We start from the raw sequence: 66,898 nt of genomic DNA, 5'->3' as shown, positions 1-66,898 counted from the left end.
TCTGATTGGATAAGCATCTGCTTCATATACAGTCCACAAGAATGCTACACGAAACGGGCTTTGGATTTGAGTATTGGACATGAATCACATGGTCGATAAATGGGTTGGTCTCAAAACCTAAGCCTTACCATCTGGTCTAAAAAGGGCTTGATTTGAGAATTGAGTGCACTAGTTATAGCATGATAAAAAGAAAATGGGCCAGACGCAAAATGGAAAGATGATTAGGGAGCGCAACCACCCTTCAATTATCATTATGTTTCATAATTTCCTATCTTGATTGTTGCAGTAATTGTTTATCCATTTTTAATTGGAAAAAAATATTTATATGGATATATTTATTGGTGTTTTTATTTGTTCATAATTTTTTGGTGCCGATTATAAGCTGTCATCTACATATCCAGTTTTGGGTAAATTGTTCTAAGTAAAACTTCGACTTAAAAGTGTTTATCAATTGTACGATTTTCTTTAACATATGAAGATTTTTAATGCTTTATCTATGGTAACTCAAATTAAGAATTTTATTAAATGAGCTCAAATAATTCATGGGATTTGAATCTCAAAGAAATCTCCCTTAGACAAGTTAATATATGGTGATTTGAATGGTCTTAATTGGTATATGTTGCAGGAGTCTTCCTCGGATAATGGCAGCAGGTGAGTTTCAGCCTTCGGGACATGAATGTGGAAAATGAATGTTGGTATACTTTTGGCAGGATATTATTTGTATTGTAACCTGCTGGCTGATCCAGTAAGATGAGTTTCTTTTAGCACTGGTGATTTTTCAAACACCCCTAATTTTGCCAGAAAAAACAAGTACTCTTCTCATTGTATACAAGCACTTCCAGACTAGTAATTTACTAATCAACATAATGTCCTGGAGCCTTTATTTGCCAGAGATTATTGTTTTCCTGATTAATAATGGATGCAGAATCCTAATAATTCAACTGCTCTTTAATTGTGAGACTATTGTTCGTAGGTGATGGAGACATTTTATGCAGATAGGGAGATATAGAGCATGGTGGAAAACTAACTTTATTTTTCTAAAACATGACAGAAATTTGATGTGATTGTCCAACAAGGGTCAAGATTCTTCAAACATTAAAAGCTAAGTGTTTTTTTTTCTTTTTTTTTTTTTTTCACTTTGAAGCAATTATTTTTGGTTTAAAAAATCATTCACTTTACAATTGATATTTGCCCCCTCATATCACCCAACGGTCTTTGCTCCCTCGTTATCACCTACCAGAAGTAGATGAGAACTTTGAGCACCGCCCTGAATGTACAATTGTATGAAGAAGAAAAGAAATAAATTCTTTGTTGCCCAATGTAGACCTTCACATATTGAGAGCTGCGTATAGAAGCTGGTTCCAGGTATCAGGCAGGCCAGGAAGACACCAGTGGCTGCAGTCATTGCCCGAATGTTCACCGCTATAGGTGGAGGGATGAGCATCTTTTCTCAATTGCGAAAGCGTTGTAATATCAAGCAAATAAACTGGTTTCGTCATCATCCCCAAAACTTTGTTCACAATAGCAGCAGCTGGAGGAGCACCTGCCGGGTATGTAGAGCCGGACATTGGCTCTAGTTCACCATAACAGTTCTTTTTTGGTTGGTTCCACTCCCTGCCCCTGATTTGATTGAATATAATCAAGATTTTGTAATTAGTTATGATTAAGAGGGAAAAAGGTAATTGACTTGGCTGATATTTTGATTAACTTTAGGGGCAAAGTTTCAATTTTTACTCACTCGTAGTGGGTGGGAGAAACGCCCTGGAAGAAGACCTTGGTCTTGGTAGGATCGACATTGTTGTCAACCCAGTTAGCCCAAGTTGTAAGCCCTTTATTGAAAGCCTCTAAACGGTCCATGTCTTGGTATAATGCAGACCCATCTCTAATATAATCCCATCTACATTAATCCGAAAAGAAAAAAGAAGACGTATAACCGTAATAATCAGGTTGATTTCCCTGGCGATATGAAGAAAAACGAAAAATATAAAGATGAAAAATCCTACGCTTGAGATTTTCCTTTGTGGGTCCACCAATGCCAACTGTTGAAAATTAGCACGTCCATCCCTTCCCATGCCTTGCCACCATTGATGGAGCCTAGATTAAGCACTGCACCAACATTTTCTCTAACTATATCTACCAAGTATGGCGTTCGATAAAAATACAGAGTCACTCCATAATCCTGCATACAGTACAAATTATCTTTTAATCATTCAAAAAAAAAAAGAAAGATATCAGAAAAACCCTTCTTTGTTTTCTTTTTCCTTTTTACCCCCTCGGACGTGGAACAAAAATTAATGAATGCCCTCAATATGGGATAGGCCACAGCTGACAAGCAATGTTCGAATATTGAGATTAAATTATTACACACAGTGTGAAGTAGATAATTGTAGACGGCTACTGTGATAATAATACACTTATAATTAACAAAACAGGTTGGCAGGTCGCTTAAAACAGCTGTCAGTGGTGTGCGATGATTAATGAGGATATCTCGTCTCGTTAAGAAACTACTAATCATGCAACTAATGTCTGCTGTGAACCCTTCATTTTCACACATTTCGTTCTTGGCAAGTCAAAAGTGTACCGAATAAAGCCAAGTGTGAGTTTTTTTGTCAATATTTTTTACTATAATTAGTCCAAAATAGTCAATTTTGAGTTGAAGAAATAAATAAAATAGGAAATACAATAAAACCCAAAAGGGGAGAGAACACTTTTTTCTTTGCTTGCTCGTAACTCCCAAGACAAGCAAATGAATGAAGAAATGGATGGAAAAGCTTTCCCAGTACCATAAACATAAACATTCTGCCTGGGCCAGAGAGAAACGAAAAAATTAAGGGGCTTAAAGGGTTAATCAGTTTGCTCTAATTCTTTCAAATTACATATGCCTCTATGAGAATCCTAAGCATCTATTGAAAAGAAGATGAAAATTACAGACTATAGTTCAGCCATAATACTCATGTCCATGTGAAATTTAATTATGAGAGGGATTGAAGGAGATGAGGGAGACACAAATTAGTAAAAATATAAATCACATGATTTTTTTTTAGTTTAAGGAAAATAAAGGTCAATTCTCTCATGATTGCTTTGGCCAATCCCACAAATTACTCCAAGCAACTTTTTATGATTAATTCAGTGTTCTAAGGAAAATAATTACCGATACTAATGTTATCATAGCAAAATCTTATGCATGACTTCAGCCATATAAACCCAAAAAATGTCCTAAACTTGATTTAGTTCAGGCAACCATGTTGCCAATCCTGGTAGACAGATTGCATTCTGTTCTGCCACACAGAGTAAAAAAGGTTTGGAATTTGGAAGGAGAAACATGAAAAAGTTTCCAAAAAGAAGGGAATGGAAATCGTGGAAGCAGCGGAAGCAGCGGAAGCAGCGGAAGCAGCGGAAGCAGCGGAAGGAGGCTTTGAACAATGAAAAGGATAACTAAAGAGAATGATGGGAAGGATAGAACAATGAAAAACAAACATTCAGTCCAGTGCACGGTGTAAAAATTGAGTTGATTCTTCAAAACCAAAAATTAAGGCAAATACTCACCACAAAGATAATAAAAGACAAAGGGTCCTTCCTCACATATGTGGTCTTGGAGTTGGGCACAGACGCATGAATCATACATGCCAGAGATTCCCACATGTTCGAACTCAGTGAGTCACCCACAAACATTATTTTCTTTCCCCTCCATTTTTCCAGAAAACTCACCCCATCAAATCTAACAGCAAAGGGAAAAAAAAAACGATCTTTCTCGGTGAAAGAGTCTACAGAGAGATCGATGGTTAAAAGAAAATTATAAAGAGGGAAAGAAAGGGTACCTTGGCAAGCTACAAGCGTCAGGTTGCCAGGAGTACTTAAGGTATTGCTTGTCTGGCCTGCCATACTTAAGGCAGTCAAATTCAGGATCTATGAAGGGACATCCTGAAGAGTCATAGAAAGGGTAGGAAGGATCAAAGACCCATTTTCCTTGAAACAAATTGCATCCACTCACTTGCTTTCTACCTCTTAAGCTAGTCACATTGTAGTAATGTTGCCTTGCACTTGCTTCTTGCAAGAACACAAGCCAAACTAAGACAAACAAACACAACAGGATTTTGCGCCTGAAACCCATTTGGGATTTTGTGTCCCTGATAAATCTCTCAAAGATAAACCAAGCTCAGATATGAAAATAAAAGGTTGTCAGTAGACCCGAAGCTTATATAAAAGTGTGAGACAGCGAGAGACAGATAGAGAGAAAGAAGGGGAGTGCAAAGCCAGGGAAGGCTGCTTGGTGGGTTCACATGGTATAAGCTATAGGAAATGGATTTTTTTTCCTGACGTTAACTTGGGACGGATTTTGGAGGGATTCATTATAGTAAAATGTGTAGGGTATCATGGGGAAGGTTGAACTTCTACCTTTGTTTTCCATGGGGAAATCAAAATGTTAATTATTTTTATGTCATAGCTTCTTCTAAACTTCTTTTTTATTCCATTGGCTACCATGTCACGGGGCATCTGCAAATAATGTACAACTATCAAATTGCACATGCTTTAACCCTTGTCTTTGACTTTCTTGAGTGGAGAAATTAGTAGTTTAACTTACCGTGGAAAATAATGGTAATTAATTTAAAACACTAATTGATGTAACCCGTGATGATATTAATGATATTCCATTCTTCTCAATTGCTTACAAGAGCAAATTTCTGTCTCAAGATAACATATATATATTATTGTAGGTTGGTTAGAAAAGTTTTCTGATCTTTGTATTATAGATCTAGAAATGTATTTTGCTTTCACGAGAAGGAGAGTTGAAATGAAGGAACAAAGGAGTAAATGATCTCATATTTATTTATCTGTATAAAAGTTAACTAATAAAATCAAGAAACTGAATACATCAGCTCTATTTCATCATGTAAATGTTGACATTAAGACAAATTCGAGTCAAAGATGCTAAAGCATTTACTTATGTAAATACTGATGAATCTTTTAGAAGTAGACTGTGAGTGTATATCAACAACATTAATATTTAACTTTTGCTGAACCTATTTTTAGTTGAGAGAAAATATTTCTGAAAAAAAAAAAAAAAAGGAGGTTTGAAAGAGAAGTTATAATTAACAAAATTGAGATAATGGAACAGGCATCATATATATCATTGACAAGTTAGAACCAATCATAAACTTGCAAGCCATTGTTTTGCTTTATCGATAACTAATTTGTGGAAGAGACTGGCATTTGATTGGATGATTTGGCCAAATTCAAGAAAGCTCAATTAAAGTTTACAAATCAGGTAATCATGCAACAAAAGTTTTCCCTTACATAGTCGGGGACCGTATGGCCAATGTAATACAACTCAAACAATGAAACTTCAAAAAGTTTATTGCTTGTTGCACCAAAACCAAGCTACAGCCATGAGAAGACAAGAATCAACGGGGCCTGACAGGAGACTTCCTTTAGAATAAAAATGTGGGTGCTCAACAAGTTAAATTGAGTAAAATTTTATCCAATAATTGGCGTGAAGAAACCAGAGGTTTTTGGGGCACATGGAATTCCAAAACACCAACCAGGGTATGCAAGTTGTGGAACTTTAATTAAGTTCAAAAACTTATACCAGAGTAAAGGAAAATGTGAAACAGCAAGGTGAGATTGTGGGGTTGGAGATTTACATAGCTGTTGTTATCAAGAGAGTGTTCCTTTCTGGATTTCTTATCAAAACCCCAACAACAGATCACTTTCCCAGCCATCACCGCATCAGGCCCACCACTACTGCGGTTGAGTACTGGCACTGAGGTTAACGACATTCTGTTTAATAAACCTCAACAGGCCCAGTGGAACACCCATTTCCAAATCGGGGCCCTACCTAAAACGTTCTTACATCCCATCGCTTGAGTAAGGTTGGTCACCTGTCTATTGAGGCATTAGAGGGAAATCTTTGGACGCAAATCATCATTTCTGAATTTGGCATTTGGGGCTTTCTGCGGCAATGCCTCGGACTTCAGGGTTTCCGTGTGAAAAGTATATACCATATATGTTCTGAATTGGAATATTCATGGGACCTATTCTTGAAATTTGAAAGGTTAAAGCCAACATCGAGATTATCACCTTCGAACTAAAATATTTACTCAAGAAATGTCTTTTTCTACATTCTTGGCATTATACTACCAACAGGTTAGTTAATACTCCATTAGTAGGATGTCTATCTTCAAAAGAAAATGTGGCTGATGAAGCTGAATATGATAAATGTTAATTAAAACTCTACCTGATAAACCCAATGATGTCTATGATCGAATTCTCAACACTTTTGGTATCTTTTATTTCTTAAATGAGAAATGAGAGAAGTACTTTCAAAGTTTTCAGTAATGGGGTTGGAAGAATTTGTAGAAGACTTTTGCATAAAGTGAAGAGCAATGTTTGGTTCCTCCCATTACACAGTAACAGTGGTCAAAAGGAAAAAGGAAACAAAGTGATTGAAATGCAAGGATCTTTCTATTCTTGGATGTTTCCTTGCTCCTTCGATCCTAAACCACAAAAACAGCTCACCATTAGATTTTTATATGCAGCTAATGCTTCTATATTTCAGAGCTTGATTCCACTTTCCACCCAAAAAAACATATTTTCTTGCCAATTAACAAGGACCTTGATGTCAGAGTCAGAGTCCACATGCTGAAAATAATAATTCACATGTTGAATAAATCTCACTGATAAGATTCTCCAAACCATGGTCCCATCAAACAAATTAATAAAGAGATTATCATTCAAGCATTATATATCATTTTTTTTCTGCTTTCCTGATGAAATGAATGACGAGAAATTGTCTGTGAAGTGGGTTTGATTAAGCAGGCCAGGAGGGCTAGACCCTTTAACCATTCATTCAATGACAAATGTGCTAATTACAACGCAGACTTTAGCATGGTGGCTGCGTCTCTTGTCAAGAAGGGTGTCACTTACTGTCCACCCCGTGATACTTGTCGGTAAGGGGAGAATTCTTAAGGAAATACAAGAAAATATAAGGCACGCAAATTCAAGATTGAATTGCATATTTTTTTATCCGATTTGATGGTGTTTTTACACACATCAGTTTTGATCATTCAATTAAGATTCAAAGTTATCCATGATTTCAGCTTTTGAATCAACCATCATCCATTTTATTGGAACATTTCCATTAGTTTGCCAACAAAGCCAAACCCATCAATTTCCTAGTTATTCAGCAGGTGCTGGTGCACATCAAAGAAGTTGTTCGTATTAGGCCGATTGGTCTGTATATCGTATGGCTGCTGCCTGCTGACTTTGTTAATAGAAACTTGTATAATGAAATGCTACAATTTATCAAAAAAAAACCGATCATATTTGTGTAGTCATTTAAGCATGTTGTTGTTAAGTCAAACACACAACATATTTTTGCAAGAAATTAAGTTGCCCTTGCATACTCTGAACTTCAGTAAATTAGATTTTCTTCCTCTCCCCTTTATTTTTTTAATATATCTTCGAAGACCATTAATCCGTATCAAATTCATAATTTATGAGTAGATATATATATATATATATAATGAATGGAAAACGGCCTTTTCTTGTTTTGTTGTTGTTAATTTCTTTATTATCAATGAATTGCATGCTTACATTCCAAAAAGAAGCATGAGGCAATGGTACTCTCTCTCTCTCTCTCTCTCTCTCTCTTTATATATATATATATATATATATATAATTTTGACTGATGATAATTTTAGAAGAGCGGATGGCTACTAGGGCATCTTGATTTATCAGCTCTTAAATTTGGTACTGCCTTAAGCCGACACTTTTTGAACGGAAGTGGTTGAGTGTGGACCAACGATGATGTCAATCATGTTTGTGTTTGTCGTTTATGGATGGAATTAGGAAAAGGTTTAAGAGTCAAAGCTTGTTGTCCAACGTAAAAAGGATTGGGTGGGCTACACTTGGGCAAGTGGGCTGTGTCCGTGAGGTGGAGACCCACTCAGAATTGTCTATTACACAAGCAACTCCTATGAAAGAACATCACACCCCTTCTTCCCCGTCAAACACGTGGTTAAGGATGAAAATGCCTTTTTCAGCTCACAATCACGATAACAGCCTCTTATATATATATATATATATATATATTGTCAGCTGCATTTGATTAACTTCTAAAATGGAGTTTGTCTTTACAATTATTAGATGGATGAAGTTATGAAAGTTAATCGTTCCTTTTTTAAGTGTAAAAGTACTGTATAAAGTAAAAAGTAAAGAGTTGTCAATAGCAAAAAGCCAGGTTTCAGTCTTATCCAACTTTTGCAACTAAAGCCTACCAAACCGGATACTATAGTTTTTATTTTATTTTAATTAAAATTATCTAAATTTACATTTTAATTATTAAAATTAAAATTTTAATATTTTATCAATAAATCACGTTATTATTGATAAGGTACAATGAATTAGTTATTGTTGAAACGAAAATAATAAACAAATATTACAAGAAAAGAAAAGAAAACATAATTAAGTACTATAAGATAATATTTTTATCACGGATCGAAATTTAAGCTCCTAATTCATACGATTTTAGGATTCGAACATTTATTTTTCTGACATCTCGGATTAACTTGATCACTATCGTTCACACCTTGGTGAGGTATTGTCCGTTCTGACTCCCCTGATCTCACGATTTTATGTTACAAAAAGTATCTCATGATGGAGGTAATGTGAAACTTTATATACCTCAATGACCCTCTTATTATGTTCGATATGGGATTCAGGACTCTTTCTTAAGTCCGTGACATTCTCCTACACCCAATCTCGTGACGCCCTCGTCATGGAAGCTAGTCACCCTGTCTATCTCTCTCGAGATGCTTGACGTGAATCGAATCGTTTAAGGTTGGCTCTGATATCACTTATCACGAGTCGAGACTTAAGCTCTGAATCCGCGTGGCTCCGGGATCCTAGCATTCACCCTTCCGACGTCCTGAATCAGCTTGACTGATACGGTTCACACTCTTGTGAAGTATTATCCGTTCTGGTCTCTCTAATCTCATAATTTTATCGTACAAAATATATCTCACAAGATAAAAATGGTGTGAATCTTTATATATCTCAGTAACTCTTTTATTATGTTCGATGTGAGATTCAAAATTTTTTCTCAGGTCCGTAACATTTTAGCCTTGGTAACTCTCATTGTGCTGAGAACTTCATTGCGGAAGTTGGTACTCAGCAATGAAGGTGATGGCAATTAGGTTAGAGGGTAAGTGACTGTCTAGCCTAAAACGATTATAATTAGTTAGTGATTGAGTTTGCCGATTATCAAAGTTGAACCAACCACCCCACAGCTTTAAGGTTACGGTTTCACCAAGCGAAAAACCAAATGTAAACCTACACCAGCAGCCTGTCTGGATAAACTCAAATCCTGGATAGAAAAAAACAGGTCTTAACTTGTGCCAACCAGCATGTTCATGTCCTGTTCAAGCAACGATAAACCATTACAGATTCTCTCGGTGTCCACCACATGAATAAATGTTTTTGCGGCCTGGATATGTTAACTCCATGATTGGTTCGATATAAACTGTTAACCAAACCAATATTCAGCCAATGAGATGCAGGGTTGTGACTTGTAAGGTCGAAGTGGCAAGCCTTCAGTCATTTTCCAGGAGCTTTCATTAAAATCTACAGCAACCTTTTTCTGGACCAACTGGCGTGCTTTAGCATTAATTTATTGATAAAGAAATTGCCGACCTAAAAAAAACATGTGCGGCTGCTCAGTTGCATTTCTTTTGATTGGAAAACCTTTCCTAGGTAGGATCTGTAAGCCAGCACAAAATGACTTTTAAATTTTTATTTTTTTTTAGATTTTAGATTTGTTTATTAGTATTTTAATACACTTGTTATAGCTGCTATTATCTATTGAGAATTATCTGACAATCGTATGTGGATAAGATGTTGAATTTTTAATTATAATAATTTTATATTATATAAAAATATAATATTAAATGAAAAAAGTGTACTTAATTAATATATCTTTGCAAACAATTATTAACAAATAATCTCAAATAGTCTTGAATATAAAACACATCATCTTCCCATCTTGGAAAAAGGCCAATTTGCTCTATTTGCTTGCTTTAGCCAGGGTTTTTGAGCACCATAAGGCATAATCTAATCTAAATAAGTTTATATTTGATATTTAATGTATAAATTTTATTTACTATCAATGAATCAGATAATAATAATTCATTAAGAAATAAATATTAATCTTTAAAATAAATATTTAAAAATTAATATTTAAAAAAAAATTTACTTATTAATAAAATGATATCATCTAATTTATTAATAATATATAAAATATATATGTTGATAATGTATCAAATATAATCTCAATCTAAATTGATAATTAATAACCCATAAAAAGTTTATCCTCCAAAATATTTTGGTTAACCTTTTTAGTAGTTTTGTTAAATTTTGAGAAAGAAAAATCCCAATTCCAAATGCCAATGGCAGATTGGCAGATAGGAAACGCAATTAGCCTTTAAATGGGCCAATGGCTTGGGTCTTGACCCGATGGAAACTATAAACTTTTCTATGACTAGATTTGGGCTCTCTGAAAAAACTTGGAAGGCTTCCAAGATGTAGATCCTCTATTAAACTTAACACCAGATTGGGCTTAGGAAGAAGTTCAAACCCAGCCCATCACATTCCAGCACTACCGGTAGCCATTTGATGTTGCGTTATTTCTTAGCTCTCCAAGATTAAGTGGATAGGAAAGTGAGAAACACAGAGACAGTGTGCAATGGCTTCAATGTCGGTGATAACATCACCTCAATGGCTTACTACTAAATCCATAAGAACCCAAATCCCTTCAGCTTCTCTCACTCTCTTAACAGGTTCAAGGAGAAGAATTTCCATCTCTCCCAATGCAGCAAACAACCCCAAAGCTTGCTCTTCCCTGCTTCACTGCTCCTTTCTCCATTCTTCCTCATCTTCTCTCTCTTTCTCTTCTTCTTTTTCAGGTAACAAAATTTCCCCTTTTATTGTTTACTGATTTCGTCAATGGGTACTAATTTTTTCGTTTAAGTTCGATTTTGCTGGTAGGTTTATCTTTGGGGATGGATTTTGGTTCAAATAATGGGCTAAGGGCTAAGAAAAGGCGAGTCCTGGTGGTTAGAGCTGGAAAGGCTGCCCTTTGTCAAACAAAGAGGAATAGGTCTCGGAAATCTTTGGCTCGAACTCATGGATTCCGTAGAAGAATGAGAACCACTAGTGGGAGAGCTATATTGAAACGTAGACGTGCTAAGGGTCGGAAGGTCCTTTGCACCAAATCCAATCCAAACAGTGGGAAGCGCTAAGCTGTTTCTTTTGTTTCAGTGTGCAGTAATCCATGAATGTGATTTTTTTTTTTTAATGATGTTTAAAGGATAATTTAGGCAAAACTTAGTCATTGCCTCTTTTGTTGGTTCAATTGTGCAATATTTGTTGATTGAAATTCACATTTTAATGGTTATATTCGACTAATTGCTGTTGTCTAATAGTTACTTGGTAGTACTGATATCTGATAAATGATTTGTTTGAACTTTGATGAGAAGTCCCTTTTCATTTCTCACTTGCAAAAATTTTATGTTATGAGCTGTTTTTGTTATATGTTTTTTCTAGTCTTAGATGGGAACATGTTCAGTTACAATATCTTTGAAGTACCTAGATATGAAGTTTGGTTCATATTTGTGTGTCTGTTAAGAATGTTAAGCATCAGTTTCAGTTATCTGGCTGTTCCTTGATCGAGCAATTTTGGAAAGTGATATTGCAATTATCCTTGAAATGGATTTTTGCTACTATTACCATAGATCGTTTTTTTGTCCAAAGCTGTGATAAATAGGTGAAAATGGCAGATGTATGATATTCCAATGAAATTCGAAGTTCTGTTGGTGTATGAGATTATACGGTGACCCTCTGTTTTCATTTGGAAAATGAAGAGTGGAATCAGCCATTTGAGTCTTCTTATACCATATTGCCGATTGAACAACATCAATTATGATTATGCAATTAGAGTAGGTTCACACTTTAGTTCCAAATTGTATGAGCCATGTTTCTTGATATGTGTTCCTTGTCGCTGGCTTTGTGATGCTTTGCAAGCTTCCTGGTTATAGCTCTTCCCCTTGATGATCGTTTGAATCACATGCATTTTAATTCTTGGCTGAATGGGAAGGAATTTTGCCTGTATGAGCACTTTTTCTAGAAACAAAACAGGGTATTGAAGAGATCTTCTGTTTCATTTAGTTATAATGTTTCATCTGATTTGATGTTTTCAAGTACAGTTTTGAGGATTCGCTTTCTAGCCAGCCATCGAGATTCAACATTTGTATTACTTTATGGTGTTTGTCGTGTTGTGTCCCTTGCATCGTAGAATCTACGAAAGCCATGAATCCCACGATGACACTAACCTACCCACTTAAGCCATAGTGTCTTGACTTGACGTTTATATATTCATCATGTTGACTAACCCAATCACTGCAATGTCTTGTCTATTGCATGCATGACTTGGCTACCATCCAACTCTAGTTGTTAACGACCAAGGCCATTGCCCAATGCCTACCTACCTCAATCCTCACAAATCAACAATATAATGTCCTGTTTATGACACCAAATTTGCCTTTAGCATCGAACATGATACATTAGTGAGAAGTGTTTCTTAATGAAATGCACTTATGCAATGCCTTAATTTGAATCTTCTTAGGATTTGAATTCAAGGCCTTCAAATTAAATTAAAAACCAAAAAGTTAATGTGTTATACCATCATACATGCAAATGAAATTCTTATTGTATGATAAAATTATTTAAACTATAATATAGATGTATATATAATTTGGTTAGACTGAATTCAAAAAAATAATTAATAATTGGAGAACATATATTTAGAGCTAGACTTGGTAACTTGAATACCACTTTATTTTTAATGGGAAAGATTTACATGATCAACAGCCATATAGATTGTTACTTTCAAAGCTAAGAGCAGTTGAGAGACCTTACATATAGCTAACAACAAGAACAACGAGTATGGCAGTATTTCACCTATAATTGTTTTTATTAAAATTTTATAATTGTCCAATCATAATAAGTGTAAATTTCATATAAAATTTTGATAGACCTTATATAATTTTGAATTATAATTGATACAATAATACTATGAGTTCTAAATTATAAGGGAAATAATTGGGAAGTTAAGTGCATGCAACTAGTAAGGAGTGCAACCCTTGAAATTAAGCTATGAGAAGGTTTCGTGGTAACTCTCGTGGAACTGAGTTCATAGGATCATAATTCTGGATAGGAAGGTTTCTTGGCGATGCCACAAAGACCTTGTTTAGATTGAACATCTCTCTTAATCCTCATGTAGCCGCTTTCACCCCACGATTTGTCCCACGAGTTCTTGCTTAACCAGTATTTGATACCGTCTTCACTTGTTCCATACCCAACAATGGTGACGGCGTGGTTTAAAGAAGTTCGACATGGTCCTGTGAAAACACCTTGTGAATAAAATTGAAATCCATATCCACCGCCGTTAAGGGCCACTGAGACAGGTTGCTGGCTTGCAGCCTTTAATAGTGCTTCTTCATTGTTGTGAGGCACATCTTCATAGCCATTGATCTGCACCTCTCTGATAACTGCTTTTCCATGTCTGCACCTTCCATCTTTTGCCGTGTATGGGTATTTTGTTTCCTTGCGCAGACCCTGGTTTTTTACAATGTATTCAAAAGCATCATCCATCCAACCACCTTTCGCAGCCATGACTTTTTTTTTGGTTCTGACGCATCCACCAGTTGCTGCTCTGAGAGTGAGAACAACTGACCAGTTTTAATCTTTGCAACACCTTCCACAGCTGCGACAGTTGTGAATGCCCAGCAACTTCCTGCATATATCGACAAGCAAAATCAAGTTTAAAAACTAGTAGAGCTTTGATTTCTTACCACAACACCTAGGTTCTTAATTTGGGTGACAGCCCCTTTCTTCTGCCAGTCCATGGAAGCTGGGACATTGGTCCGGTTTTCATATTTGAATCTTTAGTTTTGGATGAAACTGTTAGAAGATGTGTTTAGGACTGCTAATGTGGATTCATTGAATGTTTCATGTTGTTCCTGTTTTTCTGGTGTTGGTTATTTTTTTTGTTATTCATGTTGGTGGTCATGGTTTAATCTTAGGATTATGATTTTAGTGGGTAGTTATTAATTAGGCTTTAAATTGTAATGTTTCTGATGTTAAGTAATGCAACTGTGAGTAAAGTTTTCTTTGCTTCAAAAATAACAACATTTGGTATCAGAGCTTTCTTCTTAAGGGATCTGTGTGTGAAATTGACGCCTCATGGAAGCTGAAGCCAGTTTCTCCGCAATTGCTCCGGCGATGTTCGACGGAGACAACTACCAGATTTGGGCAGTACGTATGGAGACATATTTGGAAGCTTTAGATCTTTGGGAAGCAGTGGAAGAAGATTATGAAATTCTTGCACTTCCAAACAATCCCACCATGGCACAGATTAAAGCACAGAAAGAAAAGAAGACAAAGAAATCAAAGACAAAGGCCTGCTTGTTTGCTGCAGTCTCATCCATCATCTTCACTCGTATCATGTCTCTGAAGTCAGCAAAAGAGATATGGGATTATCTCAAGAATGAATATGAAGGGGATGAAAAAATTAAAGGGATGCAAGTCCTTAACTTGATTAGAGAATTTGAACTTCAAAAAATGAAGGACTCCGAGACGATTAAAGATTACTCCTATAAGCTTCTGAGTATCGCAAACAAAGTAAGGCTTCTTGGATCTGAATTTATTGACTCAAGAATTGTAGAAAAAATTCTTGTTACAATACCTGAAAGATATGAAGCAACCATCACTGCCTTGGAGAATACAAAGGATCTGTCAAAAATTTCCTTAACAGAATTGCTTAACGCTTTGCAAGCACAAGAACAAAGAAAATTGATAAGGGAAGATACAATAATTGAAGGAGCTTTGGCAGTCAAGCATCAAAATGTGGCCAAAAGCAAAAGAAAAAAGAAAAAAGAAAAATGATTTTGAAGGAAATGGGGCAAGTACTGCATCAGCCAATGCAAAAGGAAAGAATGAAAATCAGAAGAAATCTTATTCACCTTGCCAACATTGTGGAAAGAAGGGTCATCCTCCATTTAGATGCTGGAGAAGACCTGATGCTAAATGCACTAAATGTAACCAGATGGGGTATGAAACTGTTATCTACAAAAACAAAATTTTGCAACATGGTGAAGATGCAAATATTGTTGATCAAGAGGAGGAAGATCACCTGTTCGTAGCTACATATTTCTCCGGCATCGAATCAAGTGAGAGTTGGCTTATAGATAGTGGTTGTACTAACCACACGACACATGACAAAGATCTATTCAGGGAACTAAGCAACGTAAACTCATCGAAAGTTCGAGTTGGTAATGGCAAGTACATAACTGTGAAGGAAAAATGAACAATTGCAATTTCAACTTGTTCAGGTACAAAGTTTATTTTTGATGTATTATATGTCCCTGAAATTGATCAAAACTTGTTAAGTGTTGGACAACTAATTGAAAAGGATTATAAAGTTGTGTTCGAAGATAAAAGTTGCTTGATTAAAGATGCAGTTAGCCAAGATATTTTCAAAGTAAAAATGAAAGGGAAAAGCTTTGCTCTAAATCTATTGGAGGAAGAGCAAACTGCTTTCCCAATCAAAGAAAATATCACTAAAGTATGGCACAAGAGGCTTGGGCACTATCATCATCAGGGGTTGCTGCAGATGAAATCTAAGAAGATGGTAAATGATTTTCCAGAACTTGATGATTATATTCCAAACTGCAAAGCATGTCAGTTTGGAAAGCAAAATAGGAAACCATTTTCCAAAGCAACATGGAGAGCATCAAACAAGTTACAATTAATTCATACTGACATTGCAGGCCCACAAAGAACATCTTCTCTGAAAGGTAGTCTTTATTATGTTGCATTCATTGATGATTTCACCCATATGTGTTGGATCTTCTTTTTAAAGTACAAGTCAGATGTGGCTCAAGTCTTCTGAAACTTTAAAGTCAGAGTTGAGAACGAGAGTGGCTGTAGAATTTAAACTCTCAGATCAAACAATGGCAAAGAGTACACCTCTGAAGCATTCACTCATTTTTGTGAAGAGGCAGGCATCCAACATCAATTAACTGCTCCATACACTCCATAACAAAATAGAGTAAGTGAGAGACAGAATAGATTCATATTGGAGATGACACGATGTATGCTACATGAGAAGAACCTGCCAAAGCAATTTTGGGCTGAAGCAGCAAATACTGCTATTTTTTTGCAAAACAGGCTTCCCATAAGAGCAGTGAAGGATCAAACACCCTTTGAGGCATGGTATGGTTATAAACCATCTCTGAATTTCCTTAAAATATTTGGATGTTTGTGCTTCACTTATGTTCCACAGACCAAGAAAGATAAATTAGATAAAAGAGCACTTCCAAGCATCTTCATTGGCTACAGCTCAGTTGTAAAAGCTTATAAAGTTTTCCAGCCACAAACTGGAAAAATTATTATAAGCAGGGATGTGCACTTTATGGAAGATGAAGAGTGGAACTGGGATGATGCAAAAAAGATGGATCCAACCTTAAAAGAGCACAAGCTCAAGTTTTCTAGCATTGGAGACTGAGAGAATGAAATGGTGAATGACAGTCCTATCAGAGGTACAAGACTACTTTCTGATGTTTATCAAAGATGCAATATTGCTGTGTGTGAACCTACAAATTATGAAGAGGCCAAGACGGATCAAAATTGGATTGCTGCAATGAAGGAGGAGCTATTCATGATTGAAAGGAATGAAACATGGGAGTTGGTTGATCGACCCCAAAACAGAAAAGTAATTGGAGTCAAATGGGTGTATAGAACCAAGCTTAATGATGATGGCTCAATCAACAAGTATAAAGCTAGACTCGTGGTCAAAGGATATGCTCAAATACTCGGTGTGGACTACTCAGATACCTTCACACCAGTCATTAGACTCGACACTATCAGGCTCTTACTTGCCGTTGCAGCACAAAAAAATTGGAAAGTACACCAATTAGATGTCAAGTCAGCATTCTTGAATGGTTTTCTGCAGGAGGAGATTTATTTAGAACAACCAGAAGGCTATATCAAGGAAGGAGAAGAAGACAAGGTTTATCTTCTTAAAAATGCACTTTACGGATTGAAGCAAGCTCCAAGAGCTTGGTACAGCAGGATTGATGAACATTTACAGAACTTGGGATTTGTCAAAAGCTTATCTGAATCAACATTATATGTCAAGCACAATGGAGCTGACATTCTTATCATCTCACTATATGTGGATGACTTACTTATGACAGGAAACAACACAAGTATTGTGGAGAAGTTTAAGCAAGAGATGATGGAGTTTTTTGAAATGACAAATCTTGGATTAATGACTTTTTTTCTTGGTATGGAAATCAAACAGAATGAACATAAAGTCTTCATTTGTCATAAGAAATATGCCAATGAGATTCTAAAGAAGTTTAAACTTGAAGAATGTAAAGAAATGAGGACACCAATGAACTCAAAGGAAAAGCTCTGTAAAGAAGATGGAACAAAAAAGATTGATCAGGCATATTTCAGAAGCCTAATTGGTTGCTTAATGTTTCTCACAGCAACTCGGTCTGACATTTTGAATGTTGTAAGCATTTTATCTCGGTTTCTGCATTGTGCAAGTGAATGGCATCTCAAGGCTGCAAAGAGGGTGCTTAGATATGTGAAAGGTACAAGTGATTTTGGCATTAAATACACAAAGAGCAAAGAGTTCAAGCTGGTTGGTTTCTCAGACAGTGATTGGGGAGGTTTCATTGATGATATGAAGAGCACTTCAGGCTATTGTTTCACACTTGATTCTGGTGTTTTCTCATGGAGCTCGAAAAAACAAGAAATTGTAGCTCAATCCACAACTGAAGCAGAGTTTATTGCTGCAACAGCTGCTGTTAATCAAGCTTTATGGCTAAGGAAGATTTTAATCGATCTTAACTTAGAGTAGGAGGAAAGCACAAAGATTCTTGTTGACAATCAAGCTGCCATTGCTATCTCTCAAAATCCTGTGTTTCACGGGAAAACTAAACATTTTAATATTAAATTATTCTTCTTAAAGGAAGTACAAAAAGATGGAGCTGTTGTTCTTGTCTACTGCAAAACAGAAGATCAGGTTGCAGATGTTTTCACCAAGTCACTGCCAGTTAGCAAGTTTGAATTTTTTAGGACAAAACTTGGTGTTTGCAGCTCTTAAAGCAAGGAGGAGTGTTAGAAGATGTGTTTAGGACTGCTAATGTGGATTCATTGAATGTTTCATGTTGTTCTTGTTTTTCTGGTGTTGGTTATTTTTTTTATTATTCATGTTGGTAGTCATGGCTTAATCTTAGGATTATGATTTTAGTGGGTAGTTATTAATTAGGTTTTAAATTGTAATGTTTCTAATGTTAAATAATGCAACAGTGAGTAAAGTTTTTTTTGCTTTAAAAATAACAACAGAAACTGTGCTAGGAAATGTCTTTTATCCGGCTAGGACTCTAGGAATTCTTCATTAACTATGTCTGCAAATTCATTGGAGCTTAACCTATAAGTTTGATTCCCCATGTTGTTGAAGTTTTCTAGATAATCCAGGTTGTTTTTGAATATCTGAAAGCGCCTATTCTCCTCTTCCGTCATCGCATAGGTGCGTCCATGCTGAACCATCCATTGCTTGTATTTCTCAACAAGGACAGTTTGATCCAAGATGCGGGACATGGCAGATGCCAGATCCCCGGAAACAATCAACATGAAAATGAGAAACTCATTTTTGAGTGCGAAAGCCATAATTGCTCAGAGTTTTGCAAAGGAGAGTAGCTATGTTTAAGTGGCTTTTTACACCCTCTGAAGAAGTGAAGAAGCAAGCATACGAGCTACCTATTTTAGATGATCCGGGCTAGCCCCAATTTAAATTTAATGATGACAATCAGAGGGTTAAGGTTACTCCACACAAGATCAATGAGGTGATAAAAAAAGTTGTTTATTTGACCTTCCCACTTGCAGGTATAAACTTTTCCTGAGAAAGTTGATTAGTGCATCAAATGAAGGCCCACAAAACCAAAGCTGACCGCAATTTTCTTCGTTCTGTCTTACGTTATATTGGGATGGTTTTGGAATCTGGATGTCATAGCTAAGCAAAAGCTAGAATCAAGGAACAGGAAGTTATATATTTGAAACCGGAAAGTTTGATCAAACTCTATAGGCTATTGACGACGTGATATTATAAGCCAAATCACAATCAGACATAAGATAGAGGGAGGACCCATTGGCCAGTTCAATCTCTTAATTTTTCTTCTTATAGTTGTTTGGCTTCAACCATAGCTGTTAACAGAAAACGTGACTTTGACTGGGAAGATTCTTGTATGAATTAGAACACAGATGCTGCTGTCGCCTTTCTTATCTCTAATGTGGCATTCTGATTTTTGTGGAGTAATATTTTCCTTAATTTCCACTTCTTCCATCCATAGTAGATAAGATCTGTATTCTGTGGTACAAAGACAGATGAGAAATCTATTCAATTTGTTTAAACTTAAAAGGAATACCTGATCAAAAATAGAATGTAATTAAACGTACTTGCCAAAACACCTACCTTTTCAATTTGAAACATTAAAAAATTCTTTCTTTTTCCTTTTGTCACTTCCAGTCCTCCACCAGTAGGGTTTTCATCATGAATCTTGCTCTGCCACTGAGCTTCATTTAACGAGAGGGTCAAATCAAAATGGCATTGAGGAATTTTCTTCGGAGAGGCAAACGCCAAATTAACTGATCAATGACAAGTTGGAGAGGTCACTCTATCAATCATTTTCAGTCTCTTTACAGGAATATCCCTAGTAGTTAACAAAGCTCGGAATCCTTGGCTGATAAGATGACCTCACTCTTTGGCTCAAATGAATATATACATATATATAATATTTATATTAATGGTAATTGAATTCCTCTTCAGATATGTAACACTCATCTGAGTCCTAAGCACACTTATCAAAACGAGATCTATTAGGCCTAATTCGACCAAATGTTTGGGCTGACAATGCTAGAATATGAGACGTAACGGATTTTACGAGTCGCTAACTAGGCAATACTATAAATAGGTCCCAATTAACCTCGCAATTAAATTTAATATTTCATATTATTATATTTTATAAAATATTATATTTATATTATATTTTATATACAAATTAGGTATCATAATTTATATTAATATAAAAATATAAAATATAAATTTTTAATTTTATTAAATTTATTTATTATTATTTTAAAGTTTTAAATCATATTATTTCTACATGCTTTATTCATATTATTTTTATATCATATTACCGTATTATGTTTTAAATTATAAGATTTACTCAATTTATTTCTTTTGTGAGTTCTATCAAGTGTGAAAATTAATCAATCTTCTACTTGCCAAATCAACGGTGAAAGTTGGACATATATTTCTTTTGGGGTGGCCAGGCCACTATGTAATGGAAGTCTTGACTTGATTACGTTAAACATGACCTCTGCTTGACGTCAGTGAAATGAATCCATCGTCATTATCATATTATGGAATCCCACCAAGTGATTCAGACATTTCCAGGAGTTGTTTTCAATCGAGAATCTTGATGACTTTGTGGGTCTCGTGTTCACATGGTCAACTTGAGGTCTTCGTAAAACTGGCAATGGAAGCCGTGCTAATCAGATTAATGTCCGACTCCAAGAACACGGTGAGAGTTCATATCCACAAAGGACAACTCAAAATTCGGAGCAGAAATTACAAAATATATCAATTACTTGCAAATGAGTTGGAACACATAAATGACATACTGCAAGCTTCCCAGAAACTACAATCTAACTTGAAAATTCTTGGGTACAACATTAATCCTGTACAGATTATATGGCATCATATGTTTTCCTCTGATGAGCATAGTGCCATAAATACTTCAACTGATTTAGAATTACCAATTACTATATCACAACATATGCCTTAACTGGAAGATTTCTACCTGTCAACAACATATAATATACTATTAATCTCAGTAAGAACTAAGAAGAGAAGTTGCAGCACATTTAGATTGGCAGAATTAAATAAAACCCATGTAAGTTATTTGAAATAGGCAGCTGAAGTTTAATATCACATTCTACATACCTCATAAGATAAATCTGATAGAAGAATTTGGTACCATACAAAAATATTTTGCTCTTGCTGAAACCAATCCTTGTTCTTAATCCTTTGTCGTCATGTATCTGCTCACCACATTGCCAAGAGCATTTATCAATGACACTGGATCAAAGATTATGCCCACTTTTGGGTCACGTATGGAGTCAACGACGACCTGCACGAACCACATTTTTGCAGTTTGTTACCCGTCATATAGAATACGAAGTTGAAAAATGTTAAACGGAACACTCTGCTTAGGTCTATGCCTTCTAAGACTAATCAAGATTGCTTGCATGAGGCCAGAAAGGACAGGCATTCCCTCTCAGCCAACCTGCCTCTAGCAACAGAGGCCATGTTGGAGACAAACGAGTCTCTTAATCAAGGTGCCAAAAAGTTTTGGGATGGAAAGCAGGAGATTGGATAGAGACACCAGATAGTAGACTAGCTTCCACAGGGAACCCAAGGAAATAGCAGAAACTTTTCTAGTTCTATGACTGGTCCTCTTCTGAATCAACTGACTTCATAGAATTTAAACATTTCACACAATAACAAGAAAACTCCAATTGTTAAGATTTAGTTTTGAAATGCTAATCAACTCCGAGTGATTGTATGAGTAAGTTCACCTAACCAGTAGCAAGAAATTGGATTAAAAATATTCAAATTGTGGTTATATGCAAACATACCACGTCAAAGATTCCTTGGGAACGCAAGATTTGATCTATGGGAATTTCACCATCTTTGGGCACCAAAAGTGTATTAATGTACCGACTTGGCTGCACAGAGACATTAACTACAATAAATGAGATTTACTCATTCTACTTTCTCTTTATCTCTTTTTTTTTTTTTGGCACAAGAGGATACTCATTCTTCTCCACTTCTTTAACTTTTTCTTAATTAAGGAAAATGTTTTCCATGTCATGATAGATACATTAACAAGTCTCAATGCTAATTTAAAGAATGTATATATTTGTAGTAAAAAAAATCAATTAAAGCAATCATCGTAACATACGGGGAGTGTGAAAGTTATCAACTGTAACTCAATCTATTCACTCACAAAGTGTTTCAAACAATTATGAGAATCTCCATACGTTCGATTCAGAGCATCTGTAATGGCAATTACAAAGGAAGATGCAGAGAAGCCACTTGTCTCTCGATCATGAGTACCATTCAACAGAAGTACCTAATAGTGGAAGGAGCCAAATCAGTTCAACATATATCTCTCCAAAGTGCAAACAAGCAACAGAAAGCTTTAACTACATAGCAGCAATATAATAATTTAAAATTTCTCTAGGTAGTATCTTGCATCAAATAAAATGTCTTTAACAGTTTAATAACTTGATACCTTAGGACAGGACCTAGAAGAAATGACCTCCCCAATGCCAAGTAAGACCTACAGATAAGTTACAAAGAATGACAAACCATATATTAACAATCCAAAAAATGGAAAAATCTTGAAGTAGATCAGAAATTTGTCAAGAGATAATAGAACAACTGAAGTTTTGCTAATAAAACAGATAAAAGGCAAATTTCAAGTGATTATACTTTCAATTTTCTAACCTAAAGAAAAAGTTCAGCCAACAAGGCACCTGATATCCTGTTCAAAAAGGTGTTTCTATCCTTGGTCAACAATGCCAATCAAATTCATAAAGGAAAATGACAACTATTGCATTTAATGTTCCGCCATGAAAATGTAAATAGGGCTAAAGGGCCACAAATCCCACTTGAATCATTCCCCTAACTACAAGAGCATCATTCACCAAGTGTTATTATGCCACTTTCTGATAGAAAACAAAAGGCACCAACATATTGATCTGTATCTTTAGTAGCAACTGCACCACCATCATGTGACTACATGTGCACATTCAAGAACTTGTCCATCGGTCCATGTGTGTAAATTACATGTAGATGTGTTGTCTTTGCATGAATAAAAGTGTAAACCATATTAAAGAAGTATGTGATTGCATCTGTCTTTGTTACATATTAAATGATCGAAGAATGTATTATGAAAATAATCAAGAATGTTACCAGTGATGGGCAGAGGGAAGTGAAGAGAGAGCCCATAGCATAAACAATGCAGTCCACATTTGACAACTGATCCAGAACAGCTGGGTTTACTGTGGGAAAGACCTGGTCAAGTATAGTTTGCACAAAGTTATATTCTAAGTTTCAGGTATTAGAATTCACATGATTAACAGGAGATATTATAACCCATGCAACAGAAAAATAAGAAATATAGTAGTAGAGACATGAGTTGGACATCAATGTAAAAAAAAAAAATCTTATTCCAAGTATTCAAACAAGCACAAATCAAAGGATGTATCATTTACCTCATGTAGTGAATTCGTACCCTCACTTGACATGTAGAATACCCTTTTTATTCTTGAAGGAAGGGCTGGAACTGATGATCTTCCCTATACATAAGAAAGTAGCAATTGATAAATATGAAACTTTCTTTAACAGAACGTGGCAAAAGCCATTTATGTACACATTTGAGTTTTTCTTAATAAAATGTTAATTTCAGTTTAAAAGTGGTAAGTGGTAAATTGAACGAATGAACTTTTGAATAACTTATAGAAGTGTCAAAACTTGACATCATTAGTTGAAATTTTCCTCATTCAAAATGGTCATCCAAGGAATAATGGATAGATAGTTTGGATTTTAAAACTCCAGAATTAAAGTCCATTGTTTAGTGTGAAATTTTGAACCAAAAATTCTCTGATATCCGATCAAGGAACACCAAAAGATGGGGGGTGCAGCTCTGTGACGAAGAAGAGTAGAACAAAAGAGAATGGAAAAACATGAACTAATGTAAATACAATGCAGAAAAGACAAGATTTCTGATTTCATTTCTCATGCCAGATAAAAAACCGCATCAGGACCTCCATAGTTCCCCTATTCCTCCGTCCCCACCCATCCCACAAAGTCCAAAGCACACACGTTATACCATGCTCTAGCCTCTAGGTCATGAGATTTTCACCCTTTAAAACTCTAGCATCTTTGAGATTTAAAAACAAAGAGCATACGAAAATCAATGCATTGCTCTGATTGTCAATCTTATTGATGATATCTTATTTCTCAAAATTAAATTTGGAATGCAAAAGTTGCATTCAGACCAACATAATAATGAGCACCATGCAACTGATAAAGCCACAGACTCTAAACAACCACTATCAGTTCATAGACAACTTTATGACTTTATCACCTCCATAGGCTTTTGATCATGAATTAAAATTAGCTAACCTTATCTACAGGTCCTATGGATCCATAAGCTGGATGAGAAATTTCATTCTGACCTCGTACAATTGTCCCATCCTGCATATGAATTTGCACAAAGTCATGAAAATGAAAACTATTAAGTGAAAATATATTGGTTTTAATCCTTCAAATAGACAAATACTCTTTATCAAGGCTTGCATTATCATAGCATTCAGTCATGCAGACCCATAACAAACCAAATCAGCCAATAAAACCAGAATAAATCAGACAAGATCACAGTCAATGAACTATCAACTACGTTCCAATAGGATATATCATATACACTTGAATAATTGCCAGACGTCATATATACCCATAATTCACATCCTAACGTAAGCCTGTCATTGGTTGAAATGACTGGGAGGACCAAACTTTCAGCAGGAATATCTGAAACACGTGAAAACAAAAAAATTGCAGCATCTAAAGACTGAAAAAATACTCGTGCTCCTGCAAAGAAAAAATTTCCAATGCTGCAATCCAAAAGAAAAAAAAAGTCACTAAGGTTGTAATAATGTCTGGAAAATACCATTCACATATTCGTGAGAACTTGAGATGATTTTATATTACCATGCCCGAGAAGAAAGAATAAAACAATTAAAAACAAATGAGCTAGTTTCTAGTGGAACAAAAGGCAAATAAGAACCAAATACAAAGTAGTACTTCACTGCATGGTTACTCAAAACCTGAAATGAAGATGAGGATCACTGAAACAACTTTCTATAGCAGTTACCAAGTCTTCATCAGCCATAATAATAATAAAGGCTTCACATTGCATGAACCAACTATTTAAGGCAGCTAAAAGGAGAGTGATTTTAACAATTAAATTCACATAGTTCATGGAAATTCAAAAGCAGCAGCCTTTCAATGAAATGGAACAGAAACCTTGGTAAGGCATAAATACAACAAAAAAAAAAAAAAACCTGCCATTACTGAAACAAAATGATTCATTAGGCCTCCTCAGAATCTGTATTCAAGGAAAGCAAATGTTAGTTTTCATTCCAATCATCTTTTCAACCAAAAATGGTGAAATATTGTATATGAAGCACATTACAGGATACATAAAAGGTGATTAACAGTAAAGCACTATTTGACAGGAAATGATGCAAAATAAAGCATGTCTGTTCAATAAGAAGAAGAAGACACAATGCTACAAAATCTGATACTGAAAATGTGGCACTAATACCAGATGGCATCACCTCATTCTGAAAATAAGCCAGAAAAGATCGAATTGTTTCTCTGTATGGTTTTGATACACCTTCCCATAGTGAATGTTCTCCTTCCACAACTTCATACCTGTCAAATTCTCAACTCAGCACACTATTACTCAATAATCCCACCAAATTTACACCTAGCAAGTAAATGAAAGGAATTCAGAATTACAAAAAACCAAAACAACAGGAGTTAAGAGTGGGTAATAGATGATTAATTCTAATACAGAATAACCTGCATTTTATAAAGAGATGAAATCTAAATAAGATAAAAATTTAGCAACAGCATTGTCAAATTTGTACTTTTTTTCAATTTCCATTTTTAATTTAGAGCGAAATTTACGAGCATAGTTAACAAAGAATGTTCTATTCAAATCATCTTGCGACTTTAAGTGACTGTGCATGCAGGTGCATATCTATGTCAGTGCATTTATGCATATGTGCATATCTGTGTGTGAGTAATTTAAAAAATTATCAATAAAACAGGGTATATTGGAAGCAGCATAAACACAAAAGACAAGCAGCAATCAATTTATCAAAATTTTCTGAACAAGAGAACCCTATATACAACCCTAAATTATCAGAGAAAAACAATACCATTCTGACTTGGCTTGTTGTGGATTAATAGGCAAACGATGACCAAGCAATCTTCGGACAGCCAAAGCCTCGGAAGTGCTTTGATCAGCCAATCTCAAACATCTTGACCGTATGTCCCCAACAGCAGGACCACCTAAACAATACATCAGATGAACATATTGAATTTCACACACAAAAAAAAAAAAAAAAAAAAAAAAACCTATTTTCCGACCAAAGAAGTAGTGGTAGCCAAAAAACTAATTCAGCCACACTATTTTGTCTCACATAAACTAACATTCTGAACGCCAAAGCATGTAATAATAATCGAACACCAATCTAACAACAATAAGCCCATTTGATTAAACAATTCGCTTCGACCCCAGGCAAAATTTCTTTTTTTGAGTTTCAAGACCCTAACTTCAAATGTCAATTGAGAACCTTTTCCATGATTGATCATGACTTAGTAATTGATAGACGAATATTGTAAGATTTTTAGCTAAAAATGGATGAAATTTACCGAGCACGCGAACAATCTCGGCTGTACTTCCTCCATCATCAGAAACTGGAAGAACATGAGCAACGCGCACTGTTAACTTCTTAAGCTCTTCTACAACGCCATTAAATGCCGTACCACCTAAAACCACCACCAAATAGTTTACCCAATTCAGACTTCTTTCATATTAGAAATATTTACCAATCAAAGATGAGAGGATAAAAGAGTACCTGAGAAGACAAGTAAGGAGGGCTGGTAAGGTCGAGGGTTAGAGATGCAATGGCAATGGGCAGCCATGGGTTTAGAGGGGAAATGGAGCAGTAATTTTGGGATTTGGAGAAGAAACAGAGGAATAGGAGAAGGCTTAGGGGGTTTACAGAAATAGGTTCCCAAGCAACCGTCCGCCATATTCCCGCTATTTCCAACATTTTCTCTTTTCTGTAAATAACGCCATTTAAATTTTACTAATCTCCTGAGTTTTTGTGGACCGTTCGTCTTAGGTCGGTGGACTCACGTTCAGGTATTGACGGTCACGATGCAACGGAAGAGAAGCCTTGATTCTTTGAACGTTTCCAAATGCTTGTTTATAATTAATTTTGAAATTTTTTTCATCTATTATTGCATGGTAATAAAGAAATAAACCTTTGTTTTTTTTTTTTTTTGAGATTGGCAGCACCTGATTATTTCCCTAACATGACAAAGATTTTACGGAGTTACAATGTTAAAAAAGTGTTGTTTTGTTACTGAACTGAAATGATTCCTCGACGGTATCTTTTCTTTTTTTTTTTATTTTAATTTTTCTTTTATATAGATAAAGTTGTCAAAAAATATTATTAGATGTTTTTAGATAATATAATTTCAAATACTATATAATGATATGATTAAAAATAATATAAATAAAAATATAAAATAATATAATTTAAATTTTTATTAAATAATATAATTAAATTTAATAAAATAAAAAATATATATTTTATATTTTTATATCAATACGAATTATAATCTATAATATTAATATATAAATTTTTAATATTTTATATGACACAAATATACGTATTGTCATATCTCTAATTAAATGTGTAAAAAATAATTAATTTATACAAAATACATAATTTATGCATCCCTCTTAACTTGTAAATGTGGGTATTAATATATATATATATTTTGTTAAACTCCTTGAAACTTAAATAAGAGCAAACAAAAAGAAATAGAATGAATAATTTATTTAAATTATTTAATGTGATTTACTACATGTGCAAGTGGACAAATCAATGTTAGGAGAGGAGAAAAAAATTCTTGAAATATATAAAAGAGAAAATGGGTAGAAAATCATGACTAGTTATCATAAAAAAAAAAATTGGAATAAATCAAGGCCAATCTCAATCATGTATCAAGGGGAAGAATTCAAGATTTCCCCATTTTCTATATATATATATATATATATATTTGTAGTTTTGTTGATCATGAATTATGATATACAATTTTTTATATGCATATATTGAACAAGAAATGAATTTTTCTCACAAGTTGCCCTATTCATACATCTATATGGGGGAAAACCTTCATTATCTTTCCCATCATTTGCAAAAATCACATGCCATTTTTCAAAAGAACTTGAGCTTTCTATAAGAAAGTAACCAAATAGAAGAAATAGAAATGCTTGGAGCTTGAGAGGGAGACATATGGTTGGAGAAGGGAAATTTGCACAACTGTTTGGGGTTCATATGTTCACTCTAAGACTTGGACTTGATTTTTTCTAGGGACAAGAGAGAAGACTGTGTCAGAAAAGGAAGGGGAGGTTGCATAAATCACTTGCAAAGGAAACAGTCCGGTCTCTTTGCTGACAGACAACAAGATTTCTCTGCTTAATTGGGGTTTATGTTTACTTACCATATTGCCCCGTTGGTTAACAGTTTAATTTGCTGAAATTTTGTAAGAAATTGAGGGTTTATAGTCTAATTAATGCTACGGATTCTGCCTAATATTAAGTTGGTCAATTGCAGCACAATCTGTTGGCCACAAATTAATTGTCACTTCGAAAAGGAATTGAAAATTGGAAGAGTCCAAGAATATTCACTGCACAATCACAGACTCGGAAATGAAAGGAAACAAGAGAAAAGATTGAAGCAGTCATTTTCCAACATTAAAAATGCAACACCTGCTTAACTGCCCCTCTTGATCATATTTGATTGTTGCGTCTATCCAGTCACTGCACAATCACAAAAATAAAGAATGGAAAAAACACTTGTGAGAATCTCACTCAATGACTCAATCAAAGACGAAATTCAAAGCTTTGCTTGTGAACTAAGAGTTGTTTGTGAGGTTAGAAATTCATGGTTCATGGTCGATGATGAGATCAAAGAATCAGGAAGATGGATGATTATAACCCAAAAGAATAAAATGACGGGCAATTTGACAATGTTTTTGTCAATCACAGAACCAAGTTCCCAGTACAAAACTATTAAAAAAACTGCACCAGCCGGGAATCGAACCCGGGTCTGTACCGTGGCAGGGTACTATTCTACCACTAGACCACTGGTGCTGTGATGTCGGAGACTTTGTAAACCATTAGAAAGCTAACTCAAAAGTAATCGAGGTAACCAAGGATCAAATGCAAGAGCAGGGAAAGCAAACCAAGAATGAAAGCTCAATTTTTTCAGGTCCGCAAATGAAATAAGAAGGAACCTTGATAACGCTGCACAATCCTCCACAGCTTTTCCACCATGAATAAGTTGAGCATCCTTGTTTGGCCAAAGCATGGAAACTTTCCATGGTATTCTTGTTGTAAAGAGTGTCTGGAACAGAGCACCTATTTCGATTGCCCCGAATGACAGCCGGCATTGCAGATTCCTCATTTCAATCAGACGGCAGGGATTCAGCGAGAAGAGTTAAATGATTCGATCATTTTTGCGATTACAACCTAGTCATGCTGTAACATATAAACTGCAGGAATGTTGCATTGATCATTACATAAAAAATGGGAGCAAATCATTTTTTATATATTTTTCCTTTATCACACAAACACAAGCATATCATGATTTTATATAAGATGTTATGATAAGAGTACATACACGAATACTGTTTAATATTATGCCATTTGAAAGTGTTTTGGCATTTCAGGATACATTGTAAGCGTATAATATATGTAGATATTACATGCTTTTTTTTTTAGTATTTCAAACCAAGCTTTGCAGACATATCAGACAACCATAAAAGAGATCTCGCAGTGTCCATTGACACAAAGGAAACTATAGGGCTAATGTTTTATGAAGATGAGCTCGAGGAATCAAAGTAGGAGATCCTTGGCCTCTTGTTTGGGAATGTTGAACATGGAATATATTCTGGTGAAGCAGAAGCCTTCTCCAGGACAGAATTCAGGGCCTGATGAATGGAACATGCAAGGAATCGTCGTGCCTCAGCATCATCAACATGTGCAGTACTTCTGCAGCCAGAAAAAACGAAATCAGTTTTCAACCGACTTCCCAAGGTTGATATTTCAGCCTTTACAATCTTAATTGGAAGGGCATCGAGGGCTTGTCGTAGGTCAGTTAGAAGTGCAGGTCTATAATCACAGCAGATTGATGCCTCAAAACAAAATGTCCCATTGGCTTCATCATCACATGGTTCAACTCTCACCTCATCATCATCCATTGGAACAAGAAAAACTTTACTGGCTTCAGTTGCATTCTTCTTCAGTTCTTTAACTTGCTTAAGTACTTCACCAAGTAATGTGGCTTTATCCATCTACCATGAGCAATTGAAACATTACTATCAGCTCAAAAACATTTTCAGATACAAATTTCTGTAAGAAAATAAATAGGCTGCTAGTCTGTCCAATATCAAACTAATCAATCAAATTATTGGTTCCCACTACCGATATATTCTTCTGATAGACTTGTGCACTGAAGCAAGTAGACATACAACCAAGATAAATCTTAAAGCATTGTCCAACTGAGGATAATTCCTCAACTACGAAACATGCCAGTTACTCAGATGAATCAGCTATGCCAGGAGTTGGATCAAACCATTAACTACCTAGTAGATGATGCATTGACCTTGATCGAAAAGATAGCATAGATGAATCCTTTGACTTAGTTAATTATTAAAAAAACGTTGACAAACGGAGAAGAGCAACAAAAAAAGCATGTAATATAAGCACCTTTCTTGTCCCAGATGTCTAATCATTGCTTACGTCCCAACCATAATATAATATCACATTGCTAACCAAAACAGATCAATATATGTCAGGTATATTAGTTAACACATTGAAGAAATAGGCCTCACGAGGATCCATAGCAGAACAGCTGTTACATTGCCCCACCAATCCAATCATTATCATTGTAATTACTTTCAAATATATATATATATATATATATATATATGAAGTCCATTGTCCAACCGACTATAAGTTTTGACATAAAAAATATTGTAGAATGTTATGTCAACAGATTATATTACGGCTATATTAATTGTTAATTAACAGAAAGATATGAGCAGAGTAGAAGCAGTTAAAGGTAGCATGAAAGGGTTGCCAACCATTAACTAACAAATGTTAACTAATTAAACAAGATGATAAGAGTTTGATCCGATGATAATCAGTCTCTTTTCTTATCTACATTGAAACTTATATCCAGTTTGGTTAATAATGAGCATATCCAAACACATAGACTGTCCTTTTCTCTTTCTGTAACTTCTTTTATGTAAGATCACACCTGTAGACAAGCTTGCATGATTGGTTTTGTTTGAAAATACAAAGTCAAACTCATCTAGAACTCTGAATATTCAGCATGAAATAAAGATGTTCTCAACCATAAATAAACCCGAATCTCATAATTGTCAAATTCTAAAATATCTATTAAATTAAAAAAAAAAAAAAAAGAAAGATGCATCCTCTAGTTGACTCTATCATATCCAAAATTCAGAGTTGACCTTCCAAGTGCGAAAATAATGCAGCAAATAAGAGCATTACTTAATTTGAATAAGAGATTTCAAATTTAAACATTAAACACTTGTTTCATGACCTCACAACTTCATTTTTGTTATTCTCACAGGGTACAATAAATAACTGCACAATACCATTAGAGGAGGCCAATTTTACATCAAGAACTCTGTAAATTTACATTGCATATTAAATTAAGCTGCTCATTATTTTGTAAGAATATCCGGTTCAAGATTATCCCAAAAAATAATAATGTTTCATCATTCATCACCGCCTGACTCAGTCCTATGATCAAACTCATCATAAGCGACCTCTAGGTTCTAGAAATGTTAACTGATATTCTAAAAATTGAGGTAAAAGAATCAAGTACACCAGTTAATTAGTCCAAAATTTAAACATGTTATTGTCTCTTTCAAGATTTGGGAAAGGAAACCAATTAGGCTATGCCTTAGCAACAATTAGGCCAAATTTCTTAACGTAGGATAAGTGCTTGTTTAATGTTTTTCTGTTTTCCATTGCTCTTCCCTTTGCCTTAAACATCTAAGGCTTTGGGTTCTTTTCTTTCCCTTACTTTTCTAAGCAACCAAACACACTCTACCTTCACAGTAACAGTTAAAAGAAAGGGGCTTGCTGCATATGGTCTAATTGATACTACATATTAACATCTATGAACTGTTAAAAAGAGCAGTTTCATGAATGCAAGCCAGCACTTGTTTAGTTCAAAGAATCCTATGAAGCACATAATATAAGCAAACTAATCCAGATCCTTCTCCCAACGAAATTTCCCATTATCAATTTTCAAGAATTGCTTCAAAAATTTAAATTAACTGAATTATATTAGTCATATAACAAAGATAAACCAAATTCTAACCTTTTCTGTGAAGGGCAAGAGAGTGCGGAGCGTATCAAGATGAGCATTGATCCTTTCTCTCCTCCTCCTCTCTGCCTCGCTGTGACTCTTCAAAGCCGCTATAACCTTCTCTTCCGATACGCTTTTCTTTCCTACTTTCACCGGCGCCTTCACCAGCTCTCCTTTCTCACTATCCAAAACCAGGGTCTCTGACACCGACAGAGAACCACTACGGGGGCTTCCATTGCATGGACCCAAATCACGTGAAAACGGATCAAAGAAACCGGAATAGCAATCCCCAGATGAAAAGTTATTGTTGAAAAAGTAAGCAGCCATACAAAACAGAAAAACAAAACAAGGATCTCACGAGTTTCTAGTATCTGTTGGTTATTCTACGAGCCAGAAGTGAAAGAGAGGAGACCAGGAGGACGTGTGGTTGGAGCGAACCAGAAGGAGAGCTTTGGGAGAGGGAAGTTTTGATGGCTAACGACTTTCTTTTTGTTGTTGATCAGTGCTATGTCTGTTATGATGACAGCTTCCATTACGCAACAGGACAAGTCCAGGGAGATAGTTTAAGCAGAAGAAAGTTTAACAAGAAACATCCACATTTTCTTCTTGATGGTCTTAAATTCTACCATTTCTTCGAGATATGTGTGCTTCTTTTGAGAGTTTTGAGACGTTTGAACGTGAAAGAAAAAAAAAACCAAAAATAAAAAAACCACGTTTTGGATGGGATTTCGATGAATATTCAAGAGAAAATGAACAAACAAGTCAAAGGAAATTGAGGTTCCAAATCCAAGCAGAAGAGAATTGGGCTTCAAGAACAAAGGAAGCAACAGGAAGCAAGTATCTGCCTCTCTGAGTTGTGAATTAAGAAGTTATCTAAAGGTCAATGGAATAAACCAGCACCATATATTTAATTTAAGGTATCTTAATAATAGCTTTAAAAATCCAAATTTATTGTATAATCACACTTCAAATCATAAACACATAAACTAAAATCATGGTGAATTTTTTTCATCTTTTTTTTACTTTAAAATTATGATTTGGTGAAGGTTAATCAATCTATCTGGTGTGGAAATTTATACAAATTTCTATATAATAATGGTTATGTTTTTGTACTTTTATGGAAGATAAATTCAACTATGAATTTTATAATAAATTTATGTTATATCATTATGGAATTGTAGAATTATTCATCCAATTACCAACCACTCTGAATAGAGTTTGGTATGACCAATTTTTTTTGTTATTCATTGTCAAAAATGGTAGGCTAATGATATAGGAATAAGTTGGGATTTAAAAAAAAAAAAAAAAGAGTTATAATTCTTTTACCAGGTCTGTCCTTTTGATTATAATAGGTTTTGCAAAAGTAAACCACAATTAGTTACTAATTAATTAAATTAATATAACAGGAGCAAAACAAAACTTTGCTTCCTCAATTTCCCAATATATAAATAATATTATTGGAAGACTTTGTTTGAATTATGATATATAATTTTTATATAAAATATAATATAAATATATAAATTTTAATATTTTATATGATATAAATATATTAATTATCAAATTTAATTCAATTTGGATATAAAAATAAATTAAAAATTTATAACTACCTGGGTTAAATATTTGTCTAGATTCAATTCACTTGAAGATAATAATATTTTATAATTAATTAATTATATAAGTTTTGTCTCTTAAAGTTTGTCTGTTGATAGCCTACCCTTTCATCAACCCAATTTGTCAAAGAAATGATAATCATTTTATGATAAGTGCAAAGATGAATCAAGCAAACTTCTAGTTGATGTGATGTTTTTGAAACAATGGAATCATTGAAAAACAAATATGTCCAAAAAAAAAAAAGAAAAATATTGCTACTTTCTTGTCTTAGGGCCTCTTTCCAAAAAGGAAAAAAAAAAAAAAAAAGGAAATGACTTTAAGACCAAAGATACTAAATATGACAATTGACAAAGCTCTCTCAACCATGAGATAAATGTAGTTGATTATCACTTATCAAAAGGCTTCATTTATTTAAGTTTCTTACATCATGTGTCTAATGATAATTTTTTTAAAAGAGTTAGGAGATTCTTTAAGTTTTGTCCAAGTTTGATTTTTTAAAAAAATAATTTTAAGGTATATTTTTATATCAATTTGACACATTTAAATTTTTATTATTAGAGTATTTTTTATATAAAAAGGATTGTGTTTGAAAATAAAAGAAAAAAATTGAAATTTTAATTTAAAATTTATTAAAAATTATTTTTAAAAATTTATATATTAAATTTTAAAAATTATTTTAATTAAAAAACTATTTTCTTGGACTAAATCTTGTGTATTCAAACAGACGATAATATAATACTTTAAGGTTTGTTAGAAAATAAAATAATTAAAAATAAAAGTGAATAATTAGTTGGTTTGATTTAAAAAAATAATAATTAAATTAATTAATTTTCATTTAATAAATAATTAAATTAACTGAAAATTTTTAAATAATTGATCATAATCGAACCAATAAAAATTGGTCCGATTCAATCTTAATAATCAAACTTTTTATTATTTTTTCCTTCTTATTATAATAATTATTTAGTTACAAATTTAATACAATAAAATTTAAATTCAAATATTATTCAAATTAAATTATTAAAAATATTTAATAATTTTAATAACATTTTATAAAAAAAATAAAAATAATCATCTCAACTTTTTTACTCTTATTTATTATAAAATCAATTAATTTGATTAGTTTAATTATCAGTGTTAAAAACTAAAAATCAATCGATTTTAATTAATTTAATTGATAAAAAAATAAATGATAATCAAAATCAAATAAATTATTTTTTATTAATTTCAGTCAATTAAATCAATTTAAATTGATTTTTGTTCATCTCACCAAAAACCTATTGTCTAGAAAAAAAAATGTTCCCTTGTTATGAAAAAAGAAAGAGAAATAAAGGTGAACTGCAAACAAATTATTTAAAAACATATAAGCGTTTTTTTTTTATTTTTTGAAAAAAAAAATAGTTAAAACCAAACAAGCAATCCATGGTGGTCTACAGAAAGCAACTGGATGTAAAAAACTAAATGCAATACTCTCAAACCCACTACTCCCACTTTCCCACTTAAAAAAGAATCAAGTAGTGGAAAACTTGTGGCTATGGACGGTAGCTCTCTTGTTTCGATGGTTAAAATTTATTGAAAAGAACTGATGTACCCCCCTTTCTTGAGTCCTGGTTTAGCTGATGATTTTAAATTATAACAAATTTGAAGCTAACGTCATGAAGTTTTTCTTCTTTTTTGAAAAAAAAATTGTCATTAATGCATTTGTGAATCGTACATATATAAAGTCAATCGATTGTGACAGAAAACCAAGAAAAAGATGAAGGCATATCAACAAATCGCTGATCAATCTTTTTGCAATACCATTTACGGCTAAGGGGTTAAAAAAAATTGAAATATTTTAATCGATTAGGTTTATGTTTTTTACGAAGAGGTGTTAAGTTAAAATCGATGATTATTTATTAAAATTATTTTGAATATATAATTGTAGTTATTTATTTTAAATTATTAGATATTGAGTTGAGTTTTTTAAATTTTTATTAAATAAAATATTTTAAATAAATTTCTTTAAAATTTATTATTTTTAAATTTTAAAAAAATGTTTATAAATACGGGCATACAAAAGATGAATCTGTCAATTTCGGAGAAGACGCCTCCATGGATTACTTCTTTGGTTCAAACGAGAAGAAATTTCTAATGCTCCCAATTTAGATAATCCAATAAAACAATTTCTTAAGAAAATATGGTAGAAATTCTAAAACTATGTATATGGTAAGAAAAAAAAGCGAAAAGGATACCGTATTGGCTTAGCACCGCTGACAGCCGCCCATTCCACCTGCTCGAAGTTCCGACTGCTATAGCAAACCAAAACAAGCTGACGTTAGTACTTAGTATAGTCCCTCTCTTTCTCCCAGCAGCATTCAGCACTGGCCGCCACCACGGCTTCCTTTAAAGCCTCACTCTCTTCTACACCGTCGATATCTTCATCGACCAAATCAACGGCCCTCAAACTGCCTTTACATCATTATGGCGACGCCTCATCCAATGGCGGCAGATCGTCGCTCTCAGCTAAGATGATGATATCCGTTCCTTCTTCCATTTCCCCAACGACGTAGCTTGACTTCCATACCTCCCTTTTCAAGATAAAAAATATCTCGCTTACTGGTCACGACGAGGTTCACTGCTAAGCTAAGTTCTTCCTTTTCTTTTTTTATTGTTTTATTTATTTTTTTCCGATTAATTTCATATAATGGTGGTTTAGGTAATTGTGAAGTATATAGTGAGAGGAGGGCGACATTTGTTCCCTTTGTTGAATGATGCTTTCAAAGGAATCAAACCAAATGGAGTCACTCGTTGGGTTTCTCAGGTATCTTAGTTTTACCACATTTGCTCCTTTTTTAATCTTTCCTTCTACATATTTCTGTTAAAACAAAAAGGAAACCCATTTTTTCACTATCTGTGAAAAGCAAAAATCATGCTTTTCATTGACTATGAAAGTCCATTTTTATGGTGATAATGATATGTCCTAACCCATTGATTGTATTGTTTTGATATGAGTTTGATATGTCTTATTTATATTAATGTGTGATTGAAATTATGTTTTTTCCAGGGGCCAAGCTCAAGCACAGTATCTGAGCGATTCTCTCGCGGAGGCAAAACCTGATATTATTGTGAAGGCAAGCTCGAAAGTTTTTCTTCTTGTTTAAGAACAAGAAGGTTTCTGTCAAACTGCATTCTTTTTTAATTCAATGATTGATTTCGATTTTACTGAATGTGTAATTTGCTCTCAGATTGGGTTGAGGAAGGACTCTCACTCTTTTGCTGAAGCCCGTGCTGCAGGATTCACTGAAGAGAATGGAAATTTGGGGGATACGTGGGAAACTATTGCTGGCAGTGATCTCATGTAATTGTTGATCTCTGATTCAGCACAGGTTACAAGATGTATTGCATTTTTTCCATTTCTTCCGTTTAAATTATTGGTTATTAATTGTTATTAGCATTGACTGATTCTATAAGCTATATGCCTTACCTGACATCTTGCTTAGACTGAATGTATGATTCATGTATAACATGTTTTCCAACACTATTAGACTGATTTGTGATGATTTGCAAATTCCGACACCTACATGTACTATCATTGAGAAGCCATCTAATTAAATTTATATCAATAACAACTTTCCTGTGAAGTCCATCATTCTTTGTTGTTCTTCGTTTCTTATTGCTTTTAATTTTCTGGTTGAATATTACTTTACCATTTCCTACATCTAATGCATGGGAAAATTCAAACCAAATACTTATATTCTTTGCACTTTTTGGTTTGTTCTTAGGAGGCATTAATTTTAACTTTATCTTATAGGCGGATAATTATGAAATGGTCTTCTTCCTCATGAAGTCAGATAGCATCCTTGGACTTTCCCATGGGTTTCTTCTTGGTCATTTATGATCAATGGGGCTGATTTTCCTAAGAGCATCAGTGTAATTGCTGTCTGCCTGAAGGGGATTGGGCTCTCTCCTTTTTTGGGAGTTTTACTTGTGAATCCCTATTGTGGATCTAATTTTGTGATTGTTTACATAGGGTATGTTGGCTGTGTACAATTCATTGTCTGAAGATAGCAAGAACCGATTTGAGGCTGTTTATAGTGCCTTATGTTATCCTTGTATGGAAATCCTGTATGAGTGTTATGAAGATGTTGCAAGTGGAAGTGAGATTCACAGTGTTTTTTTGGCTGGGCATCGCTTTCGTATATGTTTAAGGCATTATATCTGAGCTTTTGTGAGTTTTGCACATGATGATCCTCTTTTGTGAATCTTTCATTGCTTAAATTCAGTTTTTAGCAAAGACAAATCTTGCTTGATGGTTAACTCAGATTTTTTTTACAGGAAAAGGAGGGTCTACCTGCCTTCCCAATGGGTAAAATTGATCAGACACAGATGTGGAAAGTTTTGGTGAGCGTGTCCCAGCAACAAGATCCAATGATCATCTAGGTCTGTTGTGTCCTTTCACTTCTGGGGTTTTCGTGGCACTAATGATGGCCCAGTTAATCAATTCAATTTTAAAATTTGGATAATGATAAATATAGTACTCGCCTTAGGGACAAAGTAAATCACTTTTAAGAATTGTGTTCTGTTTTTCTCATCCTTTATAATTAAAAATCCTAATTGAGGTCTTGAGAAAGAAGGACCAATTTACTCAGAAATCATCAATGAGAGTTGATTGAAGCAGTTGATTTGTTGAATCCCTTCATGCATGCTCAAGGAGTCTTTTTCATGGTTGGGATCATGAAAGTGGACGTTTTGATTACATCCTTACTCAACAGGCATTTCTTGCAGAGGACTCAGGCACTCCTCCCATCAACCAGGGCCTGATAAGCAACTTCTTATCTGATCCTGTTCGTTGAGCTATTGATGTCTGTGCACAGTTGAGACCAACTGTGGATATATCAGTTCCCCCAGATGCATATTTTGTTCGCCCAGTATTGTGCCAATCTAGTTATTTATTATGATACCTAGGTGAACTTTTTCTCATAGAGTAGGGCACTTTCCACTAAAAGCTTAATCGAGTATTGTTACTAGCGAGAATCTGCTTTTATTATTATCTTAGCTGGTGTTTGATTAACATCAGACAATAGAAGTATAAGATTTCATCACAGTTTTTGTTGAAATTGGATTTGGAGTAATCGTGGAATAATAAATTCACTTGGTTTTATTTTACTTTGTTGAATACTGGCACGAGAAATGCACTGATCCATATCATAAGATTTGCACAGAAGTAAAACATAAAGCAGCAAAATGTATAGCTGCTGCAGGTTAGGCTAGGTGGAGAGTAAGCTGATAACAATCACTGGAATCCGGTGGCTCCCCAGGAAACAGACTGTGCATTTTACTGCCCAGCAGCAAATGCTTCAACGGGAAATGTCTTTGTGACACCAGCGAGCCTCTTGAAGTGGATTTTTCCCGTGGGTGGGTCATCCATTACAATCTCATTCACTGGAGGCCACAACATGAGTTCTTTAGCCTTAACTCCCTTGAGCTTCTTGATCCGCCTCTTCTCAACTAAACCAGTAATTTCAGTGTCATAGCTGACCAGCTTGCTGATCAACTTGAAGTTGTGTTCAACCTTCTTTTGCACGATCCACATGTAGCCAGTATTCCTTACGAAACCAACTTCAATCACATTTTCAAGAGGGAGAAGTCCCGCTGGGAGCCCAAACTCTTGGAGAAGAGCAATCGCCATTTTCATTCCCTCATCACGGCCTTTCTTGATAATTCCACCCTCCTTCTCTGCCATTGCCAAAGGAGATTTCTGAGCTATTTACTTTTCAAATCTTTGTGCAACTGCTTAAAGTTGTGACCTTATACATGAAGTAACGAGATTATTTATACGGATTGCATGCACACTTATGACAATTAAAAGGGAAATCGAGGTTAGCATCATTGTGTTAGCCACCTGACGGGCTTTCCGCATAAAACCGGCCGCTAACGTTATTAAGTATCTAAACAATTTTGGCTGCCAGCCTGCCACTTTTGTTTGCACTACACCCACAAGTTAATCACATGTACACTTAATAACGTCATTCGATGTTTCATTTGTGTGTTGAAAGATAGCTCAAACGGCATGGGAATTATTGGGAATTCAACCTATTAATAACTATTGTTCATAGCTTTAGGGTGAAAAATAGTTTCAAGAATTTTTGTATGTCCCGGTTGCGTATTCGTTTTTGTTTATCCTGTATTGCTTGATCTACATCGTTTTGGCTTGTTATTGTCCAGGTTCTTTTTTGCATTTTAGCCATTAGCAGAGGAATTGTGTTCTTGCAAACAAAAACTGTATGGCCTGCCTGCATTCATAAATCAGGTTCCTAGTTCCAAAACAGAGGAGGGAAGGGGAGTGGATAAAAAATGAAGCTTGAACCTTCCCAAATGACGATAATTAAAAGAGTATAGCAATATATAGAAAACTTAACAAAGCAGAGATCAGTCAGTATCCAGTACAATCCAAGACTATCGTAATCATGTAGAAAATGCAGAGTGTTTCTCATGAACAGAACAAACAAATCAAGACATTATTGAACATTTACCCATTTGATTTTCTTTTTTACATTTAAAGTACCGAATTCAAGCAATTAAAAAAGCCTTCCTAATTGATCAAACTCATCAATTACCTTCCTAACTCAATGGCCATGGCATTGAAGATGTCGATGGCCATGGCATTGAAGATGTTAATGACATTGTTGGAGGCTTTTTATAGGGAATCTAAGATGAACAGGTAAGAAGAGAAAGGAGCTGATGAAAGAAAGCTTAAACCGAAAGGAACAACGAAAAAAAAAACCCAGAACAGAGGAAGGAGATGGCCTTTCTTGACTCTTGAGATGATGGCATCAACAGCAAACAGAGTTGAAGGAGGGTTGCAACACAAACAGAGGAAGAGGGAGAAAGAAAGACTCGGATGCAGAACTTTGACCATTCAATCTCTCACCTTTCCACTTCCATGTTGGACAACCTATCCACATGGAATGCCACATGTGCACCGTTAATACCATATCATCTTTCCGTTACTAACTCTGTTTGAAACTTAACGTCAGGATTGACTTCGTTACATTTTATAACGTTTAGTACTAAAATAATAAACTTCAAACGTATAGTTCTGAAAGTTATAATTTTGAAAAAGTTTAGCACAAAAAGTGTAATTATCCCTATTAAACTTAACTGAGATTGTAGACCATACATTGGGAAAGCCACGGTTTGAATCCACCTGGAAAAGTATATACAAAAAGAAGATATGCAGGGTAGAAAGAAGCAAATTTCTGTGATGTTTTCCTGAAAGTGATTTTTCTTTGCCCGTCGCATACGCTTTTAGTTTAATTGGTCAGAAGTTCACGTTCAGATTACGTATGTTTCTCTTTCTTCGTAACTGCCAAAACCCACTTTCCCGAGAAAATATCATCACCTCTTTGGCTCTTTGCTTAAAGTCGGTATCAATAATACTAGTAAACTCTTTAACCTCTTTCTATTTTGCATTTAAAAGTACCACTGCATCTTTCTCCACTACCAACACTTTCAGCTTAGCATAAAAAATGTTATATACTCATAAATCTAATTGATTTTTTCTCACATTAATTTTTTTTAATTTTAATTTAAAATTTAATTCAATCAATTTATATAACTACTTTTAAAATATAAAATTTAGTTAGTCTAAAGTTTAAATCTTTATACTTATATTTTATTTTCTTATTGTTATAGAACGAATTTAAATTTTTAATTCGTTGAATGTTATTTTTAAAAATAATTATATATATCAATTGAATAAAATTTTAAATTTATGTATATTTTTATACATCCAGAGGCGTTATCGTTCGTTATCGTTTACCTAACCTTAATCGAAATTTGCTACTGTTAAACTAAACTAGCGCAGACATTTGGTACTGAATAACTGTCGTTGTCGAATGTAAATTACTCAACACCTTCGGTAGCAAAATCGAAACTTCAATGATGTATACTTATAATCAGACAGGTTGACGTTACGACCAATTCATGTTGGAGTTGTTAACTTGTTCTTCTCGTGCATGTGTGGCAATGATTAATTTAACAAAATTTCCATGCAGGCTTGTAAGCAACAAATTATATCCTAAGTATCTGATGATCTACTGGATTAAGGAAAGTTATGAAAGGATTCCAACTTTGGACTTACATTTTTATGACCGTTAAATCTAGGGTCAGTAATTCAATTTATTTTCGATGAATTTTGATTCGATCTTATGAGTTAAATTTTTTTTTTTTTAAATTTAAGTTTCGGGTTGGATCGGGTCAGGTAAAGTTAAAAAAATAGTCGGGTTCGAGTTTTGAGTAAATTCGATCCGATATTATATAAAAAATTATTTTTTAATTAATTAATTAATTTTTTATTTATATATATATTTATATAATGATATTTTTAAATATTTTATATTTTAAAATAATATTTTATATTTAAAAAATATATATTTTATTAATTTTAAATCGGATCGGGTACGATTTATATAATATCGGATCGATATCGAATTTAAATATGAAAAAACAAAAAAATTTTTAAATAAAATCAAATTTAAATTTAATAACATATAAAATCGGATCGAGTTCAGAGCGGATTTTAGCCCTAGTTAAATCTTTATGTTCTTGATGTATTAATTTGCCAACAAATTAATCATTACTTAACTCGGTTTGGTTTGCTTGCTAGATTGGCAATCATAATGGCAACAAATATACGCGGAGGGATTTTCCCAAGATACCATTTTGACTACTGTTTTCTTTCAATTTTTAAAGCAAAATTATAAGCTCCTTTTCAATTTCGAAGCAGCTGCTAGGCCCTTTCCCTCGAAATCTGTCGTAAGCTTTGTCGCTAATAAGCAGCTTGACGTGGGGACTGTTTTCTATTTCTCATCTACTAATGTGTTAGATCTTATCCCTCTTGAGTCTTGACCTTCCACTATATATACAAGTGCCATTGCATGCTTCTCATCAATCCCTCAGCTTCAATTCAAAAGAGAAAGATTAAGAATTTCTAATTAATCCCTCAAAATGGCGGTTAGTTTAGAACTCTGCCTCTCTCTTGGTCTGCATGCATGCCCATTTACAGTTTCTTTTCGTATCATAACACATTTCCAGAGAATCACTTTGACACCCTCCTATACTTTTGATAATTTGATGGTTTCAAATCTGTTTCATAAGAGAGAGGTTTATCAAACATTAACATGGTTTTTTTTTTTTTTCTCCTGCAGATAATAGAAATGAGAGTAAGTATGGATTGCGAGGGCTGCGTGACCAAAATAAGGAAGGCTCTCAGAAAACTCAAGGGCATGTTCAACTTTCATGGCGTTTCATATTTTCTTTCTACTTAAACGTTTCTTTGTTTGTCATCTTCATGCATAATATTACACTGGTTATATGGCTTTGTAAGCTTCTTGAAGCTTTAGAAGATTAGTGTTGATGGCTTAATTTTGTGTGTGTAATTTCTTTCAGGAGTAGACAATGTGTACATAGACAGGGACAAGCAAAAGGTGACAGTAATGGGTTGGGCAGCGTCAGACCATAAAAAGATCCTGAAAAAAGTTAGGAAAACTGGGAAAAGAGCAGAGCTGTGGCAATATCCATTCAACTCTGAGAACCAATTTTACTACAATTACTATCAAAGGCAACCCATGATTAACTACTATGCAACTGGGCGTTCATCATCCTACAACTACTATGAGCATGGCTATGATGGTCATGATCATGGTTACTATCAGCCACCGCCGTACTCAACTCTGGTTTATCAGCAAGCCAGCTCTATCTTCAGTGATGAAAATCCCCTTGCTTGCTCCATTATGTGAGCTATATATGCGTACGTGCAAATAAAGATATCTTTAAGCATATGTGCTTACTTTTTCTTCACTTCTGTCTTCTAATAATTGTATCAATTTTGTGTCCGTCGAAGAATTTCCTTGTGCCTTCCGCTTGTATTTGTTTAAGTTCGCTTGGCGTTTTGTACGTGTTCGGAAAAGGATTATACCAAGCTTTTAAAGTAAATTTGTAAAATTTTTATTGAAAAAATTAAAAAAAAATTAAAATAAAAAATTCAAATCGATATGCTTTGTTACATAAATTAAATATGTAAAATTTGAAATTTAAAAAAAATAATATATTCTTTAAATATATATACTTTTATTAAAATTTTTAACAAACTTTTTTCATTAAGTATTATTTAAATTTAAATTATAAATAATATTGGATATTTTTAATATAAAATTTATGAATCTTATTTAAAAAATAAAATTTTAAAATTTAAATCTTGATTTGAATTAAAAATCACTCACGATAAAATAAAATACAGGAGCAAATCGCATTATTTTAGTGCTTGGATAATAAAATTTATAACAAGCTAAAATTATTAATTTTTAAATATACATCAATAAAATTAATATTTGATAAAAAATAATTTAATAATTTTTAATAAGTTATTAATTTTATAAATATTAAATAATTTAAAATTTTTATTATATATTATTTTTAATTTAATATATATAATAATTTTTTTCTTACAATTTATTTCATCATCATAATTATTTTAATATTTAAATACATATATCTTCGTTACAACAATTAATTTCCTTAATATCACCATCTTTAATTTCATCCCAATCAATTTCTTTTTCCCGTTCAAATAAGGCCTTAAATTCGCGTAAATGATGTCTTCGGCTTCTTGATAAAGTGATTGAGAAGAAGGTTTTAAAGACGCCTGTGAAAAAACAAAAACCGCGTATATGCTGACCTGTCACCATCGGTTGCCTTCCCTTACAAACTTCTAAAAAACAACACTCCCCAAGCAAACAATTACGCTCCAAACTCCTTAAAACGACCTCGTTACATTGCCTAATTTAATGAAGAGTGTAAACCACGGTCCCAATCTCGTGTGGGTCATTGACATTCAAGGTCGGCCAGTCTTGTCTTGTCCCCTCTTACTCCATTTAGTTCTCGACACCTCCAACCCCCCAAAAAAACCATCTTCTGTCCCGCTTCTAAAAAATACTTTCTTAATCAGCCATGGAATTCTCCGATGAACGTGAAAACCTCGTTTACATAGCCAAGCTCGCCGAACAAGCCGAGCGCTTCGAAGGTCCGACCTACCCAAACAAGGCCTTAAACTTTTTTATTTTTTTGCTTTAGCATTTTAAACTGTGGAATTTTTTGTTGCAGACATGGTGGTTGCTATGAAAAAACTAGCGGAGCTTGATGTGGAACTGACCGTAGAGGAAAGAAACCTATTCTCAGTCGGGTACAAAAACGTGATCGGAGCTCGAAGAGCATCGTGGAGGATCTTATCTTTAATTGAGCAAAAGGAAGAAACCAAAGGGAATGAGCAAAATGTTAAGCAAATAAAAGGGTATAGGGAGAAAGTGGAATTGGAGTTGTCCAATATTTGTAAAGATATTATGAGTGTGATCAATGAGCATCTCATTCCTTCTTGCTTGGGAGGAGAGTCTACTGTGTTTTATTATAAAATGTGAGTATCTTTTTTGTTTTTTCCTTTCCGTTGATTGGTTATGTGGGGGGTTTTCCTGATGTTCTCTTTGGGGGTCTATTTGGTTGCAGGAAAGGGGATTATTATAGGTATTTGGCGGAGTTTAAGGTTGGTGATGAGAGGAAAGAGGCTGCTGATCAGTCCATGAAAGCATATCAGGCAAGTTTATTATGGTTCACTTATGTTTAATGAAGAATTTGGACTTATCAACTGTTGGTTGATTTATGGAGATGTAAAGAGGTTGGTTGTTAGATGTACATTTTTTACTTATGAATTTTTGGTTGGTTGTTGTATGTTCCTCAAACTTTTGGCAGTCAAGACTATGTTTGTGGATAAGACAGAGGTGGAGTTCCTTAGGAGAAGTTTGTTGGGCTCCTCAATGCAATCAGGCCATGTATTAAAATTATTGATTCCACATCCTGGCATCCTAATTTTTTAACTTCAACTCCCAATGTTGAGTCTGCAATTTTAACACATGGCATGATTTTATTAAGAAGCCTAATGAACTTTGAATAAGGAATTTCTCTGAAGTTTTACCCATATTTGATATAATTTTTGTCTTTATTTCATTGCTTCCCACCTTATATTCATGAATCAAATGTCATAAAGGGGAATTTGAATAAAAAGTCTCTTTCCATTGCCGTTTTCTTCTAAGGAAGCAATCTGCAATTTTAACACATGGCTTAATGAACTTCACATAAGGAATTTCACTGAAGTTTTACCTATGTTTGAGATAGTTTGTCTTTATTTCATTTCTTCTCATCCTACATTGATGAATCATATGTCATAAAGGACGGGGAGTTTGAATAAAAAGTCTCTTCTCATTGCCCTTTTCTTCTAAAGCTGCTAATTCTAGCACGTCTTTTTTCCCGACTTTGAGATTATTGCCATATTTGTGCTGGCTACTGCAATTATATTTGTTTGATTCCTTCTGCTGAGCTTGTGAATATAAGTTGTTTACCTTGTGTTATGAAATCTTAAGATGGCTAAAAACACTTTTCAGATGTCTGTTTTATTATCATGCCAAAGTTGAGGGTTGTTATGTTATTTGTTTGCAGTCAGCAACTACTACAGCTGAAGCTGAGATGGCTCCTACACATCCAATCCGGTTAGGTTTGGTGTTGAACTTCTCTGTCTTTTATTATGAAATTATGAACTCTCCTGAAAGGTATGTATGCTTTTTCTATGTATCAACTTTTTAGTTGAGCTATTTTCGATAATTTTGAAATGTTACATGTCACATGTTAAACTTCAACACCAGGGCCTGTCACCTTGCTAAGCAAGCTTTTGATGAAGCTATCTCAGAGTTGGATACTTTGAGTGAGGAGTCTTACAAAGATAGCACATTGATTATGCAGCTCTTGAGGGACAACCTTTCTTTATGGACTTCTGACATCCCAGAGAGTGGAGGTAACTTTTAGATACATTAGAGAATGGTTTAACAAGAATTTTCTCTTAATGTCACTTTTAAGCATTCAAATGGCTATGTGAGAAGTATCTTATCCCTCTCCCAAATCTGCAATTTAAAACTTTTTATTAAAACTGATATCCTTGGAATATTTCACCTTTTTTGTGTGTAATACAGTGGACAATGCCTCTCCTAATTCTGCAATTTGAAACTTTTTATTAACATTGATATTTCTGGAATTTTTCACCTTTTTGTTTGTGTAATACCGTTGACAATTTTGACTACACATTGCCAATTATAATCCAACTCTATTGATTATTGCTAGATATGGTTTATAAAATACCATATAATATTATTTTTGCTTCAATATTTGAAGTCTGTTAGTTAGATTCATGGCTTTTTTCTTTTTTAGTTTTGCTATAAATAATTTCAAATGTGTTAGTTGATGGTGAGTTTTTGGAATGGAAAGTGAAATAAGTGTGACAGCACATTACATCAAGCATTCAAGGTGAAAGTTTTTGTGTGATAATCAAATTGGAGCTAGATTTTGGTTTGTTCAGATGTACAAGTGCAATTGATATTGGAGAAAAGGCAGTTTATCAGTCATTAAGATAGAACTAGTTATATAAGTTATTAAGGATTTAGTGCTTGTTTTGTTTCTAGTAATTCATGGTATGCCACAAACTATAGTTGATTAGGGTTTCAAGAATCGCCAGTGAGTGAGCTTTTGTTACTATATCTGTGATCTGGTTTTCTTGTTACTTGAAATTGGTACATAACATTGTCATGTATTTGTTTCGCTGCAGAAGAAGCTCCAAAGCTTGGTGCTGGTAAAGCTGGCGAAGGGGAGGAATGAAGCTAAGAAATGAAAAGTTCCAATATTAAAAAAGAAAAAAGGAATGAACTAAAATTTCGTAACTTGCAGTTTTCTTTTATTTTTATCTAATAATTTTTGTTTATGTTTTTGTAGTTTTGTTAACAGTGGCTTGGGACCTGTTTCATGAATGGAAGTAGTACCTCTGTAACTCTAGGTCCTAGGAGTTAACCAGTTTTCAAACGAGATTCAACTGTCTTCAATGTCTTATTAGTATCTGGGTGTATTAGCTACGATTGTTTGATGCTTTGACTGTGGAGTGCCAATTGCATTTTACATTTTCTACAGCCTCTCTTTTACATCCTCCCCCTCATGATAATGATTTTGTATTAGCAATCATTTTTGTGCAATCCAAGCACGAAAATGTCTCAGAACAACATCTAAATGACCGACGGTAGCAATGGTTGGTCATCTTTATGTTGATATAATCTTTTATGGCTACCATTGAAGAGCCTAAATGCTTAATGAGTTTTAATCGTATACTAGCTTTTGGTTGAAGAGGAACAATGCTGCTTGGAACTTGGAAGTAGGTGATTTTTTCTTCTCTTCCTTGGGGACTTGAACTTGGGTGTTTTTTTTTTTAAAGTAAAATTTGATAATCATCTAAGTTATTGTCTCCAAAATCAACAAAACATTCTTGTTAATGTTCTAGTCATAGGATATACCCATGTAATTTCTTGGTTGAGAAAAAAATGGGGGAGAGGTTAAGGAGGATCTCTGACGAATTCACATCATGGGATTGGAATAATCAGTGAATGAGGAACCGTCAGAGAAATGGAGATAAAAACGGGTCTAAATATTTGTTCTACAAACAAGGGAGAAATAGCAAAATCCCCCGCAGAAACTCAACCGGTAGCCTTTAGCCTTTACCCCTTATAAAAGAACAGCCTCTCTTGGTTCGATATTGTTTATGTTTGACATCAAATCTCCATTCTAAACCAAAATACAGAGAAAAAAAAGAAAGGTATAATGGCAACATCTCTCAAGGCTGTCTTCTTCCTTGCCTCGGCTCTTTGCTTCTTGTACCTCCTCGGCATTGCTCATGCCGAAGCTCCCGAGCACTTCTTCGTGGAGGGAAAGGTTTACTGTGACAACTGCCGCGTCCAGTTTGTAACCCGGATCAGCAAGTACATGGCAGGTAAACCCACAATATTTTTTTCTCTGGGATTAATTTAATCGCAATCTTTTTTCATTTGAAGTTTCAACAAATTGTGAGGTTTCTTACGGCGCAAGGTAACCGCATTGGTGTGGTGTGTAAACAGGAGCAAAAGTGCGATTGGAGTGCAAAGACCGTGAAGGTGGGCAGCTGACCTACGCCGTAGATGGTGAGACCGACGCGTCGGGGAGCTACCATCTTAAGGTGGAGGGAGACCATGAGGAGGAGGTCTGCGAGGTTGCACTCGTAGAATCAAGCGACCCTGAATGCGCTGAGATCAACAAGGAAAATTACCTTAGGAAGGGTGCTCGGATTGTCCTCACCAAAGACACTGGCATAAGCTCGGATCGTCGCAGTGCCAACCCTCTTGGATTCATGGTAAAGGATCGTCTGCCTGAGTGCACTGAAGTCCTCAGAGAAATCGGAATCACCGCTGCTGGCTTCGTATAAAGGACATTCATTAATGGCAAAACAAAGTGAAAGTTCATCTGCGTATTCAATAAATTGAGCCCTTTTTTTGACATGTCACATTGGCAATGTCCTCTAGCCTAAGGACAACCCCCTTAGTTATGAAATGAAACTAGTACTCCTATTTATCATAGTTGGTGAGTTTTGCGAGAATAGTTTCCCAAAAAGTCTGCTGTCGTCTTCCCTCGTATATTTATATCTTGCATGTAATGTGCTTATTTGTTAAAAAAAAAACCTTTATTTTTCATGCAATTCACGTGGGATTCTAATAAATAGAAAATTTGCGTAAATCCAAACTTGACAGATTCTATTGAAATCTAGTACCAATAGATCACCTACTCTTCCAAAACCAAGTCTGCTCTACTTTGAGATTGATAGAAACACGGTTTTCCAGCCACCAAGCAAATAAGAAAGATGGGTTATCATAAAGGAGAATAAGGTGATCATGATTCTTTTTTTCTCGGGATTATTAGTACACATGATTGTGCCTAATTTTTGTATATAAATTTGAATAACTTTAACAGATTTGCAGTTCTAGATTAAAAGCATCAAATTCGGTTTTGTTTTTTCCGGCCAGTAAAGTAGCTCTGGAATCGTATACGACGGCTGAAAGGAGTCCTCAAGAAGTATTAAATGCCTTGGACCATCGGTTTTTCATATAAAAACGTCGCTGTAGGAAGCTTTCAAAATTCCAACTGGCCCTTCTTACTCTCTTCCCATTTCAAGAATCCTCTTAACGACACCCCTTGACCCCTTTTTACCCCACTTATTCCCTGCCCTGCATCACCCCTTTTTCCCTTTCTTCAAGACTTCAAAACAATGGCTTTCAAACACAACGAACTGGTGGAGATATGCAAGAAGGAGGAAGGGTTCTGAGGCATTTATTACATGTAACTCTTCTGGCTGCAATAGGAAGAAACAGATACTTGGTACGTTATGAGACTCGTTTCAACACCGATGGATCGAGGCTCCTCACTGAAGCTGTTGACTCGGATGAAGTCAGGCCTTTGCCCCACAAATTTCTTACACCAATTTCGTCGTGTCTGACAGGGTTGACGCCTTTGTCAACCTTGGTTGGAGGGTTGGAACTGTTACGAGAAAAGTTGATCGCAACTACTATGTGAAGTTGGATTGTAATGGGAACGGAGAGCATTGCGCTTTTTATAAAGTTAGGCTTCATCTCTAATGGCAGAACTGCAGTTGGTTCTATCCTGGAAGTGGGTATTTCTACTTGGTTATTAGAATCTTGGAAGTTTCAGTCAACTTTCTTCCTGGAATTTTTGTTCCAAATGCTCTATTAAGTTTCTTTCCAATTCTTTTCATAACGTGTTCTGCATTCATTAGAGTTCTTACCGTTCCTTGCAATTGGGAATTCTTTAGTATGATTGGCTTCTTTTCTGAAATATGCACCCATTCCAACGATACACCAACCACCCACATCAATTAGGGCTTTCCCTTCAATTTCTGGACAACTACTATTAATATGTAAGCTAATTCTGGGATGGCCATCCTGTTTAATTTCATTTCCAGCCCAATCCAACTCAAAATTTGCAGCATTATGGATTTAAACCTGTCAAAACCAAATATCCATGTCTTAGCCATGGGAATAGTTAGTCTAGACTGAAGTTATTGAATGTTGTTAGACATGCCTGTCAATTATAAAAAATTCCCTGCAGTAGGGATTGCTCGTGTTCTTCTCAGAGGATTATGCATAATCACTCCGTTTCCACTGCAATGAGGTATGAAGACTTTTTGTATTTAGTCTAATTTACTCCATTGATTCGTTTTATCGGGTCTCAATGCAATCAAGCAAGCACATCAGCGCAAGATGGTCAGCTTGCAAATGATGGCATCCAAGCAAACACAGATGATCGCGGGGGGGGGGGGCAGCCTAAAAATGAGGGTCACCAACCAAATGCAGGACAAGGAAGAGGCTAGTCTAGAACTCTAGATGCTGCCACTGAATATCTTTTCTTTCTTTTCATTTAGCTTTCAATCCTGACTACCTGACAGACTGAATATAGTAGAACAAAGTACATAGAAAACTTTGCTAATGAGCTTGTTTTGCAGCTTCATGGCACAAAATGGGCTAACTTTCAATAGTTTAGTTATTGGTTTGCAATAGTATCATGTAAGTCATTAGTTGGTGAGATATGAAATCTTTCTAATTCTGATCCTTTGCCACGCTAATTACTTTCAGATGACAGATTAACATAATTATATATACTTCTTTGTTGGTTCATTTTTTTCTTCCGTTGCTTTATCTGAAACATGAAAATCTTGTGGAGATGTTGATAGAGGGAAACAGTACATTCTAACATTCCAAAGTCAATTTCTTCAATAGGCTTGCCCCTTATACTCCAGGGAACTACATCTCAAATTAAGTCTCAGCCTCAATTTGTTTTATTACTCTTGTTATTGTTTACATATATATGCTGTTTTGTTTTCTAATGCCATCAATTGGTCACTTGAATCTACAATTCTAACTATTTTAGTGGTCATTCATTGTATTTAATTACAGATACATGATAAACATCAAAAAGAATGTAGGATTCCGCCAACTGACTTCAGCTCAGATGGCATGAGGCTGCTAGACCAGGGAGGTTGTCAGGTTTAATGCCCTCCCCACAGGTAAGTAAGGTAAGTTTACTGTAGCTAGTGGAGTCGGGTGGGTAAGGAGTAGATTAGAAATTTCAAAAAAGAATGTAGGATTCCATAGATGCACCTGGAAGGAATCTTGTCACAAAGTGTCCTTTTTGAATGAACTTTATTTGACAAAACAGATTTAAAGAACAGTACAGGACTGTGAAGAAAGCCTTATTATGGAATATTATTCTTGTTCTTTCTGAATGTTACATATTCATTCAATGCACTTCTTTAAACGTAAAGATGTCCTAACCAGTTTCGACTAATCAGGAGGAATTTACCTCATATTAAGATTCCTTATCTTGTACCCGAGGCATCTGTTTTTTCTGACTGCAACATCAATTAAATAGTTAATTTCAGCTTCCCAACCCTATCCAGCAATTCAAACAAGCTTCCTTTTGGGTTCAAATGTTCTTGGTAATTACCAATTTATAAGAAGGGATCAAATAAGACGTGTCAGCTATCAAGTCAGCTGAGATGGTGATAGTTTTCGGCATACAGGTGTCTTTTTTGGACTAGCCGTTCATCTTTTCCTTCGGAGAAACAAAGAAAGAAACACCTATAATTATATGTTAAGGTCCATTATCCCAAATTCGATCAATATGAATGAAGAAAGCTATTGTTTTTACTCGAAATTAATTCAAACTCAAAATTAATGTCGAATTTACCTGATGGATATATACAAAACGGTCTTTTTCACAGCCTTGTTTCCTGGTACAATATAAATTTCTTTGATTAAAGACTTAATTACATCAGCAACTCTCCAGAAATCAAAATATGTTGATTTGATCAGATTAAAATTCTTCCAGGCTTTGCTTGGAAAACTCAACGTTATCCAGGAAAGCTGACGTTCCAATTACATTAGCTTGCGTGAGTCATATATCAACCCTTTGTCCGAAGAAAGGATATTTGCCATTCTGTGTTCCATCTTATCCTTCCAATTTAGAGCTCGTGCATGATCAAAGATGATGCTGATAATGATGATTACGCATGCATCCCTTGATCAGCTTGCCGGTGATCTCCAAATTTTGATTGATCAAATTGGATCATGGACTCCTCGGTAGGTTGATTTTGGGCTACTGACATACCACATGACATGAACCCCCATATGATCAGCCAATATCCCTTAAGCTACACATCTAATTAAACCAGACTTACTGATTTTTAACATAATTAATTAATAGTCACATTAAAAGACTAATTGATCAAAGACCAGCCTGTATTTACATTAGTCTATAATCCATACAATTTTTTAATCTTTGTTGAAACTTTTGCAAGCAAAAGAAAAATGAAAAGATAAGAAACACTAACAGCGAAAGATCAATAAGGGTTGACCACCTGAGTAGCTTATCCGCCTCCGTTTTATTGGCAAAACTTGCCGGAAACCACCATTCTCTGCCGCTACATGCCACTCATCTAGCACCTTCCTTTCCAACTCAAATTGGTGCACCCCACTAGACCCATCATACAAGCAACCTTCCGGGAACCCACCAAGATCATGGCCCTGTGGCTTGGCTTTCCGGCGACCAGCCCCCACAGGTACGTTCCGGAGTGCCCCACCCGCAGTCCAGTACCTCTGGCAACCTTTACAGAAATGTCTAGGTTGGTTAACATTGTAGTTATTGAAGTAACAAAATTTTGTCTCCATGCTCTTGCATCTAGGGCATGGTATGATCTTGTCTGGCCTCTTATCCACTGTTGGATGATCATCTTTGTTCTCTTCTTCTTTTACTTGTCTTCCATGCAACATAATTGTTGTCCCAAACAACTTGATCTCTTGCCCTTCTTGGCTAGCCATGATCATTCAGATCCAGAAATAGAGACAAAGATAGAGACAGAGACAGAGACAGAGACAGAGACAGAGACAAAAGAGATAAGAGTTTCTTTGGTTTTGGTCGAAAGGTTGTTCGAGTGGTTATATGTATGGAGAGGAGAGAGTGGGAAAAGGAAAAGTGCTAGAAATGGAAAGAGAAAACAAGCATGTGAAGGGAGTCGCCGCCATCGACAATAACTAAGGTAGGTGGCGTGGAAAAGCTGATGATGAGCTTTTTCTCCACATCATTACTCCACGTCATTAATATTCAAGATATAAAAGTGGGTCCCAGAGAGATAAAGATTTGGTTCTAATGGGGTGTTATTTTTCTACATTCCTATTCAAAAGGGACAAAGAGAGATATAAAGCTAAAATCTTCTAGTAGGGTTTGAAAATCTAGCGTTCTTTTGATTCTTTACTTTTCATTGATTTCTTTTCCTAAGATAATATCAATCCAAGGAAAAGTAAAAATTTCCAAAAGGAAAAAGAGAAAATTCCATTCCACCATTAGTTGCATGAAATGATAGTTGCATGGTAATTTGATAAAGAAAAAAACTATGGAGATTTAACAAACGATAAGAGCTTGGATTTTGATGCTTCATGCATGCTTCTCTCTATTCCATTTTATCTTTTTTTCTTAATATTTAATAATTTTTATATTTTAAAATTATTTTTTTAATTATAAAAAAATTAAAAATTAATATTAAATACATTAAAATAATTTTTTTAAAAAAAAATTATGAAAGTCAATATATGATAAATATTTTAAGACCAAGATAGTGTTATTTTTATCAGGTTTCAATGGATTTTGATGTTAACTTTTTTTTTTTTTTTGAAATTTCTATTTCATCAGTTGCAAATATATTTTTCCAATGGAAAGTAGTTTGAAATGGACTTAGTCTTTATCCCATTCTTTAACAAAGCAATCTCTTTAAATTAATGCAAAAGTAGCCTCATTTCTCTAACCTTTTCCAATTATATAATATAATGTAGACAAAGAAACATTTGTGTATCTTTTCGTTCATTTTATATTGAATTTGAATAATAATATTTTAATTTATTATTTAATAGTTTTTTATATATTAATTTAATATTTGATTATGATAATAATTTTTTTATACTTATAATTTTTTTAAAAAAATTTGCTTTTTCTTTTCATGCTTTCAAAGTCTCTTTTTTAAATAAAAAATTGTAAAGAATTCATAATGATTAAGAAGAAATATATCTTTTATTGGATCAGTTTCTTTTTCTTTTTAGTTTTTTATCTCAAAGGAAATTAAAAAGAACAACATATGAATTTTTTTTTTCTTTTAATACAACTATGTAAGATTATAATAAAAAAAAATTACAGATGAAATGCTCTCCAACTTTTTATCATTTTCAAGTGGTCGGATTCTTTCCTTTCTTATGATGGCAAGGAAAATTTCAGGGATAAGATGGAAAATCATGGATTTTCACCCATTTTGTTGTGGCCTAGTTTTAAGCATATAAAGAGTAGGAGATGGACAAACTGCAAAAGATGCATGTTTCTATTGCAACTTTGATTAGTAAAGTTTATGTAAATCTTTTTTTTCTTTGACCATCACTAACAATAATCAAAAGCTTATGTTAATGAACTTTCTTAATAATGGGAAAGATCCTTTCTATAGAGAAAAATATATTAAAATATCAATAACTTATGATGACAAATTCACAATTAATAATAAAAATAATCATCTTTATTTATTTTTTTACATTGTTAATTGTGTGATTATGGATTTCACATTTTTACTTCTTTATGACATTAAAATTATCGGTTAAAGTTATCGATAAATATAAAATTAAGATATGGTTTTGTCTTTAATTAAAAAAATAAATTATGAAATCTCTTTTTATTTCATATAAAAGAGGTCGGTTTTAAATAATAAAAATAATTATAAATATTAAAATTTGAATCTTATTAAACTCATTTAATATAATCTTTAAAAATTATTATATGAATCAATTATAAAGTTTTTTTTTTCTCAGATTTGCAGCTGGACTTTAGGGTCTCGGTGCTGTGCCATGTGGTTCATGTATCGATATCCGACTACTAAAATAAAAAAGAAAAAATAAATTAAGTTGCTAATGGAACTTTAGTTTTCCAAATAGATAAAAATTAGGCAATATTAATTAGGTAAACACGTGTAAAGCTCATCAATTTGTTTCTATAGAGGAAAATGTTTGTCCCCAAATATTAAATTTCTGATCTGATCACTCGCTTTATATAAATTCACTGAAAAAAAAAATCCAAAACAAATATGTTGACCTTTCTGGATTTAAAAAAGTCTTTGCAAATGTGTTTATCACGTGTATTTTGAATTTGGGTGTGAATTGTCATTTTACCTTTGAATTCTACAAATTTTTTTATGTTTATTTTGAGAATCTAGACTCAATTAATTTGCTGAAATTATTGCAAATAAATATGATATCAATTCACATAAGAAATTGTGGGTTGGGGTTTGAAACCTGTTACGGATAAAATAATCTCGGGGGTTTAGCATTAGGAAGGAGGGCATCCATTTTTGTCAAACTCTTATTCTAATTAAATTTGATTATTTATGTATTTGTATAATAAAAAACATTAAAATTCATAAATTAATGTAAAATATTAAAATTTATGTATACTATTTTATATAAAGATTATGTATCAAAATTCGTATCGATATAAAAATATAAATTTTATTTTTTATAAAATATTTTTTAATTTTATTAATCTCATATATAATTATTAATAAAATTTTAAATCATATCATTTTTTTATTTTTTTATATATCATATTTATATTATATCATCATATCGTATTTTAAAAAATTTGATTTAATTCAAGTTTTGAGTTCTTATCAAAATGCAAATTAAAAGGTATTATAAAAAAAGAGGAAAACCCAATATTCTATCCATTCGCCTTTTTGTCTCGAACACACTTTCTCGGCTTAGTTTAAGGCTTTCTTGTGAAGATTAAAACAAAAAACAAAGATTTTAGATTAGAAAAAAGATGACTTGAATCTCACAACTAAATTGAAATTTTCTATGTCAAACGCACCGAAGTAAAATGGTTATTCAAACCCAAGCTAGTGGCTACTCATCCAAGCAATGAGCCGGGCACTTCCTCTGTGTTTGCTGCCGTTGAAAATTGCCTTAAAATGACACTTTTAAGGAAGACAGACAGGCAATTGCAAATATGATTCACCGCTGCAAAAACTAAAGATATTCATTCTCGGTTAGTTTAATTTCGGATCAAATTATTTAAAATTAAATTAATCTTATTTTATTTTTATTAATTAAATCAAATTTATTAATTTTAAAATTAATTAATCAAATTTAATTCAATCAATTTGATTAATTTTTTTGATTAATTAATAATAAATATATTTAATTTAAATTATATTTTAAACCTTTAATTTTTTATATTTTAAATAAACTAAATAAAATTACCGAACATAACATTCAAATATCAAAATATTATGTTAAAACCTCTAACAACTTATAAAATAAAATTATCCATTTCATATATTTTTTATTTTATATTCTAAAATCATTTTTGTTATCCGATCAAAATTAATTTGATAATTGATCGATTAATCAAATTAAATTAATTCGATCAATTAAAACCAAATTATGTACACCCTAGCAAAAACTGGCGAGATCCTTGCTCTAGAGATGACCGGAGACTCCACCGTTTCCTTCTAGTCAACGGCCAGAAAAAGATGCCATCTTAGATTAAAGAATTCATATTTATCATGTTGCATTGTAATTTCTGAAACTCAAGTTTTTTGCCCTGTTTTAATTATCATATTCTCATTCATTATGCATGAATCATTGCCTCAATGTTGTAACTTACATCACGACTCATCTAAATACCTCTTCGGAACATTAACTACTCAAGAAATGAATGCAAATAATTGCTACAAAATACAGGATGAGCCCCACTAACTAATTACAAGAAGAAACAAGCATTATGCACATGTCAAACAGCCTCACCCAAATTTAAAAACTCGAGACTGAGAGAATTTACTTTCATTACCGTATTAAAAAATGATCAAGTGTCACTCCAGTTATCATCATCTCCACCATCATCACTCCCAACAGCCTGAACGAGTTTTGTAATTGTTAATCTGACAGTGTGATTCATAAGCGAACAAATGGAAAAAAAAAAAAAAAAAAAAAAAGATAAGAAAGCAAAAAGGTAAAAGGAAAATTCCAAACCTGGCGGACTGCATTTGCTTTCTGCAAAATTGCGTTGACTCTAACATTCGCAGTGGGAACAGATTTAACAGTTGGTCTTGCAATGACTGTGGGTCTTGGGTTGAAAGACTGAAATGACAAAGAATAAAAATCTAGTGAATGAATTATACTCCATTTTATCACAATAGCCATCTATTCTACAGGATACATGAGACCACACATTTAAATATTGGTAACTCATAATTGAAAGCAATGAAACAAGATTCAATTTCTAGCACATGAAGATATCATAGCAGTATCAACATATTCACAATCAGAGAGGAATATAAGACATGCTCAAACTACACCAATAGACTCCAGCTTATTCCTATACCAAAGGCACTTCTTTTTGTTTCCTCCTTTCTATAGAAGAAAGAGAAAGGAAGAGAGGTAGGAAACTCCTATATCTCAAAAACTGATCCTTAAGGCAGATCAAGTCAGTGTCTTTAAATTCCAAAAGCATTCACAAATAAGCCATGAAATGATCAATGATATTTTAGAAGTATTTAAATGGCGATTTTTTTACTTTTGTTTCCATTCCTTTTCAGAATTTGATCAAAGAAATTGTTTCTTCAAGCAGTAGAAATTCTCATCTTTAAAGGTACATCAATTAAGGACACATTATTCGTTTGGGGTGATGGAGAGCAATATATCAAGAAAGAAATGACTACTCACTTTATTTCTGATCTGAAGCAAGAAATCTTCCTTTTCATCCACTCCCCTGACACTACTGAGCTGGTTTGCCTCTTTCGGACCATTCAACTTCTCTTGGCCCACCTTCTGCATGCATAAAATATTGATGATTTATTTACAAGCAGTTTCCACTTCACAACATTTTCAATGTGATTTCTTTTAGAAAAAAAAAAAAAAAAGAAACAGATTAATAAAACTGCTAATGTACCACCTTCTCCGGCTTTAATGCAATTGCCTCATCCTTAATTTGTTGATGATTAACAGAGGGTGGCTTAGGCTTCTTAGTGACTGTAGATCCAAAAAGTTTCAGATCAAGCTCATGTCCTAGTGACTCTAATAAAGCATGCTGTAGTTCTTCAGCCTCACCCAAGCAGGGTTTTGAAACCCACCATTGTGCAGGAGGTGTTGCTGGAGGTAATGGTGTGAGCTTCTTAGAATTTTGCAATTCTAGCTGGTTCTTTTTATCAGAATTGCTTTTGGTTTCATCAGGTTGTACAGGGTTAATGGCATCAAAACTTGGGAGATCAAGGGAGAGAGGTAGAGATGGTTCTGCACCAGTCCCAGGAACTACAGTTTTATTTCCCCCATTAACATGGATACCATTATTGATGGATTCCCCTACTTGTAAAGAGCTTGAAACAGATTCCATTAATGACAATCTGCCTAATGCATCATATAGCTTAGGATCCTCAAGGGCTTCACCAGATTCCCACTGCTCAGAATTTGACCCAGAGCAATGACTAAGACAATCATCCGACGTACAAGTGGATGATCTGCAAAAAGTATCATCATCAGAGTCTGAAGCAACATCATGCACTGGAATAGTGGGCACTGGGACCAATTGAAAAGAAGGAAACATGTCCCTAATGCTTTCCTGATAATGATTCCCATCAGGAAATTGCAATCTGAGTTTAGAAGTCTCAAACCCATCAATAGGGTTGAAAGATAGTTTCATATGTTCAAGTGGAGGAGAAGAAGTAAGTGAATTTACAGGAGATCCATTTCGAGTCCGCTCATTGAAGGTTGCCCAAGGGATTTTCTCATATGATATGCTCTGGTGCCCATTCCTCTGCTCCAATACCCCAGTTTTTATAGAAGGGGCTGGTTCTGATTCATCATCATGGCCAACCAGCACCTTTCTGTGAAAACCATTTACAAGTAAGTTATGATCAAGTCCAAACATCCTGGATGAGTTGTCATCATTCTCCCCATCAGATTCAATAGATGTAGCTTTGACATTAGGATTGACGGCAAGGTTGTTTCCATGTGAGAATGAAGTGTTTAGGCTCAACTCAAAACCATCAGGACAATTATTACAATGAAAATTAATAGGTTTTTCAAGGTTGGCATCTAAATCAGTTATTGGAAGGTAAGTTTTCTCACAACATGAACCTGGAACCTTCTCAGTACTTTCCACATTCTCAACTACTGTACCTGAATTTCCTTTGGTTACATCATGCAAAGCCATAAGAGCTTGATTTGGAGGATCAAATGCTTCACTAGTTTTGGCTGCACCCTGACCTGTAGTTGACACAGCAAAATCAGGAGGTTTTGATGGCAGAAGGCCCAAAAGACCACCATTTGTCCAGAACCCAACTGAATGCATGCCAGAAAATTCATTCTGGGAGTTTTGGGAGTCACTGACGCTGTTTATGATCCTATCACTAGCTGGATCATGCATATCAGAAACTATGGAGCCAGAGGATGATGATGGATGACTGATGACAGATTCTGCTGGTGAATCATTACGAATTTCATCACTCATGCATAAATCAGTGCTGGGTGAATGGTCAGAATCAGAAGATTTGCCAGAGATTTGAGGTATCCGTTCACTTGCAAAATTCTCTGAGGGGACTGGATCAGGTAAGCTCGTGGAGATCCCATTGCTTGAAATACTACTGGATGGGGTAGAGGATTCAATTATAGATAGATGATGGTCTGCATTATCAGCCATAACCACATGCATTCCATCTTCTCTATTCTCATTAACATTGTTAGCATCATCACTTCGTTCCACTTCCCATTTTGTGTGGCACTCAACGTCATTTTCAGAACTTTGCTCCACTTCTTGTTTTGTATGACACTCAATATCTTTTTCAGATTTAGATTCTATTATGTTCTGTGCATCCTTGTAATTGTCCGGTACACTTTCAATTTCGTCTTTTTGGTTCTCAATAGAGCTTGATTGGCGAGCATCCATGTCATCAAATGGGAAAAGCATTTCATCACCATTTCCAAGGTTGGCAGCTACAGTTTCCTGCACATCTACATCAAAGTTCATGTCGGGAACTTCGTCTCTATCCCAATTTCCTGCTTTGGACTCCACTGTTTCTGCCTTTTCATCCCATGTTACACAAGATGAACTTGGGGCAATCTGCTTTTGTGATAAACTATGTGAAAAGTTATCATCTATAACCCAAGTTTTTTCAACAGGAAAATCTAAACTAAGGGTATCAGTTTCTTGCATCAACCTAGAAGACACTTCCTTGGATTCCTGCTCCTCACGTAGCATGGATGAACCTAGATTGAAAACACTTCTGATATCTCCAGAGCCAGTTCTTGAATCAAAAGAATTTGAACACTCCCCCATATCAGATTTCAGTGCCATGTCAACTGTAGATGCAGTTTGAGAGGAAGAAGTTCGCCCATTAACAAGTGGAGAACTAAATTGCATTCTGCATAGTCAGATTTCACATAACTTCGATTAAATCAAACCGTATGCAACACATTAAGTCATATGCAACCGCATATATTTTTGTGTTTTTGTGTTGGTATGCTTGTCTGTAAGAATGAGAGTACACACATGCATTTGTATACATATGCATGTATTACCTGCCACTTTGATTCAATAATGATGCAGCACGTGATAGTTCTCCATTCCTGTGGGACGATCTTCTTTTCTGTCCATTTTTGACAATTTCAATTCAGAAATAATTCCAAATTGAAGAAAATGTACACAATTTAGTTGGAACATGTGCATGAAAAAGTTGTATTTAGATAAAGAGTACCTCAACATCATAGGAGTCCTAGAGGCAAATACATTCCTAGTAATTGTGGAGTGAAGAATTTCATTTGACTAAAAAGTAAACTAGATAATTAATTAATTAACATGAATTGCGAGTCAATAACGAAACCCATTCTGATAATTTATTCAAAAGGTAGATACATGCTTCTCAAAATTGTCAAGATTCTAAGCCTGGATGGTTAATAGAGTAAATGATACCTTGCTGTTACGAGTCTTCATATCTCTTGGGACTTTCTCAGCATCTTCTTCAATGGAGCTACCTGATGCTCTCTTAAAGTAAGCTGGATCTGAATATCTCTTCAAACACGATCCAGGGCCACCGGCATCAAATCTGATTGCAAAGCGGAAGTAAGAATCCAAAACAACATATATCACGAATCCATTACTGGAACATGCTTATCATTGCTAAAAAAGCGGAGCAGATGTAAATAATCGGTACTTGTCAAGCAAGTGCAGATGTGGAAGGTTGCGACAAACTTCATAGGAATCCATAATAAATCGTGGCAGGTCATTGTAGATGAAATGATTTTTCTCATTGCAAATTTGAGGGTGCCACTCGTAACCTGTATGACAACTCTTTTCCATAAAGATTTGAATAGAAAGATAAATAAAATTTGCAGAAGATGATACAAAAATCCGAACTTAAGGTTTGTCTCTTAAGTAAGAAAGCAACAAGACTGTTTTCCATGCATCTTGATTCTTGAACATAAAAGTGTATTATTATGCAATCTACTGCAAGAAAGTAACTAAATATTATATGCAACTAAAAAAGATAAAATTAATAAAGTTCATTTTGAAATACTCCACGATCTATTTAGTCTGAAATCAATGTAAACCTTCCCAACATTTAAATGAATAAAACATGTTTTTTGCATCAAACAGGTTTCCAATGCCGTAGATCTACTTTCAATAGAGTGGTCTCCTTACACGAAAACTGCTTCAAGTGCCAGCAGCAACTGACCACTGCTGCCATGCGATTGACTACAAATGAGGTTCTTCTTGAAATTAAGTTCATATTGACTATTTGAACTTAACAAATAAGATGTCTTTTTGCATTAATGTCATTTATAGCATAGAACTTATGGTTTCTTTCTTGCTGGTACTCAACCCAAATTCGGGCAACAAATGTCAGAAGACCAAAGCATAAAAGCATACAACACAACTAAAACAAACAATATAAAGTAGTATGTAACATATTCATAAATCTCTATTCTCTATAACAGCGAAAACAATGTAAAAGAAGCATTATCTACCAAGAAAATGAGTGGCTTTTCAAGCAAAAAGCATGTACAGAGGCCATACCAGCTGTGTAAGCAAAGTGTATATGACTTGTTTGAGCAAGAACAGCCTTCTCAAGAGAAGGAAGCACAGCTTCAATCCGTTGCACACGAATCATCAATTTATGACTTCTAGAAGCTGTGCTCATTGCTTGCTCTTGTAATCCACGAAAAACCTCTGCTGCAAATCTACAGCATAAAAGCCAAACCACACCAGTTAATTACCGCAGTTAGAATAAATAATCAAAATTTAAAAAGAAAATCATACCTAAAAGCTGAGCAATTAAAGAAGTAAAATCCTAGAATTACAAAGCTTAACGGTCCATAAATCAAAGTCTTTTGCTTTCAATTGCTACTAATTCTTCGAATTTCCTTAGATGCAATTAAACAGAGAAATAATTTGAAATTGTAAAAGCCTATAAAGAGGAAACGTACTCAGCAAGATCGCCTAATTGGCGTAAGATCCCGACAAGACCGGCGACGGCAACGCCGTCAAGAGCAGCTTTAGGATCTTCTCTATTAACTTCCTTGTGAAGCTCCGGTTCACCGAGCCGGTACTCATTCCTCACCTGAGCTCTAACCAGAGGCATTGCCAATATTTCTATCAAAAGTTGAAGAGAAAAAAAAATTATGTACAAATTGCAGCAGCGTAGATATATATTACTACTTTGAATGAATTAAATAAAAAAATTGAAGGAAATTACAAATTAATAAATTATTTTAAGTAGTTTAGAGGAAAAAAGAGTGCGTTTTGAGATTGGAGCAGTGAACTGTTCGAAGAGAGAAGAAGGGAAGACGAAGAAAAGGACATTGCCAACACTGCAAGCCATTCCTTTCCCGAAATCGTTTTGTTTCTTGAAAAGACGGAATTAACCTTGCACTGTCGCGAAATGACTTCTAGTGTCTTGGGTGAAATTACGGGATGGGGCTTTTGTTTAGCACTAATCCCACCATGGGATTAGATTTCTCCAAATATAGTTTAGTAACAAGACGATGAGCAATTCTTGAAAATGATTGATTGGGGGGCTTGGGAGAACAGATTTATTAAGCTATTTGATGGAAGCGACGATCATGAAAAGACCGTGCAACAGTGCAAGTTACCAAAGAGGTGCGGTTCACGAGGAATGGGAGAAGACTGACGACAATCAAAGTGTGGCATATCCTAGGCCAAAGGATTTGCCAGGATGGAGCAAAAGCTGCGCGCCGCCGGTGCTGCCTCCGTGTAAAAGTGGTGCTAACGTGGGTTATCAGGGAGTTGTGAGTAAACGTGCAAATGGTATATTAATATTAATAAATTATTTGAATTTGATTTGATTAAAATTTAAATTTATTATTATTAAATTAAATTTAAATAATTTAATTTATTGATTGAATTGAGTTTGAATATTTATATTTGATTCAAATAATTTATAAATTTAATCAAAATTTTATATTTAAATATATTTTTATTATTTTAATTAATAAAATATTTTAATTTTAATTTTAAATATAAATATAAATAATTAAATTTTTATTCAATATATGAATTGAATTTATTTTTATATATTAATTAAATTTAATTAAATAATTTTAAATAATTTAATTTTGATTAAGAATCAAATTTAAATTAAATATTCGAACCATAAATTAAAAATGGAACTTAAACTTAAATTTCTTATGATATTAATTCGACTCTCTGACTCGATTATATCTTTCATTAGTCGTGTGCCGAGCATTTCACTTGCGGATATAGAGAAGGAGATGGCCCCTTGAAGTCGAATGATTGCAGAGTCAAGTGCAGCAATGACTGCGGGTGCTCGGGGTCCTTCTATAGGTAGGAATCATCAAGTGCTTGTAGGCCATTCATTTATGAATGGTTAATAATGGCGTAAATAAGGTTCGATTAGATTTTTTTTATAATATATAATATTATAAATTTTTAAAATTTGATTTAAATTTAAATTATTTTTTTATAAAATTAACTTGATTGAAATTAAATTTAATTAATTAATTTTTAAATTTTAAATTTTATTTTATATATTAATTTAATAAAATTTTAATATATTTAAATAAATTTATATATAAAATAATTATTTTTATTTTATAAAATTTTAAAATATATATAAAAATTAATTAAAATATATAATTTTATTAGATTTTTTAATTTTTAATATCTTGATATAAAATCTAATCTAAATTTAATATATATATTTAATATTTAAATTTAATTTAAATTAAATAAAAAATAATCCAAACCAAACCAAAAATTATAATTTTAACTCAATTTTTAGTTTTTTCACCCTTTCATTACCGTGAAGGATTGGAGGGGGAGGGAAAGTTTTTCTAGCCAATGTTGAAATTGTCAATTGGATCTACTAAAGTTGGGCTACGAAAGAATATATATAAACCCAGTGAATGGATGTGTCTGCCGTACTTTGCCCACGGAGGTTTAAGCTGGTCCATAACAGCCCACTTAAACATTCAATCACCTAAATTTGAGCGTCCATATATACATTTACTTTCAATCAAGCTGGAAAATGGATGGTAATTCGGAGATAAAAATAAATCTAATATTGTCTTGAAAAATTAGAACATCGTTACTTTTGCATTGCATATACTTAGGGTCCACGACTAGAAGGTGCAGTCGAAGACAATATGAGAAGAGAATGGGCCCATTCACGTGGATTAAAGCAACATTTATATATAAAAAAAAAAATAGTAAAGAAGTGGGAATATCTTATCACTATGTAGGTTAAGGCAATTAAAAGCTGATGCATTCATATAAGTTGGATAAAGTGAATTTGAAATAAATATAATAATTTTAAATACGATATAATAACACGATAAAAAAATATACGAATAAAATATACGAAGATAATATGATTTAAAATTTTAATAAAAAATATATATTTCATATTTTTATGTTAATATAAATTATAATACATAATTTTCATATAAAATATAATATAATTATATAAATTATTAATATTTTATATGATACGAATATATAAATTATCATTTTTAATTTAAAATTTCATGAATTTGTGTGTAATGTGTATCTGATCTCCATGCATTCTCCACTAAGTTGGCCTTTGCTTTTCTTTTGAATGACTATAACACTGCAAATTGACTGTATCATGGCCCCGACAGTCAGGCACTGCTTTGTTCAGGGAGAGCTTACAGACTTGTTTCATGTCAATTATCCTCAATTTGCAAACATGTGTCAAACTCAAATGTCAATCAATCCTCTTCTTAGTCAAGGTAATAAAATTTTCGAAACAAACAGGGTCTTATCACTTGACGAGTTTAGTTTAAAGTGGGTGAGGGAGAGGTTGGGGATTGCCCTCCGTGATTGATAAATTTCTTTGTATTGGCATACAAGTAAAGAGCATATAACAGATTAATAGGCACAAAGGCCTACAAATGCTTATTATATATAGAAAACAGAAGTACCTAAGTGTTATAGGTAGCTGGGAGAAAGGAAATTTTTTGCATAATTATCTGTTTCCCATGTAAGTATGTCCAATAAAGCATCATCAATTTGATTTAGCAATTTAAAATATGCATGATGATATAATATAAGTATGATACGAAAATAAAATATAAATATTATATAATTTAAAATTTTAATAATAATTATATATAAATTTAATAAAATAAAAAATATATATTTTATATTTTTATATCAATATAAATTATAATATATATTTTTTATATAAAATATGATATAAATATATAAATTTTAATATATTATATGATACAAT

The 66,898-nt window shown here is 34.0% G+C and overlaps 11 protein-coding genes, 1 non-coding gene and 1 pseudogene across 26 annotated transcripts; 6 read left to right on the top strand and 7 right to left on the bottom strand.

Annotated features, from left to right (window-relative positions):
• Window positions 1–1,064: 1,064 nt before the first annotated feature.
• On the bottom strand, window positions 1,065–4,275 carry LOC111278150 (protein trichome birefringence-like 38). 2 transcript variants are annotated; one of them, XM_022864677.2, is made up of 5 exons: window positions 3,819–4,275; window positions 3,583–3,718; window positions 2,004–2,179; window positions 1,739–1,897; window positions 1,065–1,620 (listed from the first exon to the last, which is right to left on the bottom strand). In XM_022864677.2, the coding sequence occupies exons 1-5, from the start codon at window positions 4,109–4,111 to the stop codon at window positions 1,329–1,331; spliced, it is 1,056 nt and encodes a 351-aa protein (XP_022720412.2). In that variant the 5' UTR covers window positions 4,112–4,275; the 3' UTR covers window positions 1,065–1,328. The 2 variants fall into 2 exon arrangements, with proteins under 2 accessions (XP_022720412.2, XP_022720411.2); XM_022864676.2 differs by having other exon boundaries at window positions 3,547–3,718; window positions 3,819–4,270.
• A 6,414-nt stretch (window positions 4,276–10,689) lies between these two features.
• On the top strand, window positions 10,690–11,460 carry LOC111278727 (large ribosomal subunit protein bL34c-like). The gene is made up of 2 exons (XM_022865351.2): window positions 10,690–10,958; window positions 11,041–11,460. Exons 1-2 carry the CDS (start codon window positions 10,739–10,741, stop codon window positions 11,292–11,294), a joined length of 474 nt encoding a protein of 157 aa, XP_022721086.2. The 5' UTR covers window positions 10,690–10,738; the 3' UTR covers window positions 11,295–11,460.
• Window positions 11,461–20,742: 9,282 nt separating this feature from the next.
• MEE18 (maternal effect embryo arrest 18) lies at window positions 20,743–27,257 on the bottom strand. Of its 3 annotated transcripts, XM_022864673.2 has the most exons (14): window positions 26,905–27,257; window positions 26,699–26,815; window positions 26,203–26,335; window positions 25,594–25,690; window positions 25,318–25,361; window positions 24,711–24,867; window positions 24,383–24,454; window positions 23,470–23,553; window positions 23,168–23,269; window positions 22,485–22,532; window positions 22,197–22,322; window positions 21,826–21,915; window positions 21,131–21,317; window positions 20,743–20,987 (listed from the first exon to the last, which is right to left on the bottom strand). In XM_022864673.2, the coding sequence occupies exons 1-13, from the start codon at window positions 27,080–27,082 to the stop codon at window positions 21,207–21,209; spliced, it is 1,359 nt and encodes a 452-aa protein (XP_022720408.2). In that variant the 5' UTR covers window positions 27,083–27,257; the 3' UTR covers window positions 20,743–20,987; window positions 21,131–21,206. The 3 variants fall into 3 exon arrangements, with proteins under 3 accessions (XP_022720408.2, XP_089621023.1, XP_089621024.1); XM_089764897.1 differs by lacking the exon at window positions 20,743–20,987 and having other exon boundaries at window positions 21,158–21,317; window positions 22,231–22,322; XM_089764898.1 differs by lacking the exons at window positions 20,743–20,987; window positions 21,131–21,317 and having other exon boundaries at window positions 21,914–21,932; window positions 22,231–22,322.
• Window positions 27,258–29,145: 1,888 nt separating this feature from the next.
• On the bottom strand, window positions 29,146–29,216 carry TRNAG-GCC (transfer RNA glycine (anticodon GCC)). The gene has a single exon. It is a non-coding gene; the product is annotated as a tRNA-Gly (tRNA).
• A 454-nt stretch (window positions 29,217–29,670) lies between these two features.
• On the bottom strand, window positions 29,671–33,357 carry LOC111278621 (transcription factor bHLH30-like). Its single transcript, XM_022865237.2, has 2 exons — window positions 32,485–33,357; window positions 29,671–30,418 (listed from the first exon to the last, which is right to left on the bottom strand). Exons 1-2 carry the CDS (start codon window positions 32,797–32,799, stop codon window positions 29,939–29,941), a joined length of 795 nt encoding a protein of 264 aa, XP_022720972.2. The 5' UTR covers window positions 32,800–33,357; the 3' UTR covers window positions 29,671–29,938.
• Window positions 33,358–36,159: 2,802 nt separating this feature from the next.
• LOC111278620 (ketol-acid reductoisomerase, chloroplastic-like) lies at window positions 36,160–39,231 on the top strand. 5 transcript variants are annotated; one of them, XM_089764906.1, is made up of 6 exons: window positions 36,160–36,886; window positions 37,130–37,196; window positions 37,311–37,423; window positions 37,877–37,995; window positions 38,096–38,293; window positions 38,401–39,231. In XM_089764906.1, the coding sequence occupies exons 1-4, from the start codon at window positions 36,834–36,836 to the stop codon at window positions 37,908–37,910; spliced, it is 267 nt and encodes an 88-aa protein (XP_089621032.1). In that variant the 5' UTR covers window positions 36,160–36,833; the 3' UTR covers window positions 37,911–37,995; window positions 38,096–38,293; window positions 38,401–39,231. The 5 variants fall into 5 exon arrangements, with proteins under 5 accessions (XP_089621032.1, XP_089621030.1, XP_089621029.1 ...); XM_089764904.1 differs by lacking the exons at window positions 37,877–37,995; window positions 38,096–38,293 and having other exon boundaries at window positions 38,401–38,505; window positions 38,851–39,231; XM_089764903.1 differs by lacking the exons at window positions 37,877–37,995; window positions 38,096–38,293 and having other exon boundaries at window positions 38,401–38,505; window positions 38,838–39,231.
• A 119-nt stretch (window positions 39,232–39,350) lies between these two features.
• On the bottom strand, window positions 39,351–41,308 carry LOC111278475 (uncharacterized). Its single transcript, XM_089764901.1, has one exon. It carries the CDS (start codon window positions 39,806–39,808, stop codon window positions 39,401–39,403), a length of 408 nt encoding a protein of 135 aa, XP_089621027.1. The 5' UTR covers window positions 39,809–41,308; the 3' UTR covers window positions 39,351–39,400.
• A 1,645-nt stretch (window positions 41,309–42,953) lies between these two features.
• On the top strand, window positions 42,954–43,971 carry LOC111278147 (heavy metal-associated isoprenylated plant protein 28-like). Its single transcript, XM_089764900.1, has 3 exons — window positions 42,954–43,080; window positions 43,275–43,350; window positions 43,516–43,971. The coding sequence occupies exons 1-3, from the start codon at window positions 43,075–43,077 to the stop codon at window positions 43,863–43,865; spliced, it is 432 nt and encodes a 143-aa protein (XP_089621026.1). The 5' UTR covers window positions 42,954–43,074; the 3' UTR covers window positions 43,866–43,971.
• Window positions 43,972–44,988: 1,017 nt separating this feature from the next.
• On the top strand, window positions 44,989–48,122 carry LOC111278145 (14-3-3-like protein D). Of its 2 annotated transcripts, none has more exons than XM_022864669.2 (6): window positions 44,989–45,148; window positions 45,229–45,535; window positions 45,625–45,712; window positions 46,612–46,721; window positions 46,815–46,963; window positions 47,768–48,122. In XM_022864669.2, exons 1-6 carry the CDS (start codon window positions 45,076–45,078, stop codon window positions 47,815–47,817), a joined length of 777 nt encoding a protein of 258 aa, XP_022720404.2. In that variant the 5' UTR covers window positions 44,989–45,075; the 3' UTR covers window positions 47,818–48,122. The 2 variants fall into 2 exon arrangements, with proteins under 2 accessions (XP_022720404.2, XP_089621025.1); XM_089764899.1 differs by having other exon boundaries at window positions 45,625–45,716; window positions 46,616–46,721.
• A 139-nt stretch (window positions 48,123–48,261) lies between these two features.
• LOC111278146 (olee1-like protein) lies at window positions 48,262–49,711 on the top strand. The gene is made up of 3 exons (XM_022864671.2): window positions 48,262–48,687; window positions 48,785–48,973; window positions 49,098–49,711. The coding sequence occupies exons 1-3, from the start codon at window positions 48,591–48,593 to the stop codon at window positions 49,439–49,441; spliced, it is 630 nt and encodes a 209-aa protein (XP_022720406.2). The 5' UTR covers window positions 48,262–48,590; the 3' UTR covers window positions 49,442–49,711.
• A 134-nt stretch (window positions 49,712–49,845) lies between these two features.
• LOC149517670 (protein AGENET DOMAIN (AGD)-CONTAINING P1-like) lies at window positions 49,846–50,906 on the top strand (annotated as a pseudogene).
• Window positions 50,907–52,744: 1,838 nt separating this feature from the next.
• LOC111278619 (dof zinc finger protein DOF1.5-like) lies at window positions 52,745–54,091 on the bottom strand. Of its 2 annotated transcripts, none has more exons than XM_022865233.2 (2): window positions 53,444–54,091; window positions 52,745–53,184 (listed from the first exon to the last, which is right to left on the bottom strand). In XM_022865233.2, exons 1-2 carry the CDS (start codon window positions 53,907–53,909, stop codon window positions 53,090–53,092), a joined length of 561 nt encoding a protein of 186 aa, XP_022720968.2. In that variant the 5' UTR covers window positions 53,910–54,091; the 3' UTR covers window positions 52,745–53,089. The 2 variants fall into 2 exon arrangements, with proteins under 2 accessions (XP_022720968.2, XP_022720969.2); XM_022865234.2 differs by having other exon boundaries at window positions 52,745–53,181; window positions 53,444–54,090.
• Window positions 54,092–56,801: 2,710 nt separating this feature from the next.
• LOC111278143 (protein SCAR3-like) lies at window positions 56,802–64,413 on the bottom strand. Of its 6 annotated transcripts, XM_089764892.1 has the most exons (11): window positions 64,257–64,408; window positions 63,591–63,756; window positions 63,181–63,344; window positions 62,318–62,441; window positions 62,077–62,209; window positions 61,686–61,753; window positions 59,065–61,528; window positions 58,836–58,940; window positions 58,143–58,250; window positions 57,961–58,026; window positions 56,802–57,137 (listed from the first exon to the last, which is right to left on the bottom strand). In XM_089764892.1, the coding sequence occupies exons 1-10, from the start codon at window positions 64,312–64,314 to the stop codon at window positions 57,976–57,978; spliced, it is 3,441 nt and encodes a 1,146-aa protein (XP_089621018.1). In that variant the 5' UTR covers window positions 64,315–64,408; the 3' UTR covers window positions 56,802–57,137; window positions 57,961–57,975. The 6 variants fall into 6 exon arrangements, with proteins under 6 accessions (XP_089621018.1, XP_089621020.1, XP_022720402.2 ...); XM_089764894.1 differs by lacking the exon at window positions 64,257–64,408 and having other exon boundaries at window positions 63,591–63,952; XM_022864667.2 differs by lacking the exon at window positions 56,802–57,137 and having other exon boundaries at window positions 57,795–58,026; window positions 64,030–64,413.
• Between the last annotated feature and the right edge of the window lie 2,485 nt (window positions 64,414–66,898).

Source organism: Durio zibethinus, chromosome 8, assembly GCF_047325235.1.
Source record: "Durio zibethinus cultivar Kanyao isolate XHJ-2024 chromosome 8, ASM4732523v1, whole genome shotgun sequence".
Classification (NCBI taxonomy): Eukaryota; Viridiplantae; Streptophyta; class Magnoliopsida; order Malvales; family Malvaceae; genus Durio; species Durio zibethinus.
Note: the sequence above shows the minus strand (reverse complement) of the source record. Positions and strands in the feature narration are given on the sequence as shown.

What these genes read in the sequence shown, in the direction of transcription:
- LOC111278150 (XM_022864676.2), bottom strand. Translation starts at nt 4,111, where the DNA reads ATGGGTTTCAGGCGCAAAATCCTGTTGTGTTTGTTTGTCTTAGTTTGG. An exon ending in TGTCTTTTATTATCTTTGTG is followed by an intron (nt 2,180 to 3,546) that starts GTGAGTATTTGC and finishes TACTGTATGCAG; the next exon opens with GATTATGGAGTGACTCTGTA. An exon ending in CACAAAGGAAAATCTCAAGC is followed by an intron (nt 1,898 to 2,003) that starts GTAGGATTTTTC and finishes GGATTAATGTAG; the next exon opens with ATGGGATTATATTAGAGATG.
- LOC111278727 (XM_022865351.2), top strand. Translation starts at nt 10,739, where the DNA reads ATGGCTTCAATGTCGGTGATAACATCACCTCAATGGCTTACTACTAAA. An exon ending in TTTCTCTTCTTCTTTTTCAG is followed by an intron (nt 10,959 to 11,040) that starts GTAACAAAATTT and finishes TTTTGCTGGTAG; the next exon opens with GTTTATCTTTGGGGATGGAT.
- MEE18 (XM_022864673.2), bottom strand. Translation starts at nt 27,082, where the DNA reads ATGGCGGACGGTTGCTTGGGAACCTATTTCTGTAAACCCCCTAAGCCT. An exon ending in CCATAGGACCTGTAGATAAG is followed by an intron (nt 23,554 to 24,382) that starts GTTAGCTAATTT and finishes TCTTATGTATAG; the next exon opens with GGAAGATCATCAGTTCCAGC. An exon ending in ATAATTGTTTGAAACACTTT is followed by an intron (nt 21,916 to 22,196) that starts GTGAGTGAATAG and finishes GTCTCTGTGCAG; the next exon opens with CCAAGTCGGTACATTAATAC.
- LOC111278621 (XM_022865237.2), bottom strand. Translation starts at nt 32,799, where the DNA reads ATGGCTGCTTACTTTTTCAACAATAACTTTTCATCTGGGGATTGCTAT. An exon ending in TCTTGCCCTTCACAGAAAAG is followed by an intron (nt 30,419 to 32,484) that starts GTTAGAATTTGG and finishes TGCTCATGGTAG; the next exon opens with ATGGATAAAGCCACATTACT.
- LOC111278620 (XM_089764904.1), top strand. Translation starts at nt 36,834, where the DNA reads ATGATGCTTTCAAAGGAATCAAACCAAATGGAGTCACTCGTTGGGTTT. An exon ending in AACCTGATATTATTGTGAAG is followed by an intron (nt 37,197 to 37,310) that starts GCAAGCTCGAAA and finishes ATTTGCTCTCAG; the next exon opens with ATTGGGTTGAGGAAGGACTC. An exon ending in ATTGCTGGCAGTGATCTCAT is followed by an intron (nt 37,424 to 38,400) that starts GTAATTGTTGAT and finishes TTTTTTTTACAG; the next exon opens with GAAAAGGAGGGTCTACCTGC.
- LOC111278475 (XM_089764901.1), bottom strand. Translation starts at nt 39,808, where the DNA reads ATGGCAGAGAAGGAGGGTGGAATTATCAAGAAAGGCCGTGATGAGGGA.
- LOC111278147 (XM_089764900.1), top strand. An exon ending in GGCTCTCAGAAAACTCAAGG is followed by an intron (nt 43,351 to 43,515) that starts GCATGTTCAACT and finishes AATTTCTTTCAG; the next exon opens with GAGTAGACAATGTGTACATA.
- LOC111278145 (XM_022864669.2), top strand. Translation starts at nt 45,076, where the DNA reads ATGGAATTCTCCGATGAACGTGAAAACCTCGTTTACATAGCCAAGCTC. An exon ending in AGTCCATGAAAGCATATCAG is followed by an intron (nt 45,713 to 46,611) that starts GCAAGTTTATTA and finishes ATTTGTTTGCAG; the next exon opens with TCAGCAACTACTACAGCTGA. An exon ending in TGACATCCCAGAGAGTGGAG is followed by an intron (nt 46,964 to 47,767) that starts GTAACTTTTAGA and finishes GTTTCGCTGCAG; the next exon opens with AAGAAGCTCCAAAGCTTGGT.
- LOC111278146 (XM_022864671.2), top strand. Translation starts at nt 48,591, where the DNA reads ATGAGGAACCGTCAGAGAAATGGAGATAAAAACGGGTCTAAATATTTG. An exon ending in CCCCCGCAGAAACTCAACCG is followed by an intron (nt 48,688 to 48,784) that starts GTAGCCTTTAGC and finishes ACCAAAATACAG; the next exon opens with AGAAAAAAAAGAAAGGTATA. An exon ending in GATCAGCAAGTACATGGCAG is followed by an intron (nt 48,974 to 49,097) that starts GTAAACCCACAA and finishes GTGTGTAAACAG; the next exon opens with GAGCAAAAGTGCGATTGGAG.
- LOC111278619 (XM_022865233.2), bottom strand. Translation starts at nt 53,909, where the DNA reads ATGATCATGGCTAGCCAAGAAGGGCAAGAGATCAAGTTGTTTGGGACA. An exon ending in GAGGCGGATAAGCTACTCAG is followed by an intron (nt 53,185 to 53,443) that starts GTGGTCAACCCT and finishes GTGGTATGTCAG; the next exon opens with TAGCCCAAAATCAACCTACC.
- LOC111278143 (XM_089764892.1), bottom strand. Translation starts at nt 64,314, where the DNA reads ATGCCACACTTTGATTGTCGTCAGTCTTCTCCCATTCCTCGTGAACCG. An exon ending in CATCTGCACTTGCTTGACAA is followed by an intron (nt 62,210 to 62,317) that starts GTACCGATTATT and finishes CTTTGCAATCAG; the next exon opens with ATTTGATGCCGGTGGCCCTG. An exon ending in TTATTGAATCAAAGTGGCAG is followed by an intron (nt 61,529 to 61,685) that starts GTAATACATGCA and finishes CTGACTATGCAG; the next exon opens with AATGCAATTTAGTTCTCCAC.